We start from the raw sequence: 65,980 nt of genomic DNA on the forward strand, positions 1-65,980 counted from the left end.
TTTCAAGGACCGGAACTGCCTACCCTGGCCCAATGCTACATCCTCTCTCTCACTAGCAGTTGGGATGTAACCCCTAAACACACGAGAATACCCTGACACTTTGTCAAGAGCAAACGGTAGAGTGTCCAACCCTGGGCTGCTGGCAGGGTCTAAGCAGACTACCATGAGCCCCCCCCCCCCCAAATCGGGCACAACTGCAATTACTTCTCCCCCACCCTATGTATCTAGTTAAGCTCTGGAACTTGTTACCAGAAGAAGTGGCAATGGCAGTTAGTGGATCTGGCTTAAAAAAAAAAAAGGTTTGGTCAAATTCCTGGAAAGAAAAGATCATACTCTGCTATTAAGAGAGACCTGGCCCGTTAAATGCCCCAGAACTGGCTATTTGCAAATTTTCAGCGGGATGGGCTGGCCATAACCTGCAGAAAATTCACAGCTGGTTGTATCACACGATTGAACCGGCTATCCGCCAATTTTCAGCGCAAGTTTGGCAACCGTATTTGGACGCATGAATACCAGGCCTAGCTGTGGCTGGTTCAAATTTAACCTGTCAGTGCTGATCATCAGCTTGGTCAGTTAAGTTTGAACTGCACAAAAATAAACCAGATATTCAATGCTGGTCACCAGAAACAGCCTGTCATTGAATATCGAGCCCAAAGAATAGAGGTGCTTGAACATAAAGGTAAAGAGCCAGGACAGACTCAGCCTGCTCCCAATGGTCAGAAATCAAGGCCATAACCTTTGTAATATAAAGCCACATCTGGGCAGTTCTCCACCCACGGCTTCCTTTGATGAGTTCTGGTGCCGTACAGCTTAGGGGTAGTTTTGTGCTCCTAGGAACAAGGTTCTCATGGCAAGTGACATTCAGTGGGCCAAAAAAAACCCAGCAGCATTTAAAGTGCAGAGAACTATTAGAAGAAAAAAAAAAAAGAGACATGTTTCTTGGTGCCAGGGGAGGGAAGGTACTCAGTTCCTGGCATATACAAAGCAAAGGATCCTATTCACCACCTCCATGGTCTCGACCTCCTCTAGAACTATGTCATAAGCCTCCAGGTACGCCTCACGGTTCTCTTCCACCTAAGAATGAGGAAACAGAGCAAAAGCATTAGTGGGAACAGGAAGAGGATGCTGTGTGCCCCTGATGAAGGAGCAGATGCGGCAGGCTTAAGAGAAAGCAGAGTAGAGCAAGTCCAAGGAAAGCATTTCCTCTACATCAAGGAATCTAGTCTAAAAGATCAGAAGCCAAGAGAAACCTGTCCTGGAGAATTCAGGATCCTTTCTTAATGCCTCATCAAGTGTTTTCTTCCAATTCTCTGGTGACAGCAGGGATTTTGTATAAGGACCAAATGTTGCTTGTAGACATATGAAGCTTTCTTATAACCCAGGGCCACTGGGGGGGGGGGGGGGGGGGGGGGGGGTAAAATTCCCTGGCCCAGCCTCAGCAAGCTTCTTCCTGCTGCCCGCTTCCGGGTCTGTCCTCCCCTGCTCCTGCGTGCCGCCCAGGACCCGGATGATTGAATTAGCGCAATATCGCATTAATGCAATCATCCAGATCTGACTGCCAGCACGGACAGGAGCAGGAGAGTACAGACCATGGGAGCAGGCACACAGGATGCAGCTTGCCGGTGACCCAGGCCCCTCCTTGAAGGCAAAGACAGAAAGGGAGCGGGCGGGGGGTGGGGGTGTTGGATCGTGGAAGTGCAGCTTGCGGCGGGTTCAGTTCTGCCCCAGGCCCGGCTCTGTCACTCAACTGCCCTTAACTGGAAAATTCTTTGTGCACAGGCTGACAGAGACTTCAGAGACACCACTTAACAGAACCCAGAAATAGACATCCCCAAAAGAAAAGGGCTGGAGGAAGTGGCTTGCATACCTGAAATGTGTGGGTTGGGAATTTTTTGCACCAGAAGCGATCAAATGGTTTCTAACAGCAATTAATTTAGTCTCAGTTAGAGACAATTAGCAGTTAAGAGTGTAGTTATCAACATAGGCTACTGTTAAGACATGTTAGTTTACCACTAATGCCTACTCTTTTAGCACAGGTCCCTTTTATGTCATGAGACCTAGTTCCCAGGAGCTGGGGTTAACAGTACAATACCATGTCTTAGCAGTAGCCCAAGTTCATACATTTCCAGTGACTGGGTAGGAGGGCCAATCCTAAGCCACATCTGCCACAGAAGAACAAGGCCCGTAGAGGAGGGCTGAGTAAGCTTTGGTTAATCATTTTACAATTCAAGATCCCCACCTTATCATTAAGGAAGCCTATCTTCAGGATGCTGTCCACCCTGGTCACACCATCTGCCATAGTGGGATCGCCCAAGGAGTCCCCCAGCAGGAGGATGTTAGTCCGCTCACTTTGCTGCTGGAAGTACTTCGTGTCCGCCAGGACGCTGCTGTTCTTGTTATAGGTGTGAATAAGCTCCCCTTTAAATCCCATCAGAAGACCCTGCAGAATCCAGATACATGAAACTCATAAGCTTCTGTGAACAGGTGACCCTGGCACTCGGTCTTCACAGCACTGCCTGGCTTTAGCAGGAACTTTACATGATTTTTATTCCCCATCATTTTTAGTGTAACCACACAGACCGTGGAGGTGAAAAAATATGTTTATCCTGCAGGTGATTAAGAAGAAGACTGATATAAAAAGACAAACATATTTAAATAGCACAAGGCTGTAAGTAATGCACAAGAATAAATTCTAGAACAAGAGGTGAGAGTGTATAGCTGGGAACATGGAGACTGGAGATGACAGTAATGTTCCAAAAAAAACAAAATCTATGAGGGGCTGATTCAGTGTACAGCGCTGCGTACGGCTAGTAAAACTATAGAAATAGGAAGTAGAAAGTAATGTGTTGGGGCTCTGTGCTAATGCACACAAAAGAAATTTTTTTTTTTTTAAAGCTATTCTCTCACACAGTAAGAAAACTGAATGCAGATGAGCTGTGCACAAAAACCATGCACAAACAGCAGAGAGCACACCAGATGCCTGCCTGCATAGGTCTGCACCAGCAGCAATTCTATTGGCCAGCTGAAATTGCAAGCACATATATCCACGCAGCTGCTAGAACGCTGATTGCTATTCTGTGCATACGTTTTTTTTTATCCGTTTATTTATGTTCAGAAATAGCATTCCAAACAGGAACACAGATGTTGGCACACACAAGATGAAGTACCAATAAACAATGTCAACGGAGCAGCATTTCTTTGATCCAGAACATTTTTCACAAAGCCAAAAAAAATGCCACTATGAGGCAAGGATGTTTTGCCTCAGACTGCAGTCTTGGAAGGTGGGCGATGAGCCCTCTCTAGCTCCAATTTTTCAGAAACTTCTATGTCCAAAAATTTAGGAAGCCAGCTGACCAGAAATGAGATGGTTATCAGAACCCTCCGTCCCTTCCAGTACGCTGAGAATTCTTACATTGCTTCTTCTGCTGCGATTTGCTAGGTCCTCGAGCTCCATCACGCAATTTTGTAACGGCAGTGGTATTAGATTGAGCTTATGGCAAAGATGCTTCTAATCATGCTATAGGGGAGAGGTAAGTTCTTCATTGGTTTGTTACGATGATGCCAGTTGAGAATGAATAGATTCCAATTCCTGTCGCATTTCTCTAGATATGGCCATGTGGTTTTGCATGAGTTTGTTTTTTTTTTAATACTACGGAATTCAGACATAACACAGGATCCCTTCCTGGCTCTGCGCACCAGTTTTGTTGGGCGATGGCGGGTTAGATTTAAGCCACATCCAATTTATTTTCCTTCATCTTGCTGAGAAGACAATCAAAAATTACACACACACACATAATATATATATATATATATATATATATATATATATATATATATATATATATATATATATATATATATATACAGTGGTGGAAATAAGTATTTGATCCCTTGCTGATTTTGTAAGTTTGCCCACTGACAAAGACATGAGCAGCCCATAATTGAAGGGTAGGTTATTGGTAACAGTGAGAGATAGCACATCACAAATTAAATCTGGAAAATCACATTGTGGAAAGTATATGAATTTATTTGCATTCTGCAGAGGGAAATAAGTATTTAATCCCTCTGGCAAACAAGACCTAATACTTGGTGGCAAAACCCTTGTTGGCAAGCACAGCGGTCAGACGTCTTCTGTAGTTGATGATGAGGTTTGCACACATGTCAGGAGGAATTTTGGTCCACTCCTCTTTGCAGATCATCTCTAAATCATTAAGAGTTCTGGGCTGTCGCTTGGCAACTCGCAGCTTCAGCTCCCTCCATAAGTTTTCAATGGGATTAAGGTCTGGTGACTGGCTAGGCCACTCCATGACCCTAATGTGCTTCTTCCTGAGCCACTCCTTTGTTGCCTTGGCTGTATGTTTTGGGTCATTGTTGTGCTGGAAGACCCAGCCACGACCCATTTTTAAGGCCCTGGCGGAGGGAAGGAGGTTGTCACTCAGAATTGTACGGTACATGGCCCCATCCATTCTCCCATTGATGCGGTGAAGTAGTCCTGTGCCCTTAGCAGAGAAACACCCCCAAAACATAACATTTCCACCTCCATGCTTGACAGTGGGGACGGTGTTCTTTGGGTCATAGGCAGCATTTCTCTTCCTCCAAACACGGCGAGTTGAGTTCATGCCAAAGAGCTCAATTTTTGTCTCATCTGACCACAGCACCTTCTCCCAATCACTCTCGGCATCATCCAGGTGTTCACTGGCAAACTTCAGACGGGCCGTCACATGTGCCTTCCGGAGCAGGGGGACCTTGCGGGCACTGCAGGATTGCAATCCATTATGTCGTAATGTGTTACCAATGGTTTTCGTGGTGACAGTGGTCCCAGCTGCCTTGAGATCATTGACAGTTCCCCCCTTGTAGTTGTAGGCTGATTTCTAACCTTCCTCATGATCAAGGATACCCCACGAGGTGAGATTTTGCGTGGAGCCCCAGATCTTTGTCGATTGACAGTCATTTTGTACTTCTTCCATTTTCTTACTATGGCACCAACAGTTGTCTCCTTCTCGCCCAGCGGCTTACTGATGGTTTTGTAGCCCATTCCAGCCTTGTGCAGGTGTATGATCTTGTCCCTGACATCCTTAGACAGCTCCTTGCTCTTGGCCATTTTGTAGAGGTTAGAGTCTGACTGATTCACTGAGTCTGTGGACAGGTGTCTTTCATACAGGTGACCATTGCCGACAGCTGTCTGTCATGCAGGTAACGAGTTGATTTGGAGCATCTACCTGGTCTGTAGGGGCCAGATCTCTTACTGGTTGGTGGGGGATCAAATACTTATTTCCCTCTGCAGAATGCAAATAAATTCATATACTTTCCACAATGTGATTTTCCGGATTTAATTTGTGATGTGCTATCTCTCACTGTTACCAATAACCTACCCTTCAATTATGGGCTGCTCATGTCTTTGTCAGTGGGCAAACTTACAAAATCAGCAAGGGATCAAATACTTATTTCCACCACTGTATATATATATATAAAAGGGTTTATTAGTGGTATACAAGAATTGATTTGAATTGAACTGAATCTGATTTTGAATTAAACTGGGGCACAGCCTACAAAATTTAATAAGCTACAGAACAAAGTTTAAACTGCATCTGAACCTCAACAGGCTTCCAATTTATCTTTACAAGTTTGTAAGATAGGTATATATAAATAACTTTTATGCAAATTTATGTATATAAATCTGCATAAAGTTTGTTTAGCAGAGGTAAGAAATAATATTTGAGAAAGATAGTGGGAAGAGAACGGTTTTTAGCCTCTTCTTGAAGTTGAGGTAGCTGGTTTTCTGTTTTGATGGGAATAGGTAGAGAAAGTTCCATATTTTGGCTCCAAGAACGAGGAATAGAGAGCTGAAAATCTGATTTCTAATTGTCTTTTGGAACGGTGATGCTAACATCACTTGTTGTTTCAGTCTGACTGGACCAGATATAATGAAGTAGTCTTAGCAGTTCACAGGTGAAGCGCTGTATGATTTTAAAAACTAAACAAGCAGCGTTGAACCCGAGTCTTTCTGCTATGGGAAGCCAGTGCTGTTTGTTAAGATGAGTTGAAACACTAGTATATCTATTCAATCTTTATATTAGTCTAGAAGCTGTATTCTGTATGATTTGCAGTTTTTTCTTGATATTGACACTTAATACCAAGAAGTAGAACATTACAGTAGTCCAAGTGAGGTAGGACTAACATTTGGACTAGTAGTGCGAAGGCTTTTTAGTTGAAGAATGATCTGACTAGATGTAGCCGTCTCATTTTAAATAAGGTTTTCTTCCATAGCTGGTTAATATGGGAAGCAAAGGTAAGTGAAGAGTCAAGCAAGACCCAGTACTCTGGTTTCAGATTTGACTGTAAAAAGCTGACCGTTGGTCAAAGATATTGATGATGGGACCTCAACTCCATGACTTTGGAACCACAGGACCTTGGTTTTTAATGCAATCAATTTAAGTATATTGGTCAGGGCCCAGGTGCTGACCATTCACTACAGACTAAGTTAGTTCTATATTTTATGCTGCCACTGGTAAGAGAAGCAGGATGTCTTCCGCATAAGATACTAGTAGCTCATTAAGTCCCAGTTGTATTGAGGCAAAGGATGACAGAGATTAAACAGAATAGGCAAGAGGGGAGATACCTGCGGGACCTAGGAGACCAGAAGTTGTAAAGTTGGTTGTTTTGCTTTACAGAATAACTTCTATTTGAAAGGAATTCGCTGAACCATTTGAACACAGTCCCTGTTATTCCTATTTGATCCAGGCATTCGAGTAGCAATGTGTGGTCAACTACATTGAACGCTGCCTATATATTGAATTGGAGAAGAATTACTTGGTCACCTTGCATAGATGTTGTTTGGCATATATAGTTAGAACTAGCAGCAATGTTTCTGTACTATGTGACGATCTGAAATCAAATTGTGATCAGTGTAAAATAGAAAAACAATTTCCAGATATAAAGAGATATTTACTAATGTAGGTTTCTAGCATTTTAGTAAAAAGGGGTATGTTTGCCACTGGACAGTAATTTGCAGGTGATGCTACGTCTAGCCCAGATCCCTTCAGTAGTGGAGAGGGAACAATTTTGCCCATGTCAGGAGGAAGACTGTCAGTTTTTAACAGCTCATTGAGATTATCAAGTAGCCAGTTGGAAGCATAGGGATGGATCTGAATAGGTGTTTTGGGCATTGATCCAGGGAGCAGTTGGCTCGGGAGCATTTCAACAGCATTGATCTTATATCCTCAACTGTTGGTTGAAAAGATTCCCAGTTTTGAGTCCTTGGGTTGTATGATCTCTGGTGATTAAGGCTGAGCTACAGGTTGGACTATTTTCCTCTGTTGGTGTAGCTTTAGATAGTTCGGATCTAATTTGAAGGATCTTATTGGTGAAATGATCAGCTATGTCTTGGGTGGTGGGACATGTTTTTTGTGAATGTTCATCCTTATTAGTGGAAACTAGCGTTTTAACTAAGGAGAAAAGTTTTTTGTTGTCAAGATCATCTCGACCTATTAGGCTGCTAGAGTATTGGCGTTTTGAGTCAGCTACCTTCTTTTTGTAGCGTCAGAAGGCTGACTTCCATTTGGATTTATCAGTAGTATCTTTGTTCTTTCTTCTTCAAGGTGTCGACATTCCTTTTTTAGGATGGATAGTTCCTCTGTAAACCATGGCGAATTTCTGGATGTCTTGACCTTTTTAGTAGTAAATGGAGCAATTTTGTCTAGCATGGCTTTAATAACTTTGATTAACCTGTCAGTAGGCAGAAATCTTCTTTTCCCTGAAGGCAACTTGTTCTTCATTTTCCACTGAAAAAAAGGGTCAAGTCCCACAAACAATTGATGACATCTATTCCTCTATTTGGAACGCGTTATCATCAAACATATAAATGGCAAGAGGCGTACTCACTCGCAAATGCGCAGTAGAGACCCTCTCTGTCCCGCCCCCGCGTCAATACGTGATGACGGGGGCGCGACAGAGAGGGAACCTGCGCACCTGCGAGTGAGGGAACTGCCGTCGCCACCGCTCCCCCCCCCAAGGTTGCTGCCTACCGCTCCCCCCACCCACCCGGAGTCGCCACCGCCACCCACCCTCCACCCGGCCCGGGTACCTGGCTTCACTATTCAAACCGCCGGAACGCAGCACACAGCTCATCTGAGCTGCTGTTGGCCTTCCTTACCTGCCTTTGTCCCGCCCTCGCCGACGTTACGTCACAAGAGGGCAGAACACACGCAGAGAAGGAAGGCCGACGGCAGTTTCAGATGAGCTGTGTGCTGCGTTCCGGCGGTTTGAATAGTGAAGCCAGGTACCCGGCCCGGGTGGAGGAGGGGACTCCGGGGGGGAAGGGGGGCTGGTAGCGGCGATTCCGGGGGGGGGGGGGGGGGGGAGGGGCAGCGGCGACCTATCTGGGGGGGGGGGCTTTCAACCCCCCCTTCCTTTACTAGCCCGTTTTTACGGGCTCAATGGCTAGTCTTCTATAAGATACAAAGGAATTAACTACAATTCATTTGAAAACTTTTTTATTTTGCAGGTTCATATTACTCAGAGATTCTTAATATTCCATCTGTTTTTGATCTATTTTATATCTGATGTCAATTGATTGTTAGATGCCATCTCTTATTCTTTTGTTTGACTGTTTCACTCAGTAAAGACTGATATGTGAACTGAACAGGTAATGCAATGCAATTTATGTGTATAAGTAGCTCCTCAAAATTAATCTTTTCTGTGAAACCTTTGGACTATCCACCCTCAATAATCATCTTCTTTTCCTCACGCCCACCCCTCCTCCTTGTCCCTCTGATACTGCTTTTCTGTTATTGTTCTACACTGCATAGATGCCTTTGATGGCTACCTTGCGGTATATCAAGCTCTGTGAAATAAATAAAATAAACATGAGCACCTGGGTTAAAGAATTGCCCTTAAGGGAGTAATTTTATAAAGGCTATTTTGCAAATATAAGCCAGTATATGTATGTAAAATACCTCCTATAAAATTACCTCCCCCTCCCTGGCCTGAAAGTAAATGCGTCCTTTGATGCGACTCTGCTGTAGGCGAGTTCAGGATCAGAGCACAAACGGTATCACAATTTGTATGCAAATAGTTCCTTCTGAGCAGGTGTGAATAACCACAGCTTCACTTTAGTCGTGATTTCAGCCACTTTTGTGGGGTAATTTTATAAAGACACATCAGCTCCTACTTGGCCTCTCAACCTAGGTGACCTGTTATAAATTGACCTTCCTAATGTGTTCTTCAACCTTTTTTCCAAATCTTTGCTGCTTCCTAGGATTTACTTCTGTAACACAAAATGGTCATGATCAGCCATTTCACCTTTTCATCAAAGTCCATGTAGTTGGCAACCACGGTCACGTTTTTATCTAAGACATCCGCCTGCCGAAGGACCTCCTCCAAGACATCTCCGATGCCAGCCGAGAAGATAAACAGAGGAACTTCGTTACTGTACAGTCCTTTAAAGAAAGAGTTACATTCATCCCTGCAGGGGAAGAAACAGATTGGTGGGGACTGCTTTCTGGAAAACTCATTGTTAAGAGCTATTTGGGCAGATTTGGGATTGTAAAGCATCATCCTTTGAAAAATGAAAACGAATTAAAAAAAAAATCAATGTCTATTTATAAGCAAAAATACATGAAGTTTAGTATTATATGCAGTATAAACCTATCTAGATTATATACATTTTTCTATAATTTAGGGTATTGCATACAGTAATTATATACTCCTGTTGCCCTGTTCACTTTTTTTGGTTGGGGTGGGGGGAGGGGGGGAGAGGCTACGTTTCCCGACACAGTCAATTTAAGTATGTCTACCCAAAAAAAGCCTGAATGATTAAATACCTATGCCAAACAAAAAGAAAACATTTCTATAATTTGTTTCACAAGGTCGAGCGGGCTATAAATACAATAATACTGCGCTTTTGCTTCCTTCATTCACCTCAGACGAGTATATGACACACTTGACCTCTCACCTCAGCTTTGCGCCGGATTCCTTCACTGCCCCAGCTATCTCCTGCTTGGGAACCTTCTGCTGAATCAGGAGATCATGGGCATCACTCCACCTGGAAGGAAAGGTGGTGTCAGGCCTCCACTTTAAAACTTAGCTGCGCAATGACCCTGAAGACTAGCAGAACCCCTACTAGGTTTCCAGTTAGTCAGTCACAAAGAAGAGACTTATTTTACTTGAGCTGCCTATGCACCATCAGCTAAGCCTGTTCTAAAAGAAAACTGGAATGTGGATGTGCAAGGTGGTCACAGATATTGGGGGTTAGTGAAGGACTGAGCAGGGAGGATTGCAGGCAACCACTAAATTCTAACGTATACTAGATTACTACCACAAAGCTCAGATGAACGGAAAAGCTGCAAGAAACAAAAGGTTAATGTGCCCGATTTGACTTGCAAGAGCAGCCATATACTGACACCTACTGGATGAGGAGGGCATGGCAGGATTCACCCTGCAAAATCCTTAATTACTGACCAGTATTTGCTACTCAGAGGATCTCACCAGCCAGCCTTCTCCCCTCCTTAAAATTCCTCCCAAAAAAATGCATCAAGTACCTTTTGCGCATATACTAGAGAATGACACAATTACCATTACCGCAGTAACAGCAACACTGTTAAAAAAAAATTCCTGCACATGCGCCAACAAAAAACTTTTTACTGCCCCATGGGAATGGTAAAAACACTTGTTCTTGCAGTAAAAAAAAAAAAAAAAAATCCTCTCCTCCCCGTGGGTGTCACCACTTACACTTTCCTGCAGTCAGCCGGCAGCGATTCACACAGGCCAGCTTCCATGGCCTTCCTCCTGTCAAGTCCCGCTCTCTCTACTGCAATTTCCTGCTTAGCGTCAAACAGGAAGTTGCAGTAGAGAGGGTGGCACTTGGCAGGAGGAAGGCCATGGAGCTGGCCTTGGTGAATCGCTTGCTGGCTGACTGCAGGAAACGCAGTGTGCTTACTTACCTCACTGATGCTGCCGGCAGCCCAAAAATTTTAGAAGGACAGTGGTGCAGAGAGCTGGAAGGGAGCGAGTAGGAAAGAGCTGACCGAGGAGGTAAGGTTGAGAACTGGAGTCGGCATGATGGCTGAAGCCCATGAGGTTAGTAGTCTCCCTTCCCTCTCCTCTGTGCAGCCGTCATCCTCGTTCACACAAACAAAGCAAGCAAACCTATGAGCTGCTCTGTCCACGCTGTCGTTCTTTATTGTTGGTAGCAATTTTATTTGATCTCACTTATATTTTCAAGCATGTTGGCTGGTGCAGCATACGGATATACAAAAATGAAGCATTGGTTTTCATTCGTTAGAGTAGTAATTAGTTCTAAATTGTACATCATTGTGTCATTTGGAGGGGCTGGTTATAGGGACTCCCTGTATTCATGCTGAAATGTTTTCACTTAGTAAAGGGCCACCAAAACAGACATGTTATGAGTATCAGGTTCTTAACAATCAAACTTACTATTTATAAGTACAATTTTTTAAAAAACATTTAAATAGTTAAGAGACCTGGGAGCTTTTAACATCTTTTTTTTCAATGTCTACATCAAAAGAAGAAGATGGCATGTGGAAACTTGCTCCTTTGTTTTGTGGAATGCAGTGAGGTATTAAATAATGAGGGAAGGGCTTCCTTCATTCAGAAATTCTGTCCAGAGTCAGTCTAAATGTGGCAACATTGTCCAGTTCAGCACAATATTAGCCAAGTTCATTATGTTCAGTGGAAAATAAACCTGTTAGCAGATCTCGCGGGGATGGGGCACGGACGAGGACAAACTTGTCCCTGTGTCATTCTCTAGCATATACATCATCAGAATCCTGCAGACCTACCATTTAACCATTAAGGAATATTTCTCTTCAGTAGTCTTCTTGGTGTCTTTCTCCAGTGGACAGTACGTATTAAAAAGCTCTTGTAACTAGAAAAACAAAGAAAAGTCTGTATAAAACACCTAAAACACTTGCCAAATTAAAATAAATAAATTATATATATATATATTTTTAAGAAAATCACACAATGGTTCAAAAGAAGAGCCCGCATCCAGTAGCAATACACACCCCATATGTCTTAAAAGCTTTATTTTAAAATGTAATTTAACTTTTGAAATCTGCTTCCTTGCTATTTCCTTTTCAGCCTATGTCTTAAAAGCTTTATTTTAAAATATAATTTAACTTTTGAAATCTGCTTCCTTGCTATTTCCTTTTCAGCCTCTGTGGACAACTGTTTTCAGAATATGTCATCTGTGAACTCACTCACACCTCCATATGGTGGAACTCATTGGTTCACAGTAGTGATGAGGTCATCCATGGTATCACACATACAACAAGAACAGAGTTCCCTTTATTTTTTTGACACCATCTTCAAATGTGGCTGCTCCCAGAGGCTAACCACATCCGTCATTATATTACTTAATGCCACAGCCTACCTGTAACCCCACATACAAGTCTCAATTCTAGAACTTTCTGAGAGTCAAGATTACCTTGTTTCTGCATGTTTCACTGACAAGATGGCTGTTCTCAATAATATCTGGAAAAACACAAACACTTGTCAGTTCTCATGGGAGTGAACCTGGAGAAGACCAATACTATTCATCATTGGTTGCATACTCACTGTAAGATGTTGGGCATCTTCTCCCGTCACATTTAAACCGACTTAAAGTCATATCAAAATCAGAAATGACCTAAACCAGAGTAGAGAATGAGAAAAGCCATGAGCAAACCATCCCAGGCAGGGTCCATGGACTCTCTCCCCGAGGCACCTGAGTGGGCAACAGGCTTACAGGCTGCTTTGCAGGTGACAGCTGTATCTTTTGTGCAGCGCTTTCATTTCCTGCAACTTTAAGATGATGTGTTGGGAGGAAGGAGGTGGAATAACTCTTATGGGGTCCTTTTTACTAAGTTGCAGCAAAAGACGGCCTTAGCGCATGTACGGTAAGCCGTAAAAAATGGTCTTTTTTTATATTAATGGCTATATTCTAATGGCTTACTTGGTATTCCTGCATTAACCAATAAGTATGAGGCAATGTAGCTATACTAACAGATTAGTGCAGGAATGCCCCTCTCTGCCTCCCCCCCAACATATCTCCCTCAAAAAGGTTGGTGATACTCTAATTTTAAGCAGCACTAGGTATGTGTAAGCGTCTAATGCGGCTTAGGAAAAGCTACATATGTGGTGGGGATGTCCTGAAGTCAAGTATTGTTGCAGGTGTGCAAATTGAATCAGTATAAGAGGCAAGTGGGATCCATAGTCAGTAGCAATAGGAAAAGAAAGCAGATCACCTGATATTGAACTTAAAAGTGGTTTATTAAAATAGCCTGACGTGGCCACGTGTTGCCCACTCCAGGGGCTGCGTCAGTGGATAAAACTGATAAATACATAATAAAATACAAAAAAAAAAACAATAAAACACAATACAAACCAGTGGCGTAGCTAAGTGGGGCCACGGGGGCCTGGGCCCCCCAAATTTCATCTGGGCCCCTGGTTTTGCTGGCAGGGGTCCTCAACCCGCCAGCTGAAGCCTTGTTCAGCGCCGGTCTCCGGCGCTGCTGCGTTGCTTACCCTCTCTTCCTCCTCACGTTCTGCATGCTCCTTTAAGTGAAACGGAGCATGCTCTGTTTCACTTAAAGGAGTGTGCATGACAAGAGGAAGTGAGCAGAGCAGGGAATGCGGCAGCGCTGGAAACCAGCTCTGGAGAAGGCTTCAGCTGGCAGGGGTTGGGGACCCCCAGCAGCAAAAGTATTTGCTGCTGTGGGGTGCAGTGGGGGGGGGGGGGGGGGGGGGGTGAGGGCTCTGGCCCTCTCCCACCACGAGGTCACGCCCCTGATACAAACATTTCATGGTGTTACTGTAAATATCATCTGGCCAATAAAAATCAGCTAAATACCATCAAAAGTTGCTGAAAATAACATTTTTAAATATTTTACATTTCTAGATTTTTAATAGATCCCATATGAGCTAGTAAACTGCTCCACAATTTAGGCCAAACAATGTACAATATGAAGGACTTGTATTCATCCAATTTCATAAGGCAGAAAGAGGGAACATCCAATAGATCCTGTGCTTCTGATCCAAGGAGCCCAGTAGGCTGATACGTAAGTCAAAGAAATAATCACAGGTTCACTGGATCTGTGGTTAATTACAAAGACTGATCACCCCATCTCTTCATTTATAGTCAGTTATTCTAATTAGGATAACAAGAGGAGAGTTTTCATTAGCATTTTAATTACATTTAAGGTAAAATTAGTTCTTACCTGATAATTTTCTTTCCATTAGCCCAACTGATCAATCCAGAGACTTGTGGGTTATGTCCCTCTACCAGCAGGTGGAGATAGAGAGAACTTCAGAAGTTTACTATATATATGTGGTCATGTGCAGTCACCTTAACTTCAGTATTGTCAATACCAAAGCAGTGGAAGAAGGAAGAAGAAGTCCTCTCCTGCCTGCATAAAGCCCATGTAGGCTCCTAATCAAATGACGGAATCTGATGAAACTGAGGCAACTAGCAGAAAACACTCAACCCAGAACAATGGGCGGGCCTCTGGATTGATCTGTTGGGACTAGTGGAAAGAAAATTATCAGGTAAGAACTAATTTTACCTTCCATAGCGTCCCACAGATCAATCCAGAGACTTGTGGGATGTACCAAAGCAGTCCTCAAGTGGGGCGGGGTACTACAACCTCAGCAGATGGGAGCAATAATCCACAGGCCGTGGTTACATGCGCTACCACATCAAATCTGGAATGCCTAGCACTGCCACGCCAAGCCTGCAAAGCCTGGCAAGGGAAGGACAGCAGATCAAGTGGGTGATCTGCAAAAGCCATCCACGGAAAGACAGAGGACCAAGACGCCGAACTGCAAAGGGCAGCCAGGAAAGCCAGATGGGACACAGAAAAGGAACTGTGCTCTGGAAGAAAGCGCTGCCACCCACAACGGGAGAGACTGTCCCATACAGAGGCCAGCTGAAGAAATTGCCTCTCTCAGCCAACAGCCTTGAAGCCTGATTCCCTTTCTTAAGACCAGCCAGATGACAACATGAGGGTATGCTGGGAGGCATTTCTGCTCAGCAGGTCAGGAATCTGATGATCCTACCGCCGTGTGGGTGTTTCGTAAGGATTCGCCACCTTCCTATAAACCTAAGGCTCTCCAGGTTCTGAATATGTCTGCTTCTGATCTGCTAAACTTAAAATGGTGAGCACTAGAAGACCGCTACAGCTTTTAGCAGTGCATAAGGCAATGTAGGAAGTCACTTCTGCTCAGTGGGTCAACCCAGGCACTGCCCCACTATGCAGAGACGTAGCTAGGTGGGGTGCACGAGAAGCAGCTGCTCCCCTAAAAGGATTTTGAATAAAATGGCACCTATGCGAAACAGCTCTTCAGCTTCACACTGACGCCTATTCTACAAAAGGTCTGCTCCTCCTGACATCAAAACCGCTATGCCCACAACTGCCAATCTAAAAATGGTGAGCCTTCTTATGGTACCTTCCTATAGTCCTGAGCAAAGCCAGAAGCAAAGAGTTGGCCAATGGAACTTGCTGGTCACTTCCAAATAGTATAGGAGTATTTGGTGAACATCCAAGAAGCGGGAAGAGAAAAAGGTGGAAAGGGATGGAAGGCAGAAACCACTGTATGCAGAAAAGACAGTACTGTGCGCCCGTCACCAGTAGAAATTCAGAGGATCTCAAATGGATGAAGTCGGGAGTTCCGAGAACCTACCTGGACTGGATTGCTAAAGAAAACTAGGCTGCCCAGGACGATAGCCCTGGTGTCGTAAAGATAAGGGCGAGCCTGAACCAACCGAAAATAACTTGTAGACATGTCCTCAGGAAGACACTGAGTCTATAAGTCACCCAGGTCTTCCACCAACTTCATGGAGTCCTCAAACAATAGTTGCCCTGAAACGTGAGCTGAACCAACCATCGTTAGAAGCTGCATTCACCACCCAGCAGCGCAACTACATCAAATGACAGGCTGTGACTGCCAAAAAACGTCTGTTTGACACCCAAAACAAATCATAGAAGAAAACTGGCAAATAAGCCGGCCTCGACTCTACATCTGGCAAGTGGGAAGGCGGTTGACCGTCTGCCTTCTGGAAGGGATCCGAAATCTGTTGCCGCCAGCTACGGCCCAGCCTAGCAGCCTACAAGCTGCAGATAGCTACCTTCAGGGAGACAGAACTGAAATATCAGCAGAAAGCTGTGTTGAAATCACCCATGGAGACTAAATTGGCTTGAAGGGAACCATAGAGATGGGAACCAAAGCAGAGAAGTAACCCCTGAAGTGGTCTGATACAGACTCAGGCCCATGGGGGAATGTCCAAAAAAAAAAAAAAAAAAAAAAGAGAACCTTGTGTCCATAACTTGAACCTATCCCCATATTCTGGACCTGGTAGAGAAAGTAAAACCTGACTTGTGTTGGCACCTGTTGCTCAGAAGCAAAAGAAAGAAAGGACTTCTCAAGCCTATATGGAACACCACCCCGATAAGCCAAGATTTCTGAGGGAAACAACTGACTCTTGGTGACACTGATTACCAATCCTAAGGACTGAAGATGAGTAGGTATCTTGGATGAAGGTTGCAGAGTCTCTTGATAGAGAGAGCCGCAAATCAGCCAGTCACGAGGTATGGATGAACCTGCAATCCATCCTCACGAAGGAAAGCTGCCACCATGACCTTGCAAAAAAGTCCTCGGCAACATGGAAAGGCTGAATGACATGGTCATAAATCGCTAAGATCCCTCTGCAGCAAGGAGCACTGGGAATATGAAAGTAAGTTTCCTTGAGGTCCAGGGAGGCTAGAAACTCTCTCCATTAGACAGAACTATTATACACTGCAAGGTTCCCATTGTGAAAAGCTGAACCGTAACACCCTAGACTCTTATGATGGTCAAACTCAGCTGGAAGGAAGCTCCCTGGTTGGAACCACAAAGCAAAGGGAACAACTTCCCATTCCCCAATTGCAACTGGGGACAGACTCGACTGCGCCTAATGGAAGAAACGTTGGCAAGGTGGCAAGAACTGCCTGACAGCGTTTGAGCTTGCATGTAGACTCCAAGAAAAATCTGTAGTGAAATCCAGGTTGTAACTGTGCAATAGAAAAAATTAAGACACATTTGAGCTGACGTAATCTTAGTCCATTCCTCCTGAAACCAGTACAGGAGTCCTGCCTGAGGAGTGAACCGAGACTCCATCATTGGAAGATGCAGCAGGCATAGGTTGACTTGGAGTTGAAACAGAGCTCAATCTACCGGCAGCCAGGTGGCTTGTCATAGTGGAACTGGAAACCCTGAAAGTGTTTTTCCCGGCCCCACAAAACCAAGCAGATTAAAAATCATCCTTAAACTCGTCCTCTGGCAAACTCCGAGACTTGGAAGTCCCTCAGGTCTTTACCCAACTGCCCTAGATCTTCTTCAGTCCCAAGATTACTTCCAAAAGGCAGGTTGCCAAATGTGAATTGGAAGTGGTCTGATGCCTAAGCCAGCACTAACTTCTTACAGATAGAGACAAGAATTGGCTGGTGTGACTGTGCACTATAACCGTTGTGCATTGGAGCTAACAAGTGCGGCTGAGAACCAGAGACATATGGTGTAGCCGAATATGGCTGTTGCACCATTGCGCACGACAGCAAGCTGCAGTGGGTCGTGAAGCAGTACCCATAGAGCTTTATGCTACTCTCAGCTGATTGCAAGGACTATTAAGCTACCTCTACACTGAAGCAGCTCCTGGACTACTCCTCATGAAATTTAGTTACCCCATACCATGAAAAGATGCCAAAAATACCATAGAAGCAATTAGAGGTACCGGGTACGCTGCTGATACCGGGGTAGCTGAGGCTAGCATGCAAAGGTGTGGCCAGTATCAGTGTGCAAAGAGAGAGAGAGAGAAATATTTAGCACTGTAGAGTTCTGATAATTGTTCCAGTCATGTAAGAACTACTTGGCCAGGCAAGCAATAAGAGAGACTGAAATAAAATATGCCCCACTGGAAATCTAGCTGAGCCCACAGTTTCTAATAGGATGGATAAAACCAGCCTTGAACCTGTAACCTTCAGGCTGAAAGGCCAACCACCCTCCTGAATAAAACTAGTTTGATGAAACAGTCAGGGTTGCCAGGTGGAAAATATTTTTCCAGCCTAAAGGAGCCCAAAATCCAGCCCAAAACCCGCCCAAACTCAAACCCCGCCCCTGACACCCCCGCCCCCGCGTCATCACCCCCGCCCCCGCCGTCATCAACCCCGCCCCCGCCGTCATCGGCCCCGCCTTCCCCGTCACTAACCCCGCCTCCCACGTCTCTAACCCCGCCTCCCACGTCACTAACCCCGCCTCCGTCACTAACCCCGCCTCCCACGTCACTAACCCCGCCTCCCACGTCTCTAAACCCGCCTCCCACGTCACTAACCCCGCCTCCCACGTCACTAACCCCGCCCACCGCGGCCGAAAAAGCCACCTAAAAAAACCGCCCGAAGCACAAAAACCAGCCCAAAAAACCGCAACCCGCCGCTGGCAAAAATTTCCCGCGGCGGGTCGCGGAAAACCGCCCAATTGGGCGGTAAAACCGCCCACCTGGCAACACTGGAAACAGTACACAGAGCAAATGCCACCAGGGCAGCACAGAGGGTGCAGGATTACCATGGAAACCAAGAGAAACCTGAGAGGCCTGCACTAGCCTCAAATGTAACATTTCTCACAGAAACATGGAGACAACAGCCCTAAGCCTGACTAACACACGGTACTGCCATGCTCTGAGAAAGGGCAAGAGGGAAAGAGTGAAAAACCTACAGGATCCCTAATCCTGATCCCTTTCTCCCTTCCATTAATGATGTACACACACCCTGAACCTCCTCAAACAGGGTCCAGAAATATTCTAAGTGTATATCACGTACTGAAGCACAGGCATCTCTACCAGAAGACTTTCAGATAGTCAGGACTTTCCAAGCTGCAGCTTAAGGCTCTCGCTGCCACAGAACAGCTGCAGGGGACTAATGGGTCTCCCACCTCAGCCCTGGAAAACTGTGGGAGACTCAAAGCTGTGGGAGACCCGAGGACTCCCACAGGAGTCTGCAAACCTCCCCAGGCCTCTTTCTTAGAAGCCCTTAAATATAAAGAATCTGTCACATTTCTGAAAGGCCCACATATAAAACTGCCTGAATTGCAAGCAGATCAGGCCCCAGGGGAGCGCTGGGGCTTCAGCACTGCCATGTGGAGTGGCAAGAAAGATGGAGCCATCAAGCGTGCACATACACCCAAGAAAACAACTGCCCAGCGCCCACCAAAATGAGCTGGGAAGAAAGGAGCACACTGCTCCACGGAGTTGGGCTATACAGTGGAACTCCAGCACGGGAAACTGCAGCAGCCCAGTGGCTCCCACACTGGGAGCCGCTTTTGCTCTGCCCACTGGCGCAGATAGGATAATGACTACTCACCCTTTCGGGAATCGCTGTCACATGCCAAGTCAGTCCTCACACCATTCAGCTGGTACTGCAAACCAGCATGAGTTTGCCGTGCTGGACAATTCTCAGACTGAGGATATTTTTAAACAGTGCTCAAACGGCTTTTTTTGTTTGTTTGTTTAAGGCAGGAGAGGACGCCGGAGCAAAAGAAACCTCAGACTCCTTTTAAAGTCAGGAGAGTGAGAACCACAAACCCCAGTCAGGCAGACAGGAGGGATTGATGGGGGAGGAAGGGAGGGACCTGGCACCAACAGGTGTGCATCCAAGTCCCAGGACCGGGACACCTCAGACCCCAGAAGCTCAACTAGACCCAGGGGACCAGGCCAGGAGCCAATCAATCCAGAGCTGCACAGATATGACCACCCACCTGCTAGATAGAGAGAATACTGAAGTTAAGGTGACTGCACACGACCACATATAGTAAACCTCTGAAGTTCTCTCTATCTCCCACCTATCTCCAATCTAGGTAGGTTCTCGGAACTCCCGACTTCATCCATTTGAGATCCTCTGAATTTCTACTGGTGACGGGCGCACAGTACTGTCTTTATAACCCACAAGTCTCTGGATTGATCTGTGGGACGCTATGGAATTAGTTTCTGAGAAGCAAACAGTAAAATAAATGACATTATACCATATAACCTTAAACCTCTTTATATTCATCTAATATCACTAGTACCTTTTATCATTAACTTCCTCTAAGACAGTAAGGACAAAAGTCCACACGGGCACATGGCCAGAGGAAGTTTATATTCCCAATACTGGCTGAAGGAGTACCCTCAAGAGGAGTGTCAATAAGAATGTAATCGATACGAGAATATGAGGCACGAGTGAGAGAGCAGAAAGCGTAATCCCAAACCCTAGGATGAGAAAGGTGCCAGATGTCACAAAGACCAAGAGCCTGGGAAAAATCAGCCCCTGTGGCCTCACCAGAGTGATCCAGGTATACGGCAAAAAATGGTGCTAAGGTTGCCCCCTAAAAGTAAGTTATGCTGAACAAAGGACGACAAAATATCACAGAATTTAATATAAATAGATTCCAGATGATCATTAGGAGAACATACAGAGGCCAAAGTGAACTCAGTCTGAGCCAACAAAAGGTGTAACAAAAAAACGGCCTTCCAGATCTCGCTTCGTCTTGATAACCTGCACCTGAAGGGAAGAGTGGAGCAAAATAGCTCTCTCACTTTTTATTTTATTTATTTATAGAAGTGTCTATCACTGAACACAGCAAACATAGGGATATTGATGATGGATGGAGAGAAAATTTTCATGATCATGCTTAAAGTATGTTTATTGCAAAACCACCATCTGAAGTTTCAAATAAAGCAGTTCTTAAAGAACTTTTGATGCTTCTGAGGCGAATACAGATTTTTCACATTATATGACAGCACTTATATGAAGACAAATGAAATAAAAACTGAAAAACACCCAAACCTGGACAGCAAAAGCAGCAGCCATTCACAGCTTACACACCACCCATATCCAACCCTTCCCTCCCCCAGAACCCACCTCCCCAAAACACACAGCAGACACCAAACAGAAGGCCACAAAGGCCTCTGAAACTCACAACACCAAACAGACCCAGCTCCACCACACACACTTCACCCCAGCACAAACACACAAGAATAAGATCCCACAATCTATCCACTCCACAAAAACACACTACCACCCCAATAGCTAAGAGAGACGTGATCCCTCCAAAGGGACACAGACATATCGCCTGAACACCACACTAGAAGCCAAAAAAAGGGGGGGGGGGGCAGAAATCGAGCAGAGCAAAATGAATATGACCCTCAGCCACTTGGGGGCCCCAGCCCCTGCCCCCTTCACAACCTTCTTAGGCTTAACCGAGACTCGTTACCACTTCTGCAACTTGGCTCGGGTAGCCGGCACCACAGCACTGGGAGGGGAAGCAGTAGCCAAGAGTCCCAACCTCATGCAGCAACTTTCGGGCCACAGCCAATGTCCTAACCCGCTGCAGTTTACCTTGAAGAGCAAAACACAGTAAGAAAGGAAATCCCCACTGGTAAGTAATCTTCTCCTTGTTCAGAATTAGAGAGCTGCACGGCTTCCGTCCCCGCGGGAATCCCACGGAACCCGCGGGATTCCCGCAGGGACGGAGGCAGTTCCTGCGGGGTTCCCGCGGGGATGGAAGCTGTTCTGCGGGGTTCCCGCGGGGACGGAGTCAGTTCCTGCGGGGTTCCCGCGGGGATGGAACCAGTTCTGTGGGCTTCCCGTGGAATTGTAAGCTCCACCTGCACCAGCCTCTCATCTACCGAATACCAATTTCTTTGAGTGCTGTCTCCTCCTTCTCCTCCTCTTCCGCCTTGCTTTAACAGCATAAATGTGGAAAGTCTTCCATTAAGGAGGTGGTAGAGTCACAAATGATGACGGAATTCAAAAAGGCATGGGATGAACACAGAGGATCTCTAATTAGAAAATGGAAGTTATAAAAAACCTAACCTTAAATGGCTGCATGTGTGTGGATGTGTCAAGTGAGGCTTAGATGGCGACTCTGGCTGTGATGAACTAGGGCTGATACCTGGCAGACTTGTATGGTCTGTGTCTCATACATGGCAATCTGGTGTAGGATGGGCTGGAAAGGGCTTAGACAGCAACTTCAGTGGCTGGAACATGAGGACAGTGCTGGACAGACTTTTATGGTCTGTGTCCCACAAATGAGAACATGAATAGGCTGGAGTGGGCTTCGATGGCAACTCCAGCAGTTGCAACATAAGGATGGGGCCAGATAGACTTCTGTGGTCTTTGTTCCAGAAACATGAAAGAAAGACCATAATCAAGTATATAATATCACACTTGTTGATTTAATGATGAATTGATCATGAGTGTGACTATTGGGCAGAGTGGATGGATCGTTCAGGTCTATTTGCTGTCACTTACTATGTTACTATTAATCCTCTTTGCTCCCAGGCTGGTGCACAGACCTCAGCTCTGACACAGGCACGAGAATCAGATGTCACCTGACCTACTGGCGCGTGCATGTGGCAACCTCTCTGCACACACTGCCAGTGAATCAGAGACAAATCTTACATGTGCGCACCAGAGTGTTCCAAGTTCCAACTTCCGTTCCTTCCTTGCCTACAGTGCTGTGGCTCAAATCCAGAGATAGACTGAGGGAGCTGACTGGAACTTTCTTTTATGTACTATTAAATTCTTACGGGGATGGGTGGGGATGGGTTAAATTCTTGCGGGGATGGGTAAGATTCCAGCGGGGATGGGTAAGATTTCTGTCCCCGTGCAACTCTCTATTCAGAATGTCCAGCACTGGTCACATAAGTCTCCTCTGGTTCAAAGAATATTGTGACAGATCCTAATAAATTGACATCCTGGAATCCTTAAACTCCAACTGAGGAACCTGCCGAGTTCATTGCAGCAGACATTCTTTGTCTGAAAAATTCACAAACAGGACAATAATATCCCTCGGACGATTATCCTCAAGTTGTCCCAGGGAATGATGTGAACGTTCCAAACCCACCACTGCCACATCAGCCCCTCGGCCCAACAATTGAAAGCAGAGCGCTCGAACAATGGCTAGAACATCCTCTGTCACCCCCCCCCCCAATCCCCTTCAGGGACGCCATGGAACTGGAGGTTTTTTTTCCTGCGCTCCTGGTTCTCCAGATCATCTATTTTGTAAAGAAGGTCCTCGTATTGAGCCACCAACTGCTGGATGCAGGAGTCAGTAGCAGCTATCAAGTCCGCGTGTTCATCCAGCTTCAATTTGATATCCTCCACGAAGCTCCCCAGCTCACGGAGATCCGAGCTAAGCCCCTCCATGTGCTCCAGGATCGTCTCCTTAGATGTTTTCATTTTCAGCTTCAATGTCCAAAACTAATTGCCAAAGTTCTTTACACAAACCCCACTTTGTCGGAAGAGGATGCACATCCACAAAGGAGAGTCCTGAATCAGAAAGAGGGGATGAAGAAGCATGGTGCTGGGTTCCCCTACCAGTGGGGGATGGCCAGGGGAGCGTTCACCCTCCTTCTGTGTGGACAAAAACGCCTTACTCATGGCCATAGAAAGTCCCCAACTCAGAGACCGCAAAGGATGTAAGTCAGAACCACAGATGGTGCAGGATAATGCTGATGATTATGTGGTCGAGGAGGGAGCCAAAGATCTAGGCAGCCATTCAGTGCTCTGATGTCAGTTCATCCACAGGTTCCCATGTTTTAAGCATTGTGCATTTATCAGTGAATGAGTGGAGGCACATGTACAGAGGATGCTGCAAAGGATCAGACCTTCAACCTTTTGGACTGGAGAAGTAAACATCCCTGCGAAGGATGAGGTGGCAAAACCACCATCTCAGCCCCCATATGAAGAGGTAGGTCATTTTTTTTATTAGGATTTATTTACCGCCTCTTTAAAGGAATTCACTCAAGACGGTGTACAGGAAGAATAAGTCAAACATAAGCAATAGACAATTACAGGAGTAAAAATATTCAAATAACAATACAAAGTATGATATGGTATGCTACAATGTCAACACAATAAAATGTTTTAATAGACAGCATGGTGTGTAAGCAAAGATGGAACAGAAACCAAATAAAACACTCCTTATGAAAAACAAACAAAACCTTTATGTGAAATCAAACAAAACACTACTTACTTACTTCAAGGCAGTATGATACAAATCACAATCATTCCTTTATATTCTTCATTCTATACCTATTGGTAAGCTAGCCCTCCCATGGTTACTCTACCTCTTCCAGACTCACATATCTGAACATGTTTAATACTGCAGGTTTAATATTAAGGTTCACAAGCAATGAGAGGGATACCTTGGCCACTCTGGTTGTAAATATGTAAACGGTCAACTTCTTGCAGTCTAAACTGCAACCCCAGCTTCCAGGCTAAATCCCTCCTGAGCCCTCTAACCCAGCAGAAGAAAGTCTCTCACTTCCCCTTGTTCTCCACTTCAGCTACATTTCCCTGTTTCCAGCACCTATTTTAACCCCAGGCATAGGAGCCAACTTTCCAACGCACTTCCAACTCACTTAAAAACGATCAACGAACTAACTAACTTCCGCAAATCTCTAAAGACCTTTCTCTTCAACAAAGCCTACCACGAGAACACATAACCAACTTTAACACAACACCTAGCCACCTCATTTAGAATGTATCTCTCTAAACTCCTGACCAAACTTCTTCTTGTCTTCCTTGACATCTTTGCAACATCAACTGTATTCTTTACCCTGGCATGGCTACGCCATAACAGGTTTTTTGTAAGCCACATTGAGCCTGCAAATAGGTGGGAAAATGTGGGATACAAGTGCAATAAATAAATAAAATTATTGGGGGTGCTAAGCCAATGGAAATAACCCCTCCATGGACACACACAAGGAATTTTCTCAATATTGGGGTGCTCAAGCACCCACAGCGTCGGCTCCTATGCCCCCAGGGCCAGCTTACAATATTACCACTGGATTTACACTTAAATCTACCCCCCCTGAGGTTTCTCATCCAGCAAAAAAAGCAAAGGCAACACTTCAGTCTCTGGATACCTTGGCCAGTTTAGAACCAAGCAACTTCTACTCCCAGAATTCTGCTTTCTCCTTTCACCTTCCTTGGTTCTGTGGGCAGCTCCCATAGCCGCCGAGAGGGGGGGGGGGCGGGCGGGGGGGACAAAATTCCTCGGTGCCCGGCGCCACAGTCCCACCTGACCTCCATCGTCGACCGTCCTACACCCTGCATTGAAATCGCAGTCTCAACCTCCGTGAAAGCAGCGCTGCAGGCAGCAGAACACCTCCCTTCGGCCCTCCTTCCCTCCCTGTGTCCCGCCCTTGTCTGACATAACTTCTGCGAGGGCGGGACACAGGGAGGGAAGGAGGGCCGAAGGGAGGTGTTCTGCTGCCTGCAGCGCTGCTTTCACGGAGGCGAGACTGCGATTTCAATGCAGGGGGCCGGCCCCAATGGCGGATGGAGGGGGGGGAGCAGCAGCGGTGACCTGGGGGGGGGGGTGGAGGGGGAGCAGTGGCTGCGGTGACCTCAGGGGGGGTGGAGGGGGAGCAGTGGCGGCGGCGACCTCGGGGGGGGTGGAGGGGGAGCAGCGGCAGCAACCTCAGGGGGCGGGGCGGTGAGGGCAGCAGGGGCGGGCCCCGGGGGCGGCCTTGCCAGCTCCCCAGCCTCCACAGGATTCCATCCCGCTTCAGGCTTTCCTAATCAGGAGGTTTCCCTCTTCTCACCTTCCAGTCCTAGATCAATCAGTCCTCAGCACAAACTTGCCTTGCTTTGCTTCCCTATCCTGGCAGGATCTTTAGGTTCCACTACCCAGGGAATCTCACCCAAACCTCTTTCCCTTCTGTCCCTCTCTTTTCCTCTGACAAACTTTAAATGCTTTTTGCGGCTTAGCCAGAGTGCTACTAATTTAGTACAACTGGGAGCTCCTGGAAGCTAGCAACGTAACTCTTGATTGCTCAAGTTGGGGCATTCCCCAAGACTAATCTTGTTGACCTCTTTCCTCAGTGCCCTCTATGAATGGTAGTTCTTGCTTCTTAAAGGAAAACACTACCTCCTGGTTTCCCCTCTTTTAAAAAAAATTTTTTATTTATAACCATTTAAATTTTTACAAGTGATAAAACAACTTGCCGGAAATACAGAGAAAGTAATATATAGGAATTATTTCAGTCAGGTAATTCTATTCTCTTCCTTAGACCACTAAATAGGGAGAGTGAAACAAGACAAGGAGATCAATTAAACAGTAAACAGAAAAAAAACGTGGTATTAACCTGATGTAACTAAAAACTAAAAAAATAAAATTATCCCCATATATTTCTCGTCTAATTCATTATTCCACATTGATCATCTGGTTGGCTTCTTCAAGGCCAATACGGTGTATAGTCAAATCATTTCATTGAAAACATACTTATTGTCCAATATTAGTTAGAAATAATAGATCTGATTACATTCTCTCTCTTTTAAAAACCAGAAGTTATTTAATAATACATATACTGTACTTAAGTCTCTAATTCAAATCCCACTGATTAAAGTAATCCCAGTTTTCACAGGCTTCACTCCTTTTAAAGTAATAATTGAGGAAATATTTCTGAGGAAAACATTCCCTTCTTTTAATGTGAAACAAATGCAGTATAATTTGAACCAATCCCTTCTACATGACAAATGAACTCCCAGTTCCTGGTCACAAATGCCAGCAGAAAAACAACAACAAAAAAAAGCCCTGAAATTGCGGTTATAATGTGACTGTGTACATTTCTACTAACATAGTAAGTGACAGCAGATAGAGATCTGAATGGTCCATCCAATCTGCCTAACAGTCATATTCGTTATCAATTCAAGATTTAAATCAACAATGAACGTGGTATTATACACTTGATCATGGTCTTTCTTTGGCGTTTCTGGGGCAAAGACCATAGTTCGCACGGCTCTGTCCTCATGTTCCAACTATTGGAGTAAGTACTAACATAAAGCCTGAATGTACTGGGAGTTTCGAGTTGGAAATTAGCTAGGAATGAAGCAATGTCAAGGACTGCAGCGTTTAAACTGGAATGTGTATGACAGGGACCCAACTTATGAGGCTGTGCAGGTAAGGAAAGACTTGGGACCCTTGATTTCAAACAGTTAAGGATCACATGGACACTTTTGATGGTGCATAGGACTGGAAGGTAGAACATTATTTTATTGTTCTCTTATTTTAATTTTACTTTTTTTTCTGTTTTATTGTATTTCCTAGTAATGGCTACCTTCTTTGATGCGATATGCACTGAATCAGTAAATGGTAAATGCAGAATATATATACAGTGGGGGAAATAAGTATTTGATCCCTTGCTGATTTGTAAGTTTGCCACTGACAAAGACATGAGCAGCCCATAATTGAAGGGTAGGTTATTGGTAACAGTGAGAGATAGCACATCACAAATTAAATCCGGAAAATCACATTGTGGAAAGTATATGAATTTATTTGCATTCTGCAGAGGGAAATAAGTATTTGATCCCCCACCAACCAGTAAGAGATCTGGCCCCTACAGACCAGGTAGATGCTCCAAATCAACTCGTTACCTGCATGACAGACAGCTGTCGGCAATGGTCACCTGTATGAAAGACACCTGTCCACAGACTCAGTGAATCAGTCAGACTCTAACCTCTACAAAATGGCCAAGAGCAAGGAGCTGTCTAAGGATGTCAGGGACAAGATCATACACCTGCACAAGGCTGGAATGGGCTACAAAACCATCAGTAAGACGCTGGGCGAGAAGGAGACAACTGTTGGTGCCATAGTAAGAAAATGGAAGAAGTACAAAATGACTGTCAATCGACAAAGATCTGGGGCTCCACGCAAAATCTCACCTCGTGGGGTATCCTTGATCATGAGGAAGGTTAGAAATCAGCCTACAACTACAAGGGGGGAACTTGTCAATGATCTCAAGGCAGCTGGGACCACTGTCACCACGAAAACCATTGGTAACACATTACGACATAACGGATTGCAATCCTGCAGTGCCCGCAAGGTCCCCCTGCTCCGGAAGGCACATGTGACGGCCCGTCTGAAGTTTGCCAGTGAACACCTGGATGATGCCGAGAGTGATTGGGAGAAGGTGCTGTGGTCAGATGAGACAAAAATTGAGCTCTTTGGCATGAACTCAACTCGCCGTGTTTGGAGGAAGAGAAATGCTGCCTATGACCCAAAGAACACCGTCCCCACTGTCAAGCATGGAGGTGGAAATGTTATGTTTTGGGGGTGTTTCTCTGCTAAGGGCACAGGACTACTTCACCGCATCAATGGGAGAATGGATGGGGCCATGTACCGTACAATTCTGAGTGACAACCTCCTTCCCTCCGCCAGGGCCTTAAAAATGGGTTGTGGCTGGGTCTTCCAGCACGACAATGACCCAAAACATACAGCCAAGGCAACAAAGGAGTGGCTCAGGAAGAAGCACATTAGGGTCATGGAGTGGCCTAGCCAGTCCACCAGACCTTAATCCCATTGAAAACTTATGGAGGGAGCTGAAGCTGCGAGTTGCCAAGCGACAGCCCAGAACTCTTAATGATTTAGAGATGATCTGCAAAGAGGAGTGGACCAAAATTCCTCCTGACATGTGTGCAAACCTCATCATCAACTACAGAAGACGTCTGACCGCTGTGCTTGCCAACAAGGGTTTTGCCACCAAGTATTAGGTCTTGTTTGCCAGAGGGATTAAATACTTATTTCCCTCTGCAGAATGCAAATAAATTCATATACTTTCCACAATGTGATTTTCCGGATTTAATTTGTGATGTGCTATCTCTCACTGTTACCAATAACCTACCCTTCAATTATGGGCTGCTCATGTCTTTGTCAGTGGGCAAACTTACAAAATCAGCAAGGGATCAAATACTTATTTCCCCCACTGTATTGTATTGTATTAAAGGAGTATCCATGGCAGTGAATAAAAACAATCTAGCAGAATTGTGTTTTTTATTTAAGGTGGAATTATTTGGCTCAGGCACATCTGGCTTTTACCCACTCCCCCAAATCAAGGCTTTCATTAGCTCACCTGGAGCTTTTCCTTCCCTCCTCTGCGCAAAGATTCAATTATCTCATTCACATGCTCTCGGTTCTTCATACGGACCCTTTCTTTCAACGACTCAGGAACCTGCAAGGAAAACACCATTATAGCCCAATCCCACATTACAGTAAGTACCAGAACCAGGTTGCAGAGAACTAGACAGGGGCTGCAAAGTGCACAGTCGGAGCAATGGTTTTTTTTTTGGATGTAGCTTACATCTTTCTCAAGGTAAGTTCCATTCAAGTATAGTGACTATTTCTCTGTTCCTACAGGGCTCACAAGCTAAGTCTGTACCCCAGGCATTACAGGGTTAAGTGACTTACCAAGATCACAAGGATGGTTAGGGATTTGAACCCCAGCTCTCGGCCCACTGCTTTAACCATTAGGCTATTCTTCCACTCCATGCTGGGATCAGGGACCGATATACATACCAGCTAAAGCTTGGGTCCTCACTTCTCACTAGCATGAAAACCTATTAAACTTAAAATGTATTTACTACATAATGGGGGTGGGGGGGTGGGCTCTCAAATGCTACAGCTTAAGGGCCAAAATACAAAATACGCATACATCTGGCCCTGGCTGAGATGAAGGAGCAGTAAGGCTTTGTATAATTTGGCATTTATAATTGTTTTTCTTACAGAGGGAGGGTAACACTGGTTAAGGGTTTGAAGGAAGGACACAGGACACTACCTTTTAGCTACGCCATAGAAACATGACGGCAGATAAAGGCCATATGACCCATCTAGTCTGCCCATCCTCTGTAACCCCTAATTCTTCCTGTTCCTAAGCGATCCAACATGCTTATCCCATGCCTTTTTAAATTCTAGAACAGTCCTAGACTCCACCACCTCCACCGGGAGGCCATTCCACGCTCCACCACCCTTTCTGTGAAATAATACTTCCTTAGGTTACTCCTAAGCCTATTATTCCCTCTTAACTTTGTCATATGCTCCCTCATTCCAGAGCTCTCCTTCATTTGAAAAAGGCTCTCTTCCTGTACATAAATGCTCTTGAAAAACTGGACATAATAGGCATTACTGAGACCTGGTGGAAAGAGGATAACCAGTGGGACACCGTCATACCTGGGTACAAAGTATATCGTAGTGATAGGGTGGACCGGACTGGTGGAGGGGTAGCATTGTATATTAACGAGAGCCTTGACTCAGATAGATTACAAATTCAGCAGGACACAAATCACACCTTTGAGTCATTGTGGGTTGAAATTCCATGTATAAAAGGGAAAAGGACAGTGAAAGGAGTGTACTACCGTCCGCCTCGCCAGGATGAGCAAGTAGACACAGAAATGATAAAAGAAATCAGAGACGCAAACAAAATGGGCAATGCGATAATAATGGGTGACTTCAATTACCCAAATATAGACTGGGTAAATGTAACATTGGGACACGCTAGAGAGGTACAATTTCTTGATGAAATCAAGGACAGCTTTATAGAGCAGCTGGTGCAGGAGTCGACGAGAGAAGGAAAAAATTCTAGACTTGGTCCTTAGTGGAGCGCATGATCTAGTGAGGGACGTTATGGTACTGGGGCCGCTTGATAACAGTGATCATAATATGATCAGTTTTGATATCAACCTTAAAGTAACTATACATAGGAAGTCAAATACGTTAGCGTTTAACTTTAAAAAAAGGAGACTATGATAGAATGAGAAGAACGGTAAAACAAAAAACTTAGAGGGGCAACTGAGAGGGTAAAAACTGTACAACAAGCGTGGATCCTGTTCAAAAGTACCACCCTAGAGGCCCAGGCCAAACATATTCTGCAAATCACAAAAGAAAGACGGAAGTCCAAAAAACAGCCAGCGTGGTTGAAAAGTGAGGTGAAGGAAGCTATTAGGGCTAAAAGAAATGCCTTCAGAAAATGGAAGAAGGAACCGTCTGAAAATAACAAGAAGCAACATAAGGAGTGTCAAAGCAAATGCAAGGTGCAGATAAAGAAGGCCAAGAGGGATTACGAAAAAAAGATAGCATTAGAGGCAAAAAAACATAGTAAACAATTTTTTCGGTATATTAAAAGCAGGAAGCCGGCAACAGAATCGGTTGGGCCGCTGGACGACTGAGGGGTAAAAGGGGCGATTAAGGATGACAAAGACGTAGCGGAGAGGTTGAATGAATTCTTTGCTCGGTCTTCACCGAGGAAGATTTGGGTGGGATACTGGTGTCGGAAATGGCATTTCAAGCGGACGAGTCAGAGAAACTTACTGAATTCACAGTAAACCTGGAGGACATAATGGGGCAATTCAGCAAACTGAAGAGTAGCAAATCTCCTGGACCGGATGGTATACATCCTAGAGTACTGATAGAACTGAAAAATGAGCTTGCGGAGCTACTGTTAGTGATATGCAATTTATCCTTAAAATCGGGGCGTGGTACGAAAGATTGGAGGGTTGCCAATGTAACACCGATTTTTAAAAAAGGTTCCAGGGGAGATCCAGGAAATTATAGACCGGTGAGTCTGACGTCGGTGCCGGGGAAAATGGTAGAGGCTATTATTAAAAACAAAATTACAGAGCACATCCAAGGACATGGATTACTGAGACCAAGTCAGCACAGCTTTAGTGTGGGGAAATCTTGATGACCAATTTACTTCAATTCTTTGAAGGAGTAAACAAACATGTGAACAAAGGGGAGCCAGTTGATATTGTGTATCTGGATTTTCAAAAGGCATTTGATAAGGTACCTTATGAAAGGCTACAGAGGAAATTGGGGGGTCATGGGATAGGAGGAAATGTCCTATTGTGGATTAAAAACTGGTTGAAGGATAGGAAACAGAGAGTGGGGTTAAATGGGCAGTATTCACAATGGAGATGGGTAGTTAGTGGGGTTCCTCAGGGGTCAGTGCTAGGACCACTGCTTTTATTATATTTATCAATGATTTAGAGATGGGAGTAACCAGCGAGGTAATTAAATTTGTTGATGACACAAAGTTATTCAAAGTTGTTAACGCGCGACAGGATTGTGAAAATTACAGAAGGACCTTACGAGACTGGGAGACTGGGCGGCTAAATGGCAGATGACGTTTAATGTGAGCAAGTTCAAGGTGATGCATGTGGGAAAAAAGAACCCGAATTATAGCTACATCATGCAAGGTTCCACGTTAGGAGTTACGGACCAAGAAAGGGATTCTGGGTGTTATCGTTGATAATACACTGAAACCTTCTGGCTCAGTGTGCTGCTGGGGCTAGGAGAGCGAATAGAATGTTGGGTATTATTAGGAAAGGTATGAAGAACAGATGTGAGGATGTTATAATGCCGTTGTATCCCTCCATGGTGCGACCGCACCTTGAGTATTGTGTTCAATTCTGGTCACCGCATCTCAAGAAAGATATAGTAGAACTGGAAAAGGTGCAGTGAAGGGCAACAAAAATGATAGCGGGGATGGGACGACTTCCCTATGAAGAAAGACTAAGGAGGCTAGGGCTTTTCAGCTTGGAGAAGAGACGGCCGAGGGGAGACATGATACAGGTATATAAAATAATGAGTGGAGTGGAACAGGTGGATGTGAAGCGTCTGTTCATGCTTTCCAAAAATACTAGGACTACCCGTTCAACTCCACTCATTATTTTATAGACCTCTATCATATCTCCCCTCAGCTGCCTTTTCTCCAAGCTGAAGAGCCCTAGCCGCTTTAGCCTTTCCTCATAGGGAAGTCGTCCCATCCCCTTTATCATTTTTGTCGCTCTTCTCTGCACCTTTTCAGGTACTTATTTTGTACCAGGGGCAATGGAGGGTTAAGTGACTTGCCCAGAGTCACAAGGAGCTGCAGATAGTACGGTCAATAATACTATTACTTCAGTATAGCACAGAGTTCTCAATGTTGCTTTACTATGAAACATGTATTTAATTTGTGTTCACTCTGACTGCATTTTTCACTACATCAAAAAAATAGAAGTCTTCATGCAAGCAAGGTAGATCATATATATAGAAAGGAAAGAAAATTCAAAAGTGAAAAAAAAGATAATTCAAAAGTGAAAACAGTGGAAGAAAAATTAAGCAATAGTACAACTAAGTGGAGAATATATCTGTACCAGAATAAACCATTGGAGAGCTCTGAAATCTGTACCAGGTATTTAGGGTCCAACTCTATACATACACATTGTTGAACCCCACTAACATGATACCCGATGCACCCCACCTCCACATAATCAGTACAAAAAAAAAAAAACATCTACATGGGTAGCCAGCAACTAAACTCGTGATCTTTGCCCAAAATACTGAGGAATGCCTTAAAATCCTCACCTTCTGGGAAACACCTAAAGGAAATAGAAGCAGGGTCAAATCCTGAAACAATCAGTTAGCCAAGGTTAATGGATCAACATAGTAAACTAAAAGTTACAATAAACTTCAGACCTCTTGCCTTATTATACTCAGCAATGTACTGTGCACCTGTCTGCCAAAGGCCATCACATCTTAAAACCTTACCCCCAGAATTTTCAAACTAAGATGGCACAAACAATGTATTTTTTAATGAAAAAATAAACACACATTGCAGTGGATTTAAGGTGTGTCACAGTCACTATGGCCTAAAAAACACAAGCAATAATGTAAAGGAAGATCTTGCTTTTTTTAACATTAAAAATAAATTGCACATATACAGAGATCAGAGGGGGGCGGGGGGAGCCACACTCCTATCAGTCCTCATATCTCAGAATACTTACTGCTTCAGTGGCAAACCACGGTTAAGTGGCACTGTGCACCGCACACGTGCGCCAGTGGATCTGGTGATCTCTGAAGCTACAGGCCGGTGCACGTGTCAGTGACAGCCTTGCTGCATCAGACAGGGCAGAGAGCAAGTGCGGCCGTACTTGTACTTTGTGGAGGCCCCCGAGTAGGTAGGTGGAGAGAGACTCATATAGTCCCATGGGAGCTCCACCAGAGCTACTTCCATGTCCAGGGGATTCCCACAGACTCAGCTCTCGACCTTGACACACTTGGGGAGGTTCTGGTTGAAAAAGGCTGCTCTAGAATACTCCTAGCCTCTAGGAAACCTTCTGCACAGAAATGTTACTGTTTCAAGTGGAAGAGATTTTCCCTCTGGTGGTGCAGCCAAAGCACTTGACCCTACTTAGGTGCTCTCTCTTATTGAGTACCTTCCACATCTTTCTTATTCTGGTCTCAAAATGAACTCAGAATACAGTTGAGAGCCGTTTGTGCATTTCACTTCAAGGTTGATAACAAACCAGTTTCTGTTCATCCCTTGACAGTTAAGGCTCATGAAAAGTTTATTTCATATCAACCTCCTAGGTTAGGGATCTCAATGTCATCCCCAACTCTCACGAAACCTCCTTTTGAACCACTTCATTCCTGTTCTCTGAAGTTCCTCACATATAAGGTAGTCTTCTCAATAGCTCTTACTTCTACCAGAAGAGTCAGTGAACCTGAAGCCCTAGTGGCAGACTCACCTTACAGCAGGTTCTGCCACGACAGGGATGTACTCGAACCCACCCCAAAGTGCTCCCTAAAGTGGTATTGAGGTTCCATCTCAATCTGTCCATTGTACTTGCTGTCTTCTTCCCTAAGCTACACTCTCATCTTGGAGATGCAGCACTGCAGAATCATTTTACTACTTAGAAGTCAACTCTGCCCTCCGGCCCTTTTTTTCAGCCAGGCTCACATTCTCCATAATTACCTCGCTCATTATTATATTGTGATCTTGACAGTTAATGAGTCTCACATGTGAGAATAATATGCCTGCTGGTCCTCAGAGAAAGCTAAGTTACTTACCTGTAGCAGCTGCTCTCCGAGGACAGCAAGCATATATCCTCACATCCCTCCCACCTCCCCTTGAAGTTGTCATCTTTGCTTTTGTACTGTACTGTTGGTCCCAGGCTGGACGTCGGGCAGGAAGGCACCCTCAAATGCTCAGTCTCTGGCAGTGCACTTGGCAGTGTCCCGACTGGGCTCCGTGATTTCACATCACATGCAGTGGTGTTCCTAGGTCGGCGGCCACCAGGGGGGGGGGGGGGTGGATCACCGCTGCACCCCCCCCCCCAGTGAATCAGGAAACCCCTGGCACATCATCTCCAACCCCCCCCCCAGCACATCACTCTTACCTCTTGGGGGTGAAGGGCGCAGTTGCGCGGATGTCTGCTCCGCCGGTTGCCTACCGCAGAACACGAAGTACATAAGTACATAAGTAGTGCCATACTGGGAAAGACCAAAGGTCCATCTAGCCCAGCATCCTGTCACCGACAGTGGCCAATCCAGGTCAAGGGCACCTGGCACGCTCCCCAAACGTAAAAACATTCCAGACAAGTTATACCTAAAAATGCGGAGAATGGAACCGGCGGAGCCGACAGCCATGCAGATGCTCCCTGCACTCGGGGCAGACATCCCCACCCTCGGTACCCCACTGCTCACATGTGAGAATATATACCCGCTGTCCTCAGAGAACACCTACTACAGGTAAATAATTTAGCTACCCAGTTTGTCCCATTCAATATCTATCAATTTAAACTTCGTCAGGTTGCACTTTTTCAGCTGATCTCATGAAGACAGCAGAATTCAGGGAAAGCTCATCAGATATACAAACAATCCAATAAAACGGTCTGGGCTTCAACTTGTTCGCAGATATTTATACAATGTAATTTAATAACGTCCCCTAATACCCAAATCACCTCAGGAACCATAAGGCATTAGAAAATGAACTGCCTTCTCGGTGTTCCTAAATGTAGTTTCAATTTCACACGATAGGACCAGTCCAGGGCGAGCTGCACCTCACCCCTTGCCCACGTTTATTAACTTTCTTGCAGTCATCTCTCATTCGTAGCATACAGACTCGCTATTGTCGTGCAGGCAAATAAGTAATTATACAAAATAGGACTCCAGCCTTGTCCGCGATGGACCTTCCTAAGGATCGGTGCAGCTTCGGGCAATTGCTGGGCACACGCTTTCAACCTATTTCTGAACTTCTTGGATTAATGAATTGGCAGCCACACCATACCCTGATCCCTGCCCCAAACATACAGGCAAGATAGGGACAACCCTGTACGGACCCAGGAAAGAGGACGCTCACCATATCTGCCACCAAGTCCACCATGGTATCTGCGTTGAGAGGCACTTGCATCCTGCAAAGAAAAGAGGAGAGACCAAGGAGAAGGCTTAATGAACCTCCTTGGGCGAGCCATTCCGAAGCCACACCCTCTCTTTGCCAGCCCCGGCAGGGCGAACTTCCGGGACAAGCTGAGCTCGGCAGTGCAGGGCAAGGAAGTCCTCCTTGGTGTAGGGGGTGGGATTGACTCAGAGGCGGGGCCCTGTGGGAAAAAGCCCGGCAGCGCAGGGGGCGGTGACCAACCTGAAGGGGCGGAGCGAAAGAAAGATCAGAGACGATTGGGTGGGCGGCAGAGATACATACGTGGTGTGCCGGCAGGTTAATGAGTTGTTGCAGGTGCGGCTCGAGAGGAAGGTGATACTTGCGCCTTGTTTTGTTTTGCAAAGTGCTAGTGCAAAAGTAGTGTACTATTTCTCAAGGCATGAACCCTAGCCACTGACGCATCCTGCATATGTATGTATTGTTGCGCAAGTGCAATATTGTTAGAACAAGAAACATGTATGCATCAAGTTGGAAAAGGAAAACGTGAAAGAAGTCTTTCATGGATTTGATGCACGAAACAAAACTGTTTTGTTATAAAAGTTGTGCTAGCTCCAAGGAGTTGGAATGAAGAATATTGGATTAAATTTGAATGTGTAGAATCTTATGAATTCCACCTGAAGAGACTAAGAAATATGGACTGATCCCTTTACTGAGAATTGTGTAACTCAATATTATAGCGTGATTGAGGTTGAGTGAATGTGATGCAAATGTTGATATGTTTAAATGGTTTTAGTAAGATGAACAGCATTGAGTGGAATGGTGTTTCAAAATTATAATCGTAAAAAAATAAAGATTGATGAGAAATAAAACAACAGTTGTTTGAGGAATTGTATAGTATACTAAGTACAAATAATTATTGAAAAGTATACCCGTAGAACAGTGGTTATGCATATTTATTGTAGATATCTTGAAAAATATATTCTTGCCTAATATATTCTGAGGACTGGGTTCAGAACCCCTGACCTAGGCTGAAGAATATATCCAACATGTTTGCATAAGAAATTACCTACAACTCCTAGGAACCAACTTTTCAAAATTATTTGGGGTGCTAAATAAACACAACCCAATATTTTTCCTGCATCTGTTAGAAAGAAACCTCTGTTCTCTGAAAAAAACATAATCAGGCTCAACAAAGAACATTTGGGTGACTTGAAAGAGTTCTGGAATAATATTTCCTGAATGGAGTCAAAAACAAAACTTTTCAGTCATGACAACATTTTGTTTGGTAAAAACTATACACCTGCCTTACAAAGCAACAACCTTACCCAACTATGGAGGTGGTGAATAGAGGCAGCAGAACACCTTTTTGTTTGGGGGGGGGGGGCAAACTCCACCCCAACACTGCCTATGCTCTGCTTTCATCTCCACCCATGCTCCAGCATCTCCCCTTACCTAATATCCCATAGTCACCCCCCTCCCACAGCATCCAGCATCTTTCCCTACCTTTGAACCCCCCACCATAGTATAAAAATATGTAGGCAAATATTAAACTGAACTCCCAAAAAGCCACACTGCAACTCCAGAGAAAGAGAAGTGATGCATGTCCCCCTGTACTGTCCAAATATAAAAGACAGCAGATGCAAATTTCAAAAACTGACATATTTCAATCACAGGTTAACAAACACAAATAAAACAAAAATGGAAAATATGAAAAATATGATAAAATACCGTTTGATTGGACTAAATACATTTTTCAATTAGCTTTCAGAGGCCAAAACCTCTTTCCTCAGGTCAGGACTGCTGTTATGGTATTCTGTTCTCACATGAGAAAGGAGGGTTTAGTCTCCAAACAGTCAAAAATGTATTAAAATTAGTCAATACAGATATCACCTTATTTCCATATTCTGTATTTATTAACATAGCTACCAACTACGTTATCCTAACTGAAAATAAAATTCATTTTTTCCTACCTTTGTTGTCTGGCCATTAAATTTTTCGAATTGTGTTGGTCCCAGTCTCTTGTTTCTTCTTTCCTCAATCTCTTCTTAACTCTCTCCAGTGTCTGCCCCTTCTCCATAGGCGGTCAGTGGCCCAACTGTTTGGGGAGGCTAAAGGGTGTGGGGTTAGGGGTGGGGCCAGGGGCGGAGCTTATATCCATAATTGTCTGACCACAAAAAAAGTAAAAATAAAATAGTCACAATTAATATCTTTTATTAAATTTAGATATTAGATATGTATCATATGTCAAAGAATAAGGTGGTTGCTCAAAGCATATACTAACCACAATCGCTCAACTGCAAAACACTATGCATAACTTTGTGCAAAAACACACTCAGAACCTTACTGTACCATAAATATTACACTGGGCAGAACCTAATACACCAATATACCACCCATACGGAAAATGCAGACCGTCAACAATATGAAACAAGGGATCATCTCATCACAATTCTCATGTAGAGCCACAAAACACCCTTTTAGGGTGGATAGTGTTCACAATGAGCTCCTTTTATTAATGACCATATGTAGATCCTTCAAGAGGTAGATTGTCATGATTTAGGCTCTACACCCTTTCTGATGTTTTGGTGCCACCTCAGTAAGGCCAACACACAACTTCTCCACTGCAAAACACTATACACAAACTTGTGCAAAAACACACTCATAACCTTACCAAACCATAACAGCACTAATTCCAAGGACAGGACGAGCTACAACCTTGTTGCGTGGAAAGGCAGAACTGTAATTACAGCAGGCTCTAAAACACCAATACACTACCTCTGCCCCTGGCCCCACCCCTAACCCCACACCCTTTAGCCTCCCCAAACAGTTGGGCCACTGACCGCCTATGGAGAAGGGGCAGACACTGGAGAGAGTTAAGAAGAGATCGAGGATGCATGTGGGGAAAAAAGAACCCGAATTATAGCTACGTCATGCAAGGTTCCACGTTAGGAGTTACGGACCAAGAAAGGGATCTGGGTGTCGTCGTCGATAACACACTGAAACCTTCTGCTCAGTGTGCTGCTGCGGCTAAGAAAGCGAATAGAATGTTGGGTATTATTAGGAAAGGTATGGAAAACAGGTGTGAGGATGTTATAATGCCGTTGTATCGCTCCATGGTGCGACCGCACCTTGAGTATTGTGTTCAATTCTGGTCGCCGCATCTCAAGAAAGATATAGTAGAATTGGAAAAGGTGCAGCGAAGGGCGACTAAAATGATAGCGGGGATGGGACGACTTCCCTATGAAGAAAGACTAAGGAGGCTAGGGCTATACAGCTTGGAGAAGAGACGGCTGAGGGGAGACATGATAGAGGTACAGTGGTGGAAATAAGTATTTGATCCCTTGCTGATTTTGTAAGTTTGCCCACTGACAAAGACATGAGCAGCCCATAATTGAAGGGTAGGTTATTGGTAACAGTGAGAGATAGCACATCACAAATTAAATCCGTGAAATCACATTGTGGAAAGTATATGAATTTATTTGCATTCTGCAGAGGGAAATAAGTATTTGATCCCCCACCAACCAGTAAGAGATCTGGCCCCTACAGACCAGGTAGATGCTCCAAATCAACTCGTTACCTGCATGACAGACAGCTGTCGGCAATGGTCACCTGTATGAAAGACACCTGTCCACAGACTCAGTGAATCAGTCAGACTCTAACCTCTACAAAATGGCCAAGAGCAAGGAGCTGTCTAAGGATGTCAGGGACAAGATCATACACCTGCACAAGGCTGGAATGGGCTACAAAACCATCAGTAAGCCGCTGGGCGAGAAGGAGACAACTGTTGGTGCCATAGTAAGAAAATGGAAGAAGTACAAAATGACTGTCAATCGACAAAGATCTGGGGCTCCACGCAAAATCTCACCTCGTGGGGTATGCTTGATCATGAGGAAGGTTAGAAATCAGCCTACAACTACAAGGGGGGAACTTGTCAATGATCTCAAGGCAGCTGGGACCACTGTCACCACGAAAACCATTGGTAACACATTACGACATAATGGATTGCAATCCTGCAGTGCCCGCAAGGTCCCCCTGCTCCGGAAGGCACATGTGACGGCCCGTCTGAAGTTTGCCAGTGAACACCTGGATGATGCCGAGAGTGATTGGGAGAAGGTGCTGTGGTCAGATGAGACAAAAATTGAGCTCTTTGGCATGAACTCAACTCGCCGTGTTTGGAGGAAGAGAAATGCTGCCTATGACCCAAAGAACACCGTCCCCACTGTCAAGCATGGAGGTGGAAATGTTATGTTTTGGGGGTGTTTCTCTGCTAAGGGCACAGGACTACTTCACCGCATCAATGGGAGAATGGATGGGGCCATGTACCGTACAATTCTGAGTGACAACCTCCTTCCCTCCGCCAGGGCCTTAAAAATGGGTCGTGGCTGGGTCTTCCAGCACGACAATGACCCAAAACATACAGCCAAGGCAACAAAGGAGTGGCTCAGGAAGAAGCACATTAGGGTCATGGAGTGGCCTAGCCAGTCACCAGACCTTAATCCCATTGAAAACTTATGGAGGGAGCTGAAGCTGCGAGTTGCCAAGCGACAGCCCAGAACTCTTAATGATTTAGAGATGATCTGCAAAGAGGAGTGGACCAAAATTCCTCCTGACATGTGTGCAAACCTCATCATCAACTACAGAAGACGTCTGACCGCTGTGCTTGCCAACAAGGGTTTTGCCACCAAGTATTAGGTCTTGTTTGCCAGAGGGATTAAATACTTATTTCCCTCTGCAGAATGCAAATAAAGTCATATACTTTCCACAATGTGATTTTCCGGATTTAATTTGTGATGTGCTATCTCTCACTGTTACCAATAACCTACCCTTCAATTATGGGCTGCTCATGTCTTTGTCAGTGAGCAAACTTACAAAATCAGCAAGGGATCAAATACTTATTTCCACCACTGTATATAAAATAATGAGTGGAGTGGAACAGGTGGATGTGAAGCTTCTGTTCACGCTTTCCAAAAATACTAGGACTAGGGGCATGCGATGAAACTACAGTGTAGTAAATTTAAAACAAATCGGAGAAAACTTTTCTTCACCCAACGTGTAATTAAACTCTGGAATTTGTTGCCGGAGAAAGTGGTGAAGGCGGTTAGCTTAGCAGAGTTTAAAAAGGGGTTGGACGGTTTCCTAAAGGACAAGTCCATAAACCGCTACTAAACGGACTTGGAAAAATCCAAAATTCCAGGAATAACATGTATAGAATGTTTGTACGTTTGGGAAGCTTGCCAGGTGCCCTTGGCCTGGATTGGCCGCTGTCGTGGACAGGATGCTGGGCTCGATGGACCCTTGGTCTTTTCCCAGTATGGCATTACTTATGTACTTATGTACCTCGTGAAAAAAAAACAAAACAAAAAGGGCTGCAAATACTACACGCTAGCAGGATACTGCACCTTGATCACACATGAAAAACACATGACACAACAGATATGAAGGCAAAATACTGAACTGGAAAGTTACCTCAAGAAGTCAGACTCAGCATGCAGCAATACTAGAAAAATTGAAACTTGCATGCAAAATATCAGATGCACATTTCCAAAAGCTGACATATTCCAATTAATAAATTCTGAATAAAAAAATGTTTTCTACCTTTGCTGTCTGAGCATTTAGTTTTTCTATTAGCTTTGGTCCCAGTGTCTTGTTTTATGCAGTGTCTTCTTTCCATTTGATATTTTTTCTCTCACCATGTCCACCATCCTTCTGTGTCCTTATCGTCCTGTCTACCATCTGTAGCCCTGTCCCTATCCTTTCTCCAGTTTCAACATCTGCCCTCAAAGTGTTCCAATCCAGCCCTTAAACTCAGCAATTTCCCCTCCATCCATATCCAGCATTTCTCCTCACTCCCCTCTGCTTCCATCCATGTGCATCTACTTCCTCTGTCTTCTCTCCCCCTCCATCCATGATCATCATTTCTCCTCTCTCCCTTCCACTCCATCCGTGTGCTTCTCCTTTCTTTTTTTTCCTTCCCTCCATCCTTGTCCAACATTTCTCCTCTCTTCCCTGCCCTCCAACTCCATCCATGTCCAGCATTTCTCCTCCCTTCCCTCCCCTCCACCATGTGCATCTTCTTCCTGACTTCCCTCCCCTCCATCCATGTCCAGCAATTCTCCTCTCTCCCCTGCCCTCCCCTCGATCCATCCATGTCCAGCGATTTCTCTCTCCCCCTGCCCTCCCCTCGATCCATCCATGGCCAGCAATTCTCCTCTCTCCCCCTGCCCTCCCCTCGATCCATCCATGGCCAGCAATTCTCCTCTCTCCCCCTGCCCTCTCCTCCTCTCCATGTCCAGCGATCTCTTCTCTTCCCCCTGCCCTCCCCTCCATGTCCAGCGATTCTCCCTGCCCTCCTCTCCGTTCCTTCCTGCCCCCCCCCCAAGCGTTTAACCCTTTTACTGTCTGTGGCAGCGATGTCAGTAAAGAAGAAGGCACTGCAGGCTCGCCTCCAGCTTCTCCCTGCCCTCTTCACACAGTGTCCCGCCCTCACAGAAACAGGAAATGCATCATCGGAGAAGGCAGGACACTGCGTGAAGAGGGAAGAGAGAAGCTGGAGCCGGAGGTGAGCCCACAGTGCCTTCTTCCTCACTGATGTCGCTTCCATGGAAGGTAAAACACGCAGGGGGGGGGGAACGGAGCTGAGTCGGGCTGCTGGTTGGGGAGCTGAGTCGGGAGGGAGCCCTGCGCTTGTGGGGGCAGCAGGGGAAGGTCATGGTTGGGCCTCTTATATGGGGCACCTATTCCCTTCTCTCTGCCCCCCTCCGCTCTTTTCCATCCGTCTGTCCCCCCCCTCCCCTTTTCCATCCAGCATCTGACTCTTCTCATAGGAAGATGCCACCAGTTATTGAATGAAGGGTCATGCTTGAGTGTTAGGATATATAAAAAGGAACTATGAGGGTATGTGGGAAGATGGGTGTGTATTGGTAATAGGTAAATGACTATAGTGGGGGATCTTTAAAAGATGCATAAGCGGGAAGAATCTGATAGGTACGGACGGGGAGAGGGACCTTGGGGTGATAGTATCTGAGGACCTGAAGGCAACGAAACAGTGTGACAAAGCGGTGGCCGTAGCTAGAAGATTGCTAGGCTGTATACAGAGAGGTGTGAGCAGCAGAAGAAAAGAGGTTTTAATACCCCCTGTATAAGACGTTGGTGAGGTCCCACCTGGAGTATTGTGTTCAGTTTTGGAGGCTGTATCTTGTGAAGGATGTTAAAAAAATGGAAGCGGTGCAAAGAAAAACTATGAGAATGATATGTGATTTGCGTTACAAGATGTATGAGGAGAGACTTGTTGACCTGAACATGTATACCCTGGAGGAAAGGAGAAACAGGGGTGATATGATACAGACGTTCAAATATTTGAAAGGTATTAATCCGCAAACGAACCTTTTCCGGAGAGGGGAAGGCAGTAGAACTAGAGGACATGAAATGAGATTGAAGGGGGACAGACTCGAGAAAAAAGTCAGGAAGTATTTCTTCACGGAGAGAGTAGTGGATGCTTGGAATGCCCTCCCGCGGGAGGTGGTGGAAATGAAAATGGTAACGGAATTCAAACATGCGTGGGATAAACATAAAGGAATCCTGTTCAGAAGGAATGGATCCTCAGGAGCTTAGCCGAGATTGGGTGGCAGAACCGGTTGTGGGAGGTGGGGCAGACTTATATGGTCTATGCCAGAGCCTGTGGTGGGAGGCGGGACTGGTAGTTGGGAGGCGGGGATAGTGCTGGGCAGACTTATACGGTCTGTGCCAGAGTCGGTGGTGGGAGGCTGGGCTGGTGTTTGGGAGGCGGGGATAGTGCTGGGCAGACTTATACGGTCTGTGCCCTGAAGAGACAGGTACAAATCAAGGTAGGGTATATGCACAAAAAGTAGCACATATGAGTTTATCTTCTTGGGCAGACTGGATGGACCGTGTGGGATTGACAGTAGGGTAAATGAGGTTGGGAATATATGGAAAAGGGGTGAGAGCATAAGGGTAAAAAGATCCATGTGTGGAACTATTTTGTAGTGTGAGTGTGTGTCCATCTGCCTGCCATGTTTTCTGTCTGTGACATCACCATCACAGAGAGAAGGATGGCCAAAGACACTGGAGGGTGACATCACCATCACAGAGAGCAGGATGGCCAAAGACACTGGAGGGTGACATCACCATCACAGAGAGCAGGATGGCCAAAGACACTGGAGGGTGACATCATTAACTGTATTATTTAAATGTGTGCTGCCTCCTGAGTTCTGCACCTGCTCTAACTCCTCTGTCTGCCAGCTCTTTTGTACATCGTGAGAGCAGTTTCTAGGGTGCAGGAATATATGGAAAAGGGGTGAGAGTATAAGGGTAAAAAGATCCATGTGTGGAACTATTTTGTAGTGTGAGTGTGTGTCCATCTGCCTGCCATGTTTTCTGTCTGTGACATCACCATCACAGAGAGAAGGATGGCCAAAGACACTGGAGGGTGACATCACCATCACAGAGAGCAGGATGGCCAAAGACACTGGAGGGTGACATCATTAACTGTATTATTTAAATGTGTGCTGCCTCCTGAGTTCTGCACCTGCTCTAACTCCTCTGTCTGCCAGCTCTTTTGTACATCGCGAGAGCAGTTTCCAGGGTGCAGGAAGAAGAGGGAGAAAGCGGCCTTTCAAATCAGACACTGATCATCAGTGACTTAACAACTAATTCAGAGACTGTATATGGTTCTATATTTCACAAATATTCTAAGGGTAGTCATGCTCAATCAAAACTAATGCAGTAGAAGACTTTTATAAAATTCCAGTGATATATACACTTAGTCAGTTTTCAAAATGGTTTACAATTAGAGGGAAGACTAGCTCAATAATAACAAAAACTGGCCATCTAGATAGCTCTGGATTGAATTTCCCTCCACTATCCAATCATTCTAATAAACCAAGATTAGAGACATTTCAATTGAAAGGCGCCTTTGTTTCAAATCTACCCTTTCCACTCATTTATATTAATACCAGATCGTCGGTTATCAATAAAACTAAAACTATTAAAGACTGGATTGAGGAGTCACAATCTGGTTTTACACTAGTAACAGAAACTTGGTTACAGTCTAAGGATGATCCTATCCTCAATGATATATGTCTTCCAGGTTACATCATTCATTTCACAAGGGAAAAGAGGATGTGGCATTGGCTTTAATACATAAGTCTTTCTTCAAAGACACCATCACTTCTGAACTCCTATCACCCTGTCTAGACATTATTGCATATCTCATCTCTGATGGCTCACTAGCAAATCATTTTAATATCTTATTGCTTTACCATCCTCCGGGTAATAATTATTCATATATCATCTCTGATGAATCACTAGCAACTCATTTTAATATCTTATTGCTTTACCGTCCTCCAGGTGATTGGAATGCGATTGAAGAGGAACTCACTGAGTTCATCTGTAACACATGTAACAAATCAGATAAGCTATTACTGATAGGTGAATTAATCTCCAGTTAGACAAACTTGAAGACCCACATACTAAAAGTTTCCTAGATTTCCTTAAAACTTGGCAATTCTCTGCTCCCTTTGGAAATTCTTGCCACAACAAAGCCCATCAGTTGGATCTATTAACATACCAATTTACTGACCCAACAAACTTCTTTATTTCTAATCCTGTATGGACTCCTGTCCCATGGTCCAATCATATTAAGTTATCTTTTACCCGCCACTGGAAAGAAGACATAAATAAGAATAAAAGCTCAGGTCTCCTCCTTTACATTGTGGTAAAATTGATCCCTCTACCTTCTGGCACAAAATACCTTTTGACCAATTAGGATCCATTTCTCAGTCATCAAACTTCATACATGACTGGAACACTATATACTTAGATATTTTAAATACTCAATATCTTTGGCACCAAAATTATCTTTTAAAGGAGGGGGTAAAGCATACATCAACAGAAATACCCAGCTCCCATCATCATCTCTTCTTCTCAAAATCTCTAATAAAGTAATAGTATTGGATCTGTCAGATGCGCATGCTACCACCGCATTGGCAATTCACTTAAGCCAAAACATTGATCAGGGTGGGCATGTAATCGTCATTGATCCTGTATTACATTTGATATTTTTTTGTATGCTTTTTTTCTTTACAGTTCATTTATATTATTGTGACCAATTCCCAAATAGAAATGCATATTTTATTTATTTGGATTTTGTTCACACCTTTATAAAAGATACTTAGCTTCATATAATTTTCATTAGGAGTTTTCCAACAATACACTCCATAAGCATTAAGGAGACATATCACGCCGACATGAATCCATGTTTCGCTGTAGGCTGTGTCAAGGACCATCTCCTAAAACAAATAAATTTGAGATTCTAAACCGTAGAAATTAAATTGTTGTTTATAACTCATTTTTAATCCAAAAGCAACAATATACACCAAGCAAGTTTTCTTCATTGCGATTTTAAAATGGTCGTGACGTTTTCTGTATTTATACTGCAATAAGATCAGCTGTTCAAGGGAGCATCAATCACGTTCCAGGGTCAGGCTAAGTCAACAGTCAGAATCAAATCTCTAGATTAAAGACATCCACTCCACCTCCTGGTTTAAACCCCCAGCGCTCATAGCCTTTGAAGTGAAAATCCAATATTGTTCCCTGTAATTGAGTAACTTTCTGTCTTTCCCCCCCCCCCCCCCACCCTACTGAAATGTGGTCCATGATCCACCATCGGTTATCAGCAATTTGATGTCCCATCTGAACCCAGTGTTGCACTAATGGTGCTTCCACCTTGCCATTCATAATACGTGATTTGTGTTCATTCAGGCATAACTTAACCACTCGTTTGGTGCTACCCACATAGATTTTATCACACGGGCATTGAATGATATATGAAATGAAGAACAGTCCAACCTCCACATCGACTTTATCAGTTGTCTAGTTTGAGGGTCCAGCCATTTGGTCCAACTAAAGCCTGCGAGCTTAGATAGAAGTTCCCCAATATTTTTAGCCCTAGAGAATGTAATGATGGGTTTGTCGTAAAAAAATATCAAATGTAATACAGGATCAATGACGATTACATGCCCACCCTGATCAATGTTTTGGCTCAAGTGAATTGCCAATGCGGTGGTAGCATGCGCATTTGACAGATCCAATACTATTACTTTATTAGAGATTTTGAGAAGAAGAGATGATGATGAGAGCTGGGTATTTCTGTTGATAGATATTTTAAATGATAAAGCTCCTGCAAAAACAAAGATTTTTTTTTAGACCTGCCAAAAACTGTCAATGATGAACTACAGGCAAAAAAAAATCATGAAGGCATCTAGAAAGTATATGGTCCAAAGCAACAACAGAACTGGCAAAAATTACTAAATATACAAATATAAAATTAAAAAAGCCAAAATTAACTATTATGCTAAACTAGTAAAAAAGCCCTGTTTCTGATGTAAATGAAACGGGGGCTAGCAAGGTTTTCTTCAGAGTGTGCATGTGGGAGTGTGTGTGTCCCTGCCCTCTCTCCCTTCCCCCTGTGCTGTCTGTCCCTCCCCCTCCCCCCTCCGAGTCCAGTCCTACAGTGTTAAGTTTCCTGCTGTGCTGTGTTTGTGTTACAGAGAGAGTGAGGGCGTCTCTCTCCCCTCCCCCTCTGAGTCCTTCACTGTTACAGAGAGAGGGATTTCGTGCTGTGCTGTTTTCCTTCACTCATGGGGAAACCGGATATCTGTGGCGCTTCACACTTCCAGCTGGAGGCTTCATTAGAACTTGGTGGTGCCTTTTATATATAGAGATATGTAGGTGGGTTCACATTAAATACCAGAAAGCCCTATGCTTTTAGTTAATCTACTTAACATGCAATCCCTGACCGTAACCAATGAATCTACTCCCTCCACAGACTAACTAGCAAATTACTTTGAGGAGAAAATTAATAAAATTAGACAAGAAATGAAAGATTCCATCACCAATATTGATAAATATATTCTTCCATCTGTCAATTCTGCTGTATGCCACCCAGCAGACAGAACATGATCTGACTTCTCCCCTACCATATTGGATCAGGTAAAAAAAATTTTTTTACCCAAGTATGTGTCATCACAATGGGGGCTGATTTTCAAAGCACTTAGACTTACAAAGTTGTACAGGTTACTATTGATAGAATTTTCAAAGCACTTAGCCTTCCAACGTTCCATAGGTTTCTATGGAACTTTGGAAGGCTAAGTGCTTTGAAAATACACCTCAATGTATTTTAGAAAAGTCTCCATCTATCTCCTAAGGTCAGCTCCCGACCTATCAATTGCTTACAATCATACTTATCCTTCTTGTTATCGAATGGACTATTCCCTGAAAATGATGGCAAAATAATTCTAACACCTATCCAAAGAATCCCAAGGCTAGTAGAAGCAAAGCATCTAATTATAGACCTGTAGCCTCTATTTCTTTATTGGTAAAAGTGATGGAAGGTATAGTAGCTAGTCAGCTCATGTAGTTCCTACTGGCCTTTTCCATTCTTCACAGTATACAATCGTAATTCCGGTCATTCTTTAGCGCTGAGACAGTGCTCACCACTATTCTTGCAAATTTCAGAGAAAAAAAAAAAAAAAAAAAAGAGTTGATCAAGGGCAGAAAACCCCCCAGAATTTTACAATTATGTCCTGTGCTTTCGACATCATTGACCATAATATATTGTTATAATTATTAGACCACGTTTGTATTAGTGGAAGTGTCTTAAAGTGGTTCCACGTTTTCCTAATATCAAGATCCCACCAAGTAAAATCAACCAGGTTATATCTCCTCACCCTGTGACTCTATATATGGAGTTCCACAGAGGTCTCCTTTGTCACCCATATTATTCAATATAATGATTGCACCACTGGATTACTTACTGGAGGCTCACAAATGTAATTCCTTCATCTATGCTGATGATGTCACCATTTATAGCCCGTTCAAAAGGGAATTACTAGAAATTATACATGAGATTAAAACCAGTTTAGATCTGATGGAATCTTGGGCATCCAGTTTCAAACTCAAATTAAATTGGGAAAAGATTATAACTCCTCAAACTTACCAATGCCTATCAACTCATCTCATTAAAAAACTTCATTATTGACAACACATCATATGCCTTAGATCAATCAATGAAAATCCTGGGCATCACAAACAGCATTTATCATTCGAAGCTCAGGTCACAAAGGTAGTCTCGAGCGTCTTCCACATACTATGGATGTTAAAAAGGCTACGTCCTTTCTTCCCAAGCTCCATACTTCGTACTATCACTGAATCTCTGGTACTATCCAAATTTGATTATTGTAATGCTATATATGCGGGTATTAAAATCTGACTCCTTAAAAAATTACAAACAGCACAAAATACCATGCTGCCTACCTTGTATGCAGTGCTCCTCGCTTTGTGAAGGCTTACCCCCCTCTCTTGTTAAAATTTCACTGGCTTCTCATAAACACAAGGATCACCTTTAAAATTTACCAAATCACATATGGTTTATCAACCTCCTTCATACAACTAATTGATTTATCTGCACATAATACAGTAAAAACATCTAGAGAACACCTCATGCTCTATTATCCAAACTGCAAAGATCTTTCATATAAATGAAGCTTTGTCACAGGCTTCACCAGGGCCGCCGAGAGACTGGGCCGGGCCTGGGGCAAGGCTGCCTCCGGAGCCCCCCCCCCCCCCCCCGAGGTTGCCGCCGCCGCTCCCCCCTCCACCCCCCTCGAGGTAGCCACCGCTCCCCCTCCACCCCCCTGAGATCGCCACAGCTACTGCTCCCCCCTCCACCCCCCCAAGGTCGCTGCTGCTCCCCCACTCCATCTGCCACCAGGCCGGGCCCCCTGCATTGAAATTGCAGTCTCACCTCCGTGAAAGCAGTGTTGCATGCAGCAGAACGCCTCCCTTTAGCCCTCCTTCCCTTCTTGTGTCCCGCCCTCACGGAAGTTACGTCAGATGAGGGCGGGACACAGGGAGGGAAGGAGGGCTGAAGGGAGGCGTTCTGCTGCCTGCAGCACTGCTTTCACGGAGGTGCGACTACGATTTCAATGCAGGGGGCAGATGGTTGACGACGGAGGGCGAGTGGGACTGCGGCGCTGGGCCCCCCTTGGAGGCTCGGGGAATTTTGTCCCCCCCCTGCCCTCCCCCTCTCGGCAGCTATGGGCTTCACATATCAGAGCATCAAACATTGGAATTATCTACCCAAGAAATTAAGGTACTTAGAAGATTATCTGAGATTCCATAAATTACAAAAGGCTTTTCTATTAAGTACATATCTTATCAAAAGACAATAAACTAATGTTGCCATCTCTCTTATATGTTTCAATATAATCAATACTCTAGCCTAGCTTCATGACAAACACATAATTATTCCCAATATGTTAAATGTTATAATTATCTGACTGTATCATACTTTTGATGTTTGTCTTGAATGTAAGCCACACTGAACCTGAGCTTGGTTGGGATAATGTGGGATACAAATGTCATAAATAAAAAATAAACAAACATTAAAGAGAAAGATAAATAAAAAATAAAGGTACATTTTGGAGCCTGTTTACTAAAATGTCATAACCAGTTACCATATGAAGTAAACTAAACAATTACCTCTCCCAGTGAGCCAGTCGGGAGCAGCTGCAGGAGGAGCAGCCATCAATCAGGAGTCCTCCGGGAGGTGGGTGTCTAGGATGCCGGCTGCTGCACTCATGTGTTCTGCCAAACAGCCAGCAAACCGTTCCGGCACAGAACTCAGCCCTCACCTGCACCCCAGACACACTGGCACGAGCTTTCCTCATGCAGTGGGTGGGTTCCCACTCTCTGCCTCTCTTCTTTCTATTGGTTGCATGCCTACGCTGGCTGCAGATGTCATCACATCTGCCTCACTCTGAGATGCATACAGCGCTCTCCATCATTGCTTTGGATTTTTTAAAAATTATATTTGATTTGGGGTCAGCCTTGGGGCCTGAGGCCAAGCAACGACACTTGGGGAGGAGCAAGGCAGTAAGCAACATTGCCGCCGCCGGCCATGAATTTTGAAAGTGTTTTTTGTGGTGTGATGCTCTGCTGGGTCACCGACGGTATACAATGCTCTGTTGTTTTATAGGTCAGGCCCAGTGGTGTGCTGGAGCAGGCTCTCACAGGCTCGCAAGAGCCGGTTGTTAAGTTTTTAAGCATTTTGGGAGCCGGTTGTTAAAGTAGGGCCCTCCATGGCTACTTTAACAACTGGCTCCCAAAATGTGGGCTTGGGCCCCCTGCTGAATTCTCTTTTACTTTGCTGGTGGGATGCTGAGCCCTGCCAGCCAAGTAAATAGACTGCTGCTGCTCCCCACTCCTTGTTTCCAGCTCTGAGCAGCAGGCTGGGAATTCTCGAGCAATGTGTGAGAAGTTCCAGCATGCTGCTCAGAGGAAGACGTTGGGAGTGGTGGCAGTCCATTTATTGGCTGCCAGCAAAGGTATGCCTAGCGTGCCTGAATGAAGGGAGGAAGGAGAGAGAGACAAGTGTTGCTCTCCCCCCCCCCCCCCCCCCCCCCCCCCCGGCCACCCCTGGCCCTTCCAACTGCAGAGCTGGCTACGTCCGGAGAAAGAGCCTGTTTTTAAAAATTTACCAGCACACCCCTGGTCAGGCCCCAAAATATTGAGGGTGCTTGAGCACCCCCAGAGTTGGCACGTATGTTACAACCTGTTCACCATACCTAATTTATATTCCCCAGGTATAAAGAGTTTGCCTGCATGCTCCTAGCCATAACTTTTCCAAGCAAGATATAAGTGAATGGGAGCAACATTCAAGGAGAATGAAGAAGCACAGAGTGCGACAACTTCAACACAAGGAGTGTCTATCACAATTCCTTTATTGCACCAAACAAAGCCCCGACACAGGGCCGTGTTTTGGTGGTAAGAACCGCCTGCCTCAGGGGTCAAAAATACAAAATCTGCTGCTTCCTTTCTTCTGTAACTGAAGCAGTGGTGATTTGGGGACCAAAGCTTTTTTTCTGTGTGCATTTTAAATCAATGTAATCCTAATATACACAACTGGATCAATATCTTTCCTATTTGGGCACCATTGATTTTCAGCAGATTTTGTATTTTTGACCCCTGAGGCAGGCGGTTCTTACTGCTGAGTGTTGGGGCTTTGCTTGGTTCAATAAAGGAATTGTGATAAGCCACACCCCCTGTTAAAGCTTGTATCACACACACACTCTATTTCTTCATTCTCCTTGGACTTCACGTAGAGGTGTTTTGCTGTGTATTCTGAGAGCAATATTCCCCAGATTATATCGATCTTAACATAGTGCAGGGGCAGACTGACCATTAGCACCATAGGCCAGTGCCTAAGGGCTAACAGCAGTTGTTGGTTAGGGGCCCATGACCCTTATTGCCTGGGGGCCCAGATCACTGTCAGTCCACCAATGATATAGCGATTGAATTATGAATGCATATCAAAAATGCACAAATGGGCAGTAACCAGAGTTGAAACCTTGATTAGGAGCACAACTGCTCACAAGTTTCAAACTTATGTTAATTCTTAGATATCTCCTGACACTAGAGAGCTTATAATTTACAGGCCCTATTTACACGACATGAAATAGAAGAAAACCTGAGATGATGGACAGTGAAAGTGAATTGCGTAAGATCATAAGAAGTACAAACAAGATTTGAACCCCAGGTTTGCTGGTTTTACAAAATATTGACTTTCAAGCTTAGAGCCTTACATACCAGTATCCCCACCTATTTATCTTCTCTCACCACTCCCTATGTTCTTACACATTTTCTCCGCTCTATAAATGATTATAGATTAATGCTTCCTGGCTCTTCTCGCTCTTGCTGAGAAGCTATCAGGCATAGTGCTATTTTTTTTTAAAGCACCATTACTTTGGAATGCCCTACCCCTTCATACTCTGAGTCCTCCTTCATACAGTTAAGATCAGTTCTTAAAACTCTCCTTTTTTCAGACAGCATTTTATAATCAATTATGTTGGAGAGAGGTAAAGTGGTACTCTGCAGACAGTTCATGTTTATTTCCTTTTTGTGATTGGACAACTATGCTGTTGACCGGATGAGCCCAGGGTTTCTGTTCCAGAATATAGAGACCTAGATTGAAAACCTTGTATGTTTTGTCACTTTTTCTATTATCTTATAGAGTTATTTTCCTTTGTTTACATTTTTTATTTATTTATTGTAAAACCACTTTGACATACTCTTCCTATTAGGCAGCGCATTAATTCTGAATAAATGATAAATCGTTAAGCACTGGAGGTAGGGGTGATGTCTATAGAGTAGGACCACCTCTTCAGACAGATGATCCCTATTCCTAGTCCTTACACTTAATTATTTAAAAGGTTTTACAGTCTGCTGATCAAAAATGGAATATGATTAAGTGTTCATAAATCCATACAACAAATTAAAACAGTCCTGAGATAAAGTCCATGGAAAATTAAAAATTCATGGTATAAGATGTAATGGTTTAACTGTGGATCAATAAATGGTTAAAAGCAGCTGGATTAAAATATCAGTTTTCCCAAAAGAAAGAGATAAGTGGAGTGCCTCAAGGATCTGTATACTGGGAACAGTGTTTTTAACATTTCAAGAAGCCTCAGATTAGGAAGGCAGTGAAAGCTGCTTTATTCTCTTTAGATGATTTTCATTTGGTATTATAGACCTTGTTATGTCTGCTTTTTGATTATTGCAATTCTTTGTACTATGGGCTCCGCCAGCACCCTCACTGAGAGCCTTTCAAGTTGTTCAAAATGTTGCAACGAACCTATTTGATACACATCAGGTGTATTGAGCATTAGTACAACTCTGTTTCTTACACTGGTTGCAAGTACATAAACATGCTACCTTTAAGGTGTTTTTCTTATCAAGGCCTTGCGAGTTCGTAATTCAGTGTTGAAAGAGCATGGTCTTGCATGTACCTTGCACGTTCAGTTATCCAAGGACTTTTAACCTTTCCATTTTCAAGTGTATTTAACTGTTTGTGCCAAGGCCCTGGATTACAGAACTCTGCCTAAGCAAATATTCTGTAATCCAGGGCCTTGGCATGGATGGTTGTTTTCCTATGAGACTTATTTATACTACCTACATAATTGGGGCACTCGCCTGGGATCTCATTTATTTGAGAACGTTTATTCCCATGTTTTTCTGTTGAGAGAACTGCAGAAGGAGTAGCTTCTGCCCAGTGTGTGGCGGTAGCCAAAAAAAGCAAACAGGATGCTAGGAATTATTAGGAAAGGGATGCAAAATAAGACCAAGAATATTATGTCTCTGCATTACTCCATGGTGTGATCTCACCTTAAGTATTGTGTTCAATTCTGGTCGCTATATCTCAAAACAGATATTGTGTTCAGTTTTGGAGGCCATATCTTGCTAAGGATGTAAAAAGAATTGAAGCGGTGCAAAGAAAAGCTACGAGAATGGTATGGGATTTGCGTTACAAGACCTATGAGGAGAGACTTGCTGACCTAAACATGTATACTCTGGAGGAAAGGAGAAACAGGGGTGATATGATACAGACGTTCAAATATTTGAAAGGTATTAATCCGCAAATGAACCTTTTCCGGAGATGCGAAGGCAGTAGAACGAGAGGACATGAAATGAGATTGAAGGGGGGCAGACTCAAGAAAAATGTCAGGAAGTATTTTTTCACGGAGAGAGTAGTGGATGCTTGGAATGCCCTCCCGCGGGAGGTGGTGGAAAAGAAAACGGTAACGGAATTCAAACATGCATGGGATAAACATAAAGGAATCCTGTTCAGAAGGAATGGATCTTCAGGAGCTTAGCCGAGATTGGGTGGCAGAGCTGGTGGGGGGAGGCGGGGCTAGTGCTGGGCAAACTTATACGGTCTGTGCCAGAGCCGGTAGTGGGAGGCGGGGCAGACTTATACGGTCTGTGCCCTGAAGAGACGGGTACAAATCAAGGTAGGGTACACACAAAAAGTAGCACATATGAGTTTATCTTGTTGGGCAGACTGGATGGACCGTGCAGGTCTTTTTCTGCCGTCATCTACTATGTTACTATGTTACTATTTATAGTTCAAGCCCAAGCTGTTTCCATGGCAGGATCTTCTGTTTGGAATTCCCCATCTCTGATGAAGGGTGATCTGGTGGCTTTTCAACAGTTTTAAAATGTTTGTTCTTATGCTTATCTGCCCTTTTGTATTACTATTGGCTGCATGGATGAAGTTTATTAGTTAACTAATGGGTTGTAAATGTGTCTTTTACTGGCTTTACTGCATTCATGTTTAGTATAGAGTTCTTCTCTCATGTCATTTTAGTACTTTGGTATTTATATTCCAATTATGTTTGTTGTACAGCTCCTGGAAACTTAGGTAGTTTATGAATAATTTTATTTACTTCAAACACAAGCAGACTGGGAGGAACTGCAGAATTTCATCTGCTATTTATATACCCAGTTTAAAAACAGCAGTCCATCCAGTCTGCCCAACACGATAAACTCATAACATAATGTATGATGTGATACTTCATCTGTATACCTGACCTTGATTTGTCCTTGCCGTTTTCAGGGCATAGAAGTATGTCCGCCACTGTCCTTGTTCAAAACCTTTGAAATTATTATTGACACCCCACTCCAGCCCATCCAAATCTGTCCAATCACTGGCCTTGTTCTCCAACTTCTGAAGCTGAATCTGTCCAACCACAATCATGGCACAGACCATAGAAGTCTGCCCGGCATATTGGCTTTGCTTCCCAATACTGATGTTATCATCTAATCACCATTTTTTCTAAACAGGATTCCTTTGTTTTTATCTACACATTTTTGAATTCCGTTACCGTTTTCATCTCCACTACCTCCCTATGGGATGGCATTCCAGGTATCTACCACCCTCTCTGTGAAAAAGTACTTCCTGAGTCAGCACCACTGCAACCTCAATTCATGTCCTCTAGTTCTACCACCTTCCCATCTCTGGAAAAGTTTTGTTTGTGGATTAATACCTTTCAAATATTTGAACATCTGTATGACAGTGGCATAGCTTTGTGGGGCCACGGGGGACTCCCCCCCCCCCCCAAATTTGCTCTGGGTCCCTGGTTAGGCTGACGGGGTCCCCAACCCCCACCAGCTGAAGCCTTCATTCAGTGCTGGTCTTCGACGCTGCCGCATTGCCTGCCCTGCTCTCTCTTCCCCTCAAGGTCCGGCACGCTCCTTTTAGTGAAAGAAGTCAATCAGATTTGTTTGGCAGGATTTTCCTTTGATAAAGCCATGTTGCTTTGGATCTTGTAACCCATTGGATTCTAGAAAGTAAACTATCCTTTCCTTCAGCAGCGATTCCATTATTATTCCTACCACTAACGTGAGGCTTACCAGCTTGTAGTTTCCCACTTCTTCCCCACCTCCACTTTTGTGAAGAGGGACCACATCAGCTTGCCTCCAATCCCTCGGAACCTCTCCCATCTCTAAACAACTATTAGATAAATCCTTAAGAAGTCCTGCAAGGACTTCTCTGAACTCTCTCAGTATCCTGAGATGTATCCCATCTGGCCCCATAGCTCTGTCCACTTTCAGATTTTCAAGCTGTTTATAAACGCTTTCTTCCGTGAACGGCACAATATCCACTCCATTCCCAAATATTCCCTTGGTCCTTCTCCAAGATTTTCTTCCATGAACACCAAAGAGAAGTATTTGTTTAGCACATTCGCTTTATCATCATCACTCTCCACATAGCTTTGTTCAGTATCTTCAGTCTTGCAATTCCATTCCTATTTTTTCTCTTTCCCCAATATACCTAAAAAGGTCTTGTCACCTCTCTTCACATCCTTAGCCATTTATTCTTCCACCCGTGCTTTCGCTAGCTTTAGCTTCTTTGAGCTTAATCCAGTAATCTTTTCCATGATTCTCTCATTGCGTTATTCTGTATTTCTTGAACGAAGCCTCTTTTGCCCTTATTTTTTCAGCCACTTTTTTGGAGAACCATAGAGGCTCTTGTTTTTGTTTACTTTCCTTGCATAAAGATTGGTCGCCATATTTATAGCAGTTTTCAGCTTGGACCATTGCACTTACACGTCTCCAATTCCTACCCCTGTCTTCAGCAACTTCTTCAAGTATTCCCCAAAATCAGTATGTTTGAAATCCAGTACTTTGCGTTTTGTGTGTCCGCATTCCACTGTTGCTCTTTCATCAAACCATATTGTGTGATGACCATTATTACCAAGGTGGGCACTCAAACGGACTCTCGGAACACTTCCTTCATTTGTGAGCACTAGATCCAACGTTGACCCTTCCCCTCATGGATTCCGTCACCAGCTGTCTAAGCAAGGCACTTTGACAGGCTATAAAAGAAAGCCCACTTCAACCTGAGATTCTCCTTTTTAAGCATATCAACCACTTTTTACGTCTTTCCTTTTTATGTAGGATAATGCAAAAATGCCTTTGTATCACTCCATGGTGTGACCGCACCTTGAATACTGTGTGCAATTCTGGTCACCACATCTCAAAAAAGATATAGTGGAATTAGAAAAGGTACAGAGAAGGGCGATGAAAATAATAAAGGGGATGGGACGACTTCCCTATGAGGAAAGGCTAAAGCAGCTAGGGCTCTTCAGCTTGAAGAAAAGACAGCCAAGGGGAGATATGATAAGAGGTCTATAAAATAATGAGTGGAGTGGAACGGGTAGAAGTGAATCATTTGTTTACTCATTCTAAAAATACTAGGATTAGGGAGCATGCATTGAAGCTACAAAGTAGTAAATTTAAAACGAATCAGAGAAAAACTTTCTTCACTCAATGTGTAATTAAACTCTGGAATTCATTGCCAGAGAATGTAGTAAAAGCAGTTAGCTTAGCAGTGTTTAAAAAAAAGGTTTGGATAGCTTCCTAAAGGAAAAACAGACTTGGGGAAAATCCACTGCTCATTTCTAGGATAAGCAGCATACAATGTATTGTACTGTTTTGGGATCTTGCCAACTACTAGTAACCTGGATTGGCCACTGTTAGAAACAGGGTACTGGGCTTGATGGAACTTCAGTCTGTCCCAGTATGGCATGTACTTATGCTGTGCCTCTCCCTGTCCCTCTTGTACCACGGTTGGGGGGGGGGGGGAACTTGTATGCATATATGAAAGTTGTAGCAGGCACTGCTCTGAGCATGTGCAGAGCAGTTACGCTTAGCGACTGGCTGTTCTGCTCATGCTCAGCTGACTAATTGGCTTCCCTCTTACTGACTTACTCGGTGTTTTTGCAAGCAACTCATTTAAATGCTATTTGCTTTGGGAATCGCTTGGTGTTTTCAAGGCGGTAAATTACCAAGGTAGAAATACCAGGCAGTTCTTTCCAGGGACCTTTGTGTATCTCCCCCTCAGTTTTTATTAGCTGCAAATCCATGTGTGGAGGCTATTTTGCTTGGAGGTAAAATGCTGTCTTTCATTATTTAAATTACTATATTCTGGCTTGAACACTGTGGGTTTGGCACAGGAATGCAGATTGCAAGTTCTGACGATCTACACTACTACTACTACTTAGCATTTCTATAGCGCTACAAGGCGTACGCAGCGCTGCACAAAAATAGAAGAAAGACAGTCCCTGGTCAAAGAGCTTGCAATCTAATAGACAAAAATAAAGTAAGCAAATCAAATCAATTAATGTGTACAGGAAGGATGAGAGGAGGGTAGGTGGAGGCGAGTGGTTACAAGTGGCTACAAGTCAAAAGCAATGTTAAAGAGGTGGGCTTTCAGTCTAGATTTAAAGGTGGCCAAGGATGGGGCAAGACGTAGGGGCTCAGGAAGTTTATTCCAGGCGTAGGGTGCAGCGAGACAGAAGGCGCGAAGTCTGGAGTTGGCAGTAGTGGAGAAGGGAACAGATAAGAAGGATTTATCCATGGAGCGGAGTGCACGGGAAGGGGTGTAGGGAAGGACGAGTGTGGAGAGATACTGGGGAGCAGCAGAGTGAGTACATTTATAGGTTAGTAGAAGAAGTTTGAACAGGATGCAAAAACGGATAGGGAGCCAGTGAATGGTCTTGAGGAGAGGGTTAGTATGAGTAAAGCGACCCTGGCAGAAGATGAGACGGGCAGCAGAGTTTTGAACCGACTGGAGAGGGGAGAGGTGACTAAGTGGGAGGCCAGCAAGAAGCAGATTGCAGTAGTCTAAGCGAGAGGTGACAAGGGTGTGGATGAGGGTTTTGGTAGAGTGCTCGGAAAGAAAGGGGCGGATTTTACGGATGTTGTAAAGAAAGAAATGACAGGTCTTGGCGGTCTGCTGGATATGAGCAGAGAAGGAGAGAGAAGAGTCAAAGATGAGTAGAAATCCAAGGGAGACGTATGTGTTAGGCGGGGAGAGTCTGATAGGCACGGACGGGGAGAGGGATCTTGGAGTAATAGTATCTGAGGACCTGAAGGTGACGAAACAGTGCGACAAGGCGGTGGCCGTAGCTAGAAGATTGCTAGGCTATATAGAGAGAGGAGTGACCAGCAGAAGAAAGGAGGTTTTAATGCCCCTGTATAAGACGTTGGTGAGGCCCCACCTGGAGTATTGTGTTCAGTTTTGGAGGCCGTACCTTGCGAAGGATGTTAAAAAAATGGAAGCGGTGCAAAGAAAAGCTACGAGGATGGTATGGGATTTGCGTTCCAAGACGTATGAAGAGAGACTTGCTGACCTGAACATGTATACCCTGGAGGAAAGGAGGAACAGGGGTGATATGATACAGATGTTCAAATATTTGAAAGGTATTAATCCGCAAACGAATCTTTTCCGGAGATGGGAAGGCGGTAGAACGAGAGGACATGAAATGAGATTGAAGGGGGGAAGACTCAGGAAAGATGTCAGGAAGTATTTTTTCACAGAGAGGGTGGGGGACGCTTGGAATGCCCTCCCGCGGGAGGTGGTGGAGATGAAAACGGTAACGGAATTCAAACATACGTGGGATATGCATAAAGGAATCCTGTGCAGAAGGAATGGATCCTGCGGAGCAGGTGGGGGGAAGAGGGGTTGGTGGTTGGGAGGCTAGGATAGGGGAGGGCAGACTTATACTGTCTGTACCAGAGACGGTGATGGGAGGCGGGACTAGTGGTTGGGAGGCGGGAAATACTGCTGGGCAGACTTATACGGTCTGTGCCCTGAAAAAGACAGGTACAAATTCAAGGTAAGGTATACACATATGAGTTTATCTTGGGCAGACTGGATGGACCATGCAGGTCTTTTTCTGCCGTCATCTACTATGTTACTATGACCCCAAGGTTTTGAGTTGAGGAGACAGGGAGAATGAGAGAGCCATCAACAGAAATAGAAAACGGGGGGAGTGGGGAGGTGGGTTTGGGGGGAAAAATGAGAAGCTCGGTTTTGGTCATGTTTAATTTCAGGTGGCATTGAGACATCCAGTCAGCAATGTCAGACAAGCACGCTGAAACTTTGGTTTGGATACAAGGTGAGATATCAGGGGTAGAAAGGTAGATTTGGGAGTCATCAGCATAGAGATGGTAGGAAAAGCCATGGGATGAGATTAATGAACCAAGGGAAGTAGATAGAAAAGAGGAGGGGACCAAGAACAGAACCCTGAGGTACGCTGACAGGCAGAGGGATAGAAGTAGAAGAGGATCCACCAGAGTGAACACTAAAGGTGCGCAGGGAGAGGTAGGAAGAGAACCAGGAAAGGACAGAGCTCTGGAATCCAAGTGAGGACAGGGTATCGAGAAGTATGCTGTGATCGACAGTGTCAAAAGCAGCGGAAAGATCAAGAATGAGGATGGAATATTGACCTCTGGATTTAGCCAGTAATAGGTCATTGGAGACTTTAGTAAGCGCAGTTTCGGTTGAGTGGAGAGGGCGAAAACCAGATTGTAGTGGGTCAAGAATAGCATGTGAAGAGAGAAAATCAAGGCAGTGGTAAACAGCACGCTCAAGTAATTTGGAGAGAAATGGAAGGAGGGAGATGGGTCGGTAATTAGAGGGACAAGTAGGGTCAAGTGAAGGCTTCTTAAGGAGAGGTGTGACCACAGCATGTTTAAAGGCAGCAGGGACAGTCGCAGTGGAAAGTGAGAGGTTGAGAATGTGACAGATAAAAGGAATAAGATGGCATTAAGAAGGTGGGTGGGAATGGGATCAGAGGAACAGGTGGTACATTTTGAGGAAGAAAGGAGAAGTGTAGTTTCCTCAATAGTAACTTCAGGAAAGGAGGAAAGGGAATGAGGGGAAGGAGAGAGAGGGGAACGGACTAGTGGCGAGGTAGAGAATGCAAGGTTTATCTTTTGAACCTTGTCGTGAAAGAATTCAGCAAGGGTCTGAGGAAATAATGAAGGGGGAGTTGGGAGAGGGGGCACCTTGAGGAGAGAGTTCAATGTGGTGAAGAGAAGTCGAGGGTTAGAGCCAAGAGAGTTAGTCAGTTGGATATAATAATCCTGTTTGGCGCGTAAAAGAGCAGATTGGAAGGAGGTCAGCATGAACTTAAAGTGTAAGAAATCAGCAAGGGCCCGAGATTTCCGCCAGAGGCATTCGGCGGAGCGGGTACAGGAATGTAGGTAGCGGATATTAGAAGTCAGCCAAGGTTGGGGTTTTGTACGCCTTATAGGGTGGGTCATCTACAGTGGCTCTCACTTGTTCAGTCACATAACCAAACTTGTTTTTTGTTTCTACCAAAACCAGGTGATTTTCAGCCAATTTTGGTTGGCCTCTACAGTTCTAGTCCATGGAGGGCATTCCAGGGTGAGTGCCTTCTACTAAATAGCACTTAAAGTGGATCCCGTGCTCAACCTGGGCTGCGAAGAATTATGCCTGCTGAAACCTGGTGTACAAGTTGAGCACATAACCTCTGTATTCTATAAAACTGTGCCTACACTTTGGGACTGCCCCTTACTCACCATACCACTCCCATAGTCGTGCCCCCCCTTTTGGATTATGCGTGAGAATTTAGGTTTGTGCTGTTATAGAATAGCGCACAGGTAGAGGCATATGCAAATACAAATTAGTGCTAGTTACCCTCAATAATTGATTGTTGACACCTCTTACTCATTAATTTGTATGCACATCTTTCCTGGGCGCCCGAATTTGGGTGATCTATAGAATATGGGGGTAAGTGCAAATTCTAGATCAATTATTACGTGCACAATTTCCATTATAGAATACTAGTTAAGTCCAGTTACACACCTAACGTTAAGCATGAGCATAAGAACATAAGAGTAACCATACTGGGTCAGCCCAATGGTCCATCTAGCCCAGTATCTTGTTTTCCAAACAGTGGCCAAGCCAGGTCACAAGTACCTGGCAGAAACCCAAATAGTGGCAACACTCAATAATACAAATCCCAGGGCAAGCATTTGCTTCCCATGTCTGTCTCACTAGCAGAGCATGGACTTTTCCTCCAGGAATTTGTCCAAACCTTTTTTAAACTCAGACACACTAATTGCTGTTACCACATCCTCTGGCAAAGAGTTCCAGGGCTTAACTATTCGTTGAGTGAAAAAATATGTCCTCCTCTTTGTTTTAAAAGTATTTCTATGTAACTTCCTCGAATGTCCCCTAGTCTTGGTACTTTTGAAATGAGTAAAAAATATCGATTTACTTCTACATCACTCAGGATTTTGTAGACCTCAAACATATCTCCCCTCATCTGTCTCTTTTCCAAGCTGAAAAGCCCTACCCTCCTTAACCTTTCCTGATACGAGAGGAGTTCCATCCTCTTCATCATTTTGGTCGCTCTTCTTTGAACCTTTTCTAATTCCACTATATCTTTTTTGAGATACAGCAACCAGAACTGAACAGAATACTCAAGGTGTGGATGCACCATGGAGTGATACAAAGGTATTATAGTATCTTCAGTCTTATTCACCATCCTTTTCCTAATAATTTGTACCATCCTGTTTGCTTTTTTAGCCGCCGCCACAAACTGAGCATAAGATTTCAGCGTATTATCTACAACCACACCCAGATCTTTTTCTAGAGTGCTGACCCCCAAGGTGGACCTTAGAATCAGGTAACTATGATTCAGATTATTCTTTCCAATGTGCATCACCTTGCATTTGTCTACATTAAATTTCATCTGCCATTTGGACACCAAGAGGCGTATTTTCAAAGCCCTTACCCTTACAAAGTTCCATAGGTTACTATGGAACTTTGTAAGGCTAAGTGTTTTGAAAATGAGCCCCCAAGTCTTCCTGCAATATTTCACAGTCCACACGTTTTAACAACCTTGAATAGTTTTGTATCATCTGCAAATTTAATCACCTCACTCATCATTCTAATTTCCACCATTTATAAATATGTTAGATAGCACCAGTCCCAGTACAGATCCCTGCGGCACTCCACTGTTCACCCTCCTCCATTGAGAGAAAAGACCAATAACCAATTCCTAATCCACACCAGAACATTACCTCCTATTCCATGACTCTAATTTTCTCAGGAGTCTCTTACGGTAGCTCAATAACTGGTGTAAATGCTCATGCCTAACTGCTGTCAGTTAGCACATAAATGCACCCATACATGATAGGCATGCACCAACTTGCCCATGCCCCTCCCAAGTCCCTGCTTCCCTTGAAGTTGCTTCTGATTTCATAATGTATTCTGTTCAAGCTATTGGTTCTTACATTCAAATCCCACAGGGTGGGCTTACCCCATTACCTCTCATCTCTCACTATACCTTACTCACCTGTTCATCTTCTTTGGCCATCGCTTAGTTTTACTTGGTCTTAAACTTGCTCGTCTTGATTCTACTCGCCCTGCTGCTTTCTTTTTTGCTTCCCTTTCTCATTGGCATTCCCTTCCACTAGATATCCATGTTGAATCTTCATTTGAGAACTTTACATCAAAATTGAAGACTTAGCTGTTTACTATTGCATTTCCTTAAATTTGAACTTCCCTTATGCCACAATTACTGCCCCTCTCAAATTTAGTCCCTCCCTTTTATTTATGTTGTGCTCTCTCCCCCTCCTTCTTGTTCTGAGTGTTATATCGCTTTCCTGTCATATTTTGTACTTCTTTTCCCTTTCAAAATTTGTTTTACACCACTGTAAACTGCCGAACATTGCTAGTCAGTCATGGCGGTATAGCAAATTTTAATTAACTATAAACTATGGATTTTGCATGCTCAATTTGTAGAATACCAACTAAGGGCAATTACATGCGTAACTACAAATTAGTGCCAATTACATAAGTACATAAGTATTACCATACTGGGAAAGACCAAATGTCCATCAAGCCCAGCATCCTGTTTCCAACAGTGGCCAATCCAGGTCACAAATACCTGGCAAAATCCCCAAAAAGTACAAAACATTTTATACTGCTTATCCCAGAAATAGTGGATTTTCCCCAAGTCCATTTAATAACGGTCTATGGACTTTTCCTTTAGGAAGCCGTCCAAACCTTTTTAAAACTCCGCTAAGCTAACCGCCTTTACCACATTCTCTGGCAACGAATTCCAGAGTTTTATTACACGTTGAGTGAAGAAATATTTTCTCCGATTCTTTTTAAATTTACTACATTGTAGCTTCATCGCATGTCCCCTAGTCCTAGTATTTTTGGTTGATACTGGTTATTTGGAGCCAATTAACTATTTTAACAATTAAGTTACATGTATAACTAGTACTATTCTATAACGTGCACACAATCTGACACTTAAGAGGCTCATTTTCATAGCACAGACACACATGATACTATGAGCCATATTTTTTTAAAGCATTTAGACTTACAAATGTTTCACAGTAACCTATGGAACTTTGTCAGCTTTGAAAATGAGCCTCAAAGTAACTTTGTAAGTCTATGTACTTTGAAAATGAGCACCTTAGTGTGCAAAGTCATGTGTACAAGTTTATAGAATTAGGGCATGTGTGGGCGGGGGGGGGGGGGGGGGTGAAACAGGGGATAAAAGATTGCACTACTGATGCCTTGTTTGTATTGTATAAATGATTGATTTTACTGAAAATAACATGGTCAATAAATGAATTATTGAAAAGAATGGACGATAAAAAAACAACTTAAGACTACTGTCATAGTGGAAATGCATCTTAGGTACAGTATACACTTCTGATTGGCCCATCTTAAAAAGGATATAGAACTGGAAAAGGTACAAAGAAGGGTGATGATAACAGAGGATGGAACATCACCCTTATAGAGGCCAAACAGATTAGATCTTGGCACCTGAGAGAGAGAGATATGATATATAAAATCACGGAGTAGGGTAGAACAGGTTAAATTACAACTTTCAATAGTACTAGGACTAGGGGACATCACATAAAACAGACAGGTGGCACATTTCAAACATATTTTCATTCAGTGATCAAGCTCTGGAATTTGTTGCTAGGGCATTTGGTTGGAACAGTCAGAAGAAATGGATTGAAAGGGCTTTGGGCAAATTTCTGAAAGAAAAGGTCATAAGTAATTATTAGCAAGGAGACCTCAGAAGCTACTGCTCGTCTCAGCAAGGGATGGAGCTCTTCTCTGGGATCTGATAGGTTCTTCTAGGGACTTGTATATGACCATTGTTAGAGGTAGAATGCTGGGCATTGATGGACATGGTCAGACCCAGCATGGCTTATATTCTTATAAAAACAATGATGTAGTAACCCAACCAATTATAATCCCTCTGTTTATTTCACGTTTACTTTAGATTATCACAGATATATTTAGTTAATCCAACCAAAAGCTACCTTGTTTACTGACATATTTTTGAGAGTTTGAAAAGAATACTGATAAGATTAGAGTCTTCTGGTTTCTAAGTCTTCATCTTTCTTTTTTCCTTTCCTGGATGAAAAAATCCAGTCCTACCTCCATCAGGTTTCATCTGACCTTTTAAGAAGTTATTCCTTTTCTCATTGTGCATCCAGTGCAAGACATTTCAAAACTCAATAGCTAAGCAATGCCATCAACATCCAGTCCAGGTTCTTAAAGTGATTCCTATTTCTGTGCCTTGGAGCAAGCCACTCAGTAAATAAAGGAATGCAAAGTCCATCTTCTGCATTACCACCGAGTGTCATAAGAGGTCAGGAGAGGCTTGAACACAATGGACCTGTGGTCTTCATTCAACCTATCTTGACTAGTTGACTTTCTACAGCCTGCTTGGTCAGTTAACATACACAGCTCCTGTGCCAGCATTCCAAGCAGGCCCCTTGGGTTCAAGT

At 44.2% G+C, this 65,980-nt stretch overlaps 1 protein-coding gene across 2 annotated transcripts; it reads right to left on the reverse strand.

Moving 5' to 3' along the window:
* Positions 1-234: 234 nt before the first annotated feature.
* On the reverse strand, positions 235-36,088 carry NT5C3B (5'-nucleotidase, cytosolic IIIB). 2 transcript variants are annotated; one of them, XM_030221326.1, is made up of 9 exons: positions 35,963-36,088; positions 28,919-29,017; positions 12,577-12,646; positions 12,446-12,492; positions 11,799-11,884; positions 9,953-10,042; positions 9,301-9,463; positions 2,240-2,440; positions 235-1,074 (listed from the first exon to the last, which is right to left on the reverse strand). In XM_030221326.1, exons 1-9 carry the CDS (start codon positions 36,011-36,013, stop codon positions 964-966), a joined length of 918 nt encoding a protein of 305 aa, XP_030077186.1. In that variant the 5' UTR covers positions 36,014-36,088; the 3' UTR covers positions 235-963. The 2 variants fall into 2 exon arrangements, with proteins under 2 accessions (XP_030077186.1, XP_030077187.1); XM_030221327.1 differs by lacking the exon at positions 9,953-10,042.
* Positions 36,089-65,980: the final 29,892 nt, after the last annotated feature.

This window comes from Microcaecilia unicolor, chromosome 12 (assembly GCF_901765095.1).
Source record: "Microcaecilia unicolor chromosome 12, aMicUni1.1, whole genome shotgun sequence".
NCBI lineage: Eukaryota > Metazoa > Chordata > Amphibia > Gymnophiona > Siphonopidae > Microcaecilia > Microcaecilia unicolor.

Excerpts from the sequence above, each read along its gene's own strand:
- NT5C3B (XM_030221326.1), bottom strand. The coding sequence starts at position 36,013 with ATGCAAGTGCCTCTCAACGCAGATACCATGGTGGACTTGGTGGCAGAT. Across the intron at positions 10,043-11,798 it reads TATTCCTTAATGGTTAAATG|GTGGAGTGATGCCCATGATC; the intron begins GTAGGTCTGCAG and ends CTTTCCTTCCAG. Across the intron at positions 9,464-9,952 it reads GAATCCGGCGCAAAGCTGAG|GGATGAATGTAACTCTTTCT; the intron begins GTGAGAGGTCAA and ends CTTCCCCTGCAG.